The sequence below is a fragment of the Lithobates pipiens genome, unplaced genomic scaffold (genome assembly GCF_037356315.1).
Source record: "Lithobates pipiens isolate NorthernLeopardFrog02 unplaced genomic scaffold, aLitPip1_a1.2 Scaffold_28, whole genome shotgun sequence".
Lineage (NCBI taxonomy): Eukaryota > Metazoa > Chordata > Amphibia > Anura > Ranidae > Lithobates > Lithobates pipiens.
Genome location: NW_027507789.1, coordinates 9,426,178 through 9,498,266, shown reverse-complemented (window position 1 = coordinate 9,498,266; position 72,089 = coordinate 9,426,178).

Sequence of the window (72,089 nt, the reverse complement as noted above, 5' to 3'; positions counted from 1 at the left end):
TGGCTAAATCATGTCTGATGACGTTATTATGTCTATGTTCATTTAACCATGTTTTTTTGGAATCTGAATAAAAAATATTTTTATACCTATTTGAGATGACCTATATGACCAACTCATTTAAAGTCCCATGGGCGAATCTGTTTCTATATATGGGTGGGTGAGTGGGCAGACTTACCGGGCAGTCAGACCTTTACAGGAACACTTTCATTGAAAACTGTCAAGATATAACCCTTAGTCCGCAGATAGAAACCACCCACCCACCTGGGGGCAGCAACAATACAGAGAGTGGAAAGTCCGCCAGACTTGATAGCCATACATGTGTCATTCCAAAGCCTTAGATGATCCTTCAACATAAGCCGTGACACGATCAGAGATCCCTCCACATCGCTGCATTCTACAAAGACGTGCCTCGGGACCCGTCTCAAACTGCGCAGCTAATAGACGAGGGGGTCCCAGAGTAATAAGACAATCAACGACAGTCTGTTGTGGGAACGAAGCAAATTAAAAAAACAAAAACAAGAATATATAAAAAAAAAAATTATGAGTCACATTTCTGTACAGGTTTCTTTAACCACTTAAGTGCCGAGCCTCTTTCTGAGATTTGTTGCTTACAAGTTTAAAACAGGTTTTTTTTTTTTTTTTTTTGCTGGAAAATTACTTAAAACCCCCAAACATTATACTTTTTTTTTTTTTTTCTAACACCCTAGAGAATAAAATGGCGGCCGTTGCAATACTTTCTGTCACACCGTATTTGCACAGCGGTCTTACAAGCGCATTTTTTTTTGGGGAAAAAATACACTTTTTTGAATTAAAAAAATAAGACAACGGTAAAGTTAGCCCAATTTAAAAAAAAAAAAAAAAAATTATATTGTGAAAGATAATGTTGCGCCGAGTAAATTGATACCTGACATGTCACGCTTCAAAATTGCGCCCGCTGGTGGAATGGCGAAAAAACTTTTACCCTTAAAAATCTCCATAGGCGACGTTGAAAATTTTTTACAGGTTGCATGTTTTGAGCTACAGCGGAGGTCTGGGGCTAGAATTATTGCTCTCGCTCTACTGATCGCGCCGATACCTCACATGTGTGGTTTGACCACCGTTTTCATATGCGGGCGCTGTTCACTCATGCGTTCGCTTCTGCACGCGAGCTTGGCGGGATGGGGCGCATGTAAAAAAAATAAAAAATTATTTTTCTTATTTATTTTATCTTTTTTTTTTTTTTTTTTTTTTAATACTGTTCTTTTAAAAAAAAAAAATGTGTCACTTTTATTTCTATTACAAGGAATGTAAACATTTCTTGTAATAGAAAAAAAAAAACATGACAGGATCTCTTAAATATGAGATCTGGGAGGTCAAAAAGACCCCAGATCTCATATTTACACTAAAATGTAATAAAAAATAAAATAAAAAAAATTGTCATTTGAAAAAAAATTAATTAAAAAATGTCCCTTTAAGGGTTTAGATGTCACTTCTGTCCTGCAATGGTATAGGGTACATTAAGCGGCAGAGGGCACCGGAGCGCAGCCCTCTCCTGGCGCCGATAAAATTGATCTTGTGATGAATCCACCGCAGAGACCACTATTATCTGAAACCAGACCGCTGGGTGAAGAAGAGGATACCGGGGTTATGGTAGCTAGCTGCTGCCATAACAAAGATACCCCTCTTCAAATTTAGGACGTATATATCGGCGTGCGGCGGTCCGGAAGTGGTTAAGATTGGCATGAAAGATAAAAAAAAATTATTCCAAAAATACAATGTGGATGAACAATTATAGGGCATGAAAACTGAAAATGTTAGGGCTGAACTCCTGGTATGGATTTTTTTGCATAATTACTTTGGTCCAGCTTGGCACAGTGTAAGTATACACATTCCCATACCCGATGGGCTGCTGTTGAAGCGAAGAATCCCTGTAGAAGTTGGCACTACTGCAGTGTGTGCCGTGGCCTTCCAGGTCCCGGTGCTGAGCGGCTGTCCTGCTACATAGTAACCACAGGGGGTGACTTGCTTGCCATGGCCACCATTCAGAGAACACCATGCATTTTTCTCAATGAATGCAAAGTGTTCTCTGATTGGAAGAGGTGACTATTGTGATGTCACCTTCCCGCCTACCCACTTTGTCCAATCGGAGAACACCTAGCTTTCATTGAGAAAAATTTATGACATTCTCTGAGTGGTGACCGTGCCAACTGAGCTACCCCTTGTGTAGCAGGGCAGCCATCTGGCATGGGACCTGGCAGGCGAAGCAGTCATAGTAGTAGTGCCATGGCGGCCTGTCTATTGTGGTCGCACGGGCGCCGCCTTCCTATCCATGAATTTCTATGGCGGGGATGAGGGTGGCTGGGGGGTACATAAGAGTTAAATAATAGTCCCCCCATACATCAGGGTCCCAATAAAAGTCCCCCCTTAAATCAGGGTGCCCACCTACAGCATAGTGCCAATCAGAGCCCCCTTAAATCAGAATCCTCCCTTGAGCACCCATACATCAAGGCCCCCATCAGAGCCCCCCTTATATCAAGGCCCCCTTTACATCAAAGTCCTTTCTTACATCAGGGTCCCCATCAGAGCCCCCCTTACAGCATGACCCCCTTTACATCAAAGTCCCCTCTTACATCAGGGTCCCCATCAGAGCCCCCCCTTACATCATCACCCCCTTTACATCAAAGTCCTTTCTTACATCAGCATCCCCATCAGCGCCCCCCCCTTACATCATGACCCCCTTTACATCAAAGTCCTCTCTTACATCAGGGTCCCCATCAGAGCCCCCCTTACATCATGACCCCCTTTACATCAAAGTCCTCTCTTACATCAGGGTCCCCATCAGAGCCCCCCTTACATCATGACCCCCTTTACATCAAAGTCCTCTCTTATATCAGGGTCCACATCAGCACCCCCCCCCCACCTTACTTCCTCATTCTCTGCACAATGAAGTGTCGATAAAATCCTGTAGCAGGCTGGATGTGCCCCAGGACCCGGGGGCCATAGTTTGGAGTTTGGAGACCCCTGATCGGGCCCCTTTCCTCTCCAGCTTGGCTATGTTTCTGTGCACCTGCTCTATGTGTGGCGCATTAAAGTGTCTTCATTGTGAAGGACACCTCAACCTGAACAGCGGAGAGCAACGCACATCACAGCAACGCACAAACTGCATGTTATAATGGTGCGCTGCATTGCTGAAAACATGAGTCCTGGGGATTTTTTTTCATCTGCAATGGATCGCTTAAGTGTTAAATTAAAAAAAGTGTGAAGGTATTTATAGAAGTGATGATATCGGGGGCACAGCACCCCCCTCCCTCCCCCCCATACACTCAGATGGAGGTGCTAAGATAAGAATATACAAGTATTCTGCATGCAGAGACAGAAAAGTGACATTGGACTTCATATGTAAATAAAGACAGCTGAGCACAGGTACACATAGACTGAGGACCATGAATACATTGAGGACCATAACTACACCGAGGACCATGAGTACACTGAGGACCATGAGTACACCGAGGACCATGACTACACCAAGGACCGTGAGTACACCAAGGACTGTGAGTACACCAAGGATCTGAGTACACCAAGGATCTGAGTACACCAAGGACCGTGAGTACACCAAGGACCGTGAGTACACCGAGGACCGTGAGTACACCGAGGACCGTGAGTACACCGAGGACCGTGAGTACACCGAGGACCGTGAGTACACAGAGGACCGTGAGTACACCGAGGACCGTGAGTACACCGAGGACCGTGAGTACACAGAGGACCGTGAGTACACAGAGGACCGTGAGTACACAGAGGACCGTGAGTACACCGAGGACCGTGAGTACACAGAGGACCGTGAGTACACCGAGGACCGTGAGTACACGAGGACCATGAGTACAACGAGGACCATGAGTACAACGAGGACCGTAACTACACCAAGGACCATGAGTACACTGAGGACCATAACCACACCTGAGGACCATGATTACACCGAGGACCATGATTACACCGAGGACCATGAGTACACCGAGGACCCAGAGTACAACAAGGACCACGAGTACACCGAGAACCATGAGTACACCAAGGACCATGAGTACACCGAGGACAGTGAGTACACTGAGGACAGTGAGTACACCGAGGACCGTGAGTACACCAAGGACCGTGAGTACACCAAGGACCGTGAGTACACTGAGGACCGTGAGTACACTGAGGACTGTGACTACACCAAGGACCATGAGCACACTGAGGACCATGAGTACACTGAGGACCGTGACTATACTGAGGACCATGAATACACCGAGGATAATGAATACACCAAGGACCATGAGCATACCAAGGACCATGAGCACACCGACAACCATGAGTACACACAGGACTATGAGTACACTGAGGACAGTGACTACACCAAGGACCATGAATACACAGAGGATAATGAGTACACCAAGGACCGTGAGCACACCAAGGACCATGACTACATGGAGGACCGTGACTACACCGAGGACCTTGACTACACCAAGGACCATGAGCACACCGAGGACCATGAGCACACCGAGGACCATGAGTACACAGAGGAGAATGAGTACACCGAGGACCATTCTCAGTAGACGGAGGACCATGATTACACTGAGGACCGTAACTACACCTAAGACAATGAGCATACCAAGGACCATGAGCACACTGAGGACCATGAGCACACTGAGGAGCGTGAGCACATCGAGAACCATGACTACACCCAGAACAATGAGTACACAGAGGACAATGAGTACACTAAGGATAGTCAGTACACTGAGGATCGTGACTACACCGAGGACAATGAGTACACCGAAGACAATGAGTATACCGAAGACAATGAGTATACCGAAGACAATGAGTATACCGAAGACAATGAGTATACCGAGGACAACAAGTACACCGAGGACAACGAGTACACCGAGGACAATGAGTACACTGAGGATCATGAGTACACCAAAGTCAATGAGTACACTGAGGACAATGAGTACATAGAGGACCATGAGTACATTAAGGATAGTCAGTACACTGAGGACCATCAGTACCCCGAGAACCATGAGTACACCGAGGACCATGAGCACACCGAGAACCATGAGTACACCGAGAACCATGAGCACACTGAGGACTGTGGCTACACCCAGGACAATGAGTACACCGAGGACAATGAGTACACTAAGGATAGTCAGTACACTGAGGATCGTGACTACACCGAGGACAATGAGTACACTGAGGTCAATGAGTACACTGAGGACAATGAGTACATCGAGGACCATAAGTACATTAAGGATAGTCAGTACCCCGAAAACCATGAGCACACCGAGAACCATGAGCACACTGAGGACCATGAGTACACTGAGGACCATGAGTACACTGAGGACTGTGACTATACCCAGGACAATGAGTACACAGAGGACAATGAGTACACTAATGATAGTCAGTACACTGAGGATCGTGACTACACCGAAAGACAATGAGTACACTGAGGTCAATGAGTACACCGAAGACAATGAGTACACCGAGGACAATGAGTACACCGAGGACCATGAGTACACCGAGGACCATGAGTACACCAAGGACCATGAGTACACTGAGGGCAATGAGTACACTAAGGACAGTCAGTACACTGAGGAACGTGACTACACCGAGGACAATGAGTACACTGAGGACCATGAGTACACCGAGGACCATGAGTACACCGAGGACCATGAGTATACCGAGGACCATGAGTACACTAAGGATAGTCAGTACACTGAGGAACGTGACTACACCGAGGAGACAATGAGTACACTGAGGACCATCAGTACCCCGAGGACCATGAGTACACGAGAACCATGAGAACACAGAGGACAATGAGTACACTAAGGATAGTCAGTTCCCCTGAGGACAATGCTGCACTCTACTACAACCGTATTAACAATAGTCCATCTCTAGTATCTATGGCTCCTCATATATGGAAAATACATCCAGGCAAATATCTCCGGCTGGTATACAGGCAAATGACGGCGTGTGTCACGCTCCCTCTGAGTAATACGACATCCTGTTTTGCTCCGGGTTTATTGCATGGCATGCCTTTCCTGCCTCACACAAGTTCCCAAATTTACAGGAATCCCTCTCTCTCTGCGGTGAATTAATAAGGAGTACAGCTGTACATTATTGATTTATTAAAAGGGCTCTCCATACAGAGATGAAATTTCTTTATTAAAATCTTCATTGGTGGAATTGTCTGAGGGCGGAGCTAACTTTGTGTCAGCGATTTAACCCTGGCATTGCCAAAGCCGTTTTTGCACGACTGTTAAATAATCGTTTGAGGCCTGAAGATTAGTAAAAAGCCAAAACATGATATTCTTTCTGAAAGCAGAGACCCTGGAGAATAAAATGGTGGCAGTTCCAATTTTTTATGTCATGCAATAATAGTACGACAGTATCAGTAAAAAAATACAATCACGTTAATTTTAGGATACGCAAATGCAAAAGATCACCCAATTTTGTTGGTAAAATATATGCGTGATTTTTGTACGTGTTTTTCACATGATAGGCGTAGGGCCAGCATATTCATTTCAATAGGCTGTCCTACACATGACTAACGTGGCCAAGTAGTTAAATTTTTTTGTGGCATTTTTTGTGTTTTTACTGTACATTTTGTTGCGTTTGTCATGAGTTCTTCCGCACGGAAAAATACACATCTTCTTGCCGGGTTTGCAATCCAAATAACAAAAAATGGCGCCACAAGCACGACACGTGTTTTTTTTAGCATGTTTCATGAATGCAATTGGGCATTTTTGAGCAGGTTTAAAAAGCGTGGAATGAAGCCTTAGACAAAACGAGCCCGGCTCCCAAAGACGTCACATTTGACGAAGCGCGTCGGGCGGAGCCTGTGATCTGAAGTCATGCTGAGCAGTGTGGCCACTTCCTTTGTTTGTTTAGCTTGCCTATCTCTTCATTTTTAAAGTATGATTTTATGACAAATAAATTCCATGAGCTGTTACTGTATTACGCTTATTATGTGGGGCTCCTTTCTTTTTTATTATGGCCACTGTTTGATATAGTTGCTGCTGAACCCTTCTGGTTTTATTACCATATTGTTCTGATGAGTTGGGGAAGCATGCCTTGACCACCTATAATTATAAGAAAAATTATTAATTATAATTAATAATGCATATTAATAATTAATTATAATTAATAATTATTACAGAATAAATATAAGAGGTCACATTATCTAGTAAGCAGCCTATGCTTCATGTTGGTGGAGGGCGTGTCACTGGCTGCATTGCGTACATTTGCTGAAATTGGAATTTCACTATTGTTTTCATTTTTTTTAAATTAATTTTATTATTTATTAATTTCTTTATTCAATTTATTAATTGTATTTTCTTTTCTTAATGAATTCATTAATTTAATGTATTTTATTTATACATTTTATTTTACTATTTTGCACTTGTCACTTTTTGCACCATTTTTCACAGGGTTTACAAAACGTGCAGGTGTGAATGAAGCCTTAGACAAAACGAGCCGGCCCCCGATGACGTCACATTTGGCGAAAGCACGTCGGGCGGAGCTTGTGATCTGAAGTCATGCTGAGCAGGTGGCTGCTTCCTTTGTTTTTTTTGTTTTTTTTAGCTTGCCTATCTCTTCATTTTGAAAGTATGATTTAATGGCAAATACATTCCACGAGCTGTTACTGTGTTACACTTTGTGGGGCTTCCTTTCTTTTTATTATGGACACTGTTCTGTTCAATATAGTTGCTGCTGAACCCTTCTGAGAAGAGGAGGAGCATGCCTATTGGCTTTATGACCATATTGTCCCAATGAGTTGGGGAAAGCATGCCTTGACCACCTATAATTATAGGATTAATAATTAATTATAATTAATAATAACTAATAATGCATAATAATAATGCATTATAATAATAATACTAATGAATACATTTTAATTATATAATAATTATAAGAGGTCACATTATCTAGTAAGCAGCCTATGGTTCATGTTGGTGGAGGGCTTGTCATTGGCTGCATTGCTCACATTTTCAGAATTTTGTAGTTTCACTATTGTTTTTACTTTTATGAACTGTAAATAAAATAAAAATGTATTGTTTGGGGGGGAGCTTGTCACTGGCTGCATTGCTTTTGCTGTTTTATTACTATATTGTCCCAATGAGTTGGGGGAAGCATGCCTTGACCACCTGTACTGATAGCAATCATTATAATTAATAATGCATAATAATAACAATAATGCATAATAATAACAATTAATAATGTATAATAATAATAATAATAATAATAATAATAATAATGTATAATAATAATGTATAATAATAATAATAATGTATATTAATTAAAATTAATAATGTATAATAATAACAATGCATAATAATAATTAATAATGTATAATAATAATTAATAATTATTAATTATGGAATAATTATAAGAGGACACATTATCTAGTAAGAAGCCTATGGTTCATGTTGGTGGAGGGCGTGTCACTGGCTTCATTGCTCACATTTGCTGAAATTTGGACTTTCACTATTGTTTTTATTTTATGAACTGTAAAAAAAAAATATATATATATATATATATATATATATATATATATATATATATATATATATATATGTATATGTATTGCTTTGGGGGGTGGGTGTCACTGGCTACATTACCTTTGCTGTTTTATTACCATATTTTCCCAATGAGTTGGGGGAAGCATGCCTTGACCACCTATAATTATAGGATTCATTATAATTATGAATAATTAAGAATGCATAATAATAACAATTAATAATGTATAATAATAATAAGTAATAATAATTAATTATAATTAATAATTATTAATTATAGAATAAATATAAGAGGTCACATTATCTAGTAAGCAGCCTATGGTTCATGTTGGTGGAGGGTGTGTCACTGGCTGCATTGCTTTTGCTGTTTTATTACCATATTGTCCCAATGAGTTGGGGAGGCATGCCTTGACCACCTATAATTATAGGATTCATTATAATTAATTCAAATTAATAATGCATAATAATAACAATTATTAATGTATAATAATAATTAATTATAATTAATATATTTTAATTATAGAATAATTAAAGAAGGTCATATTATCTAGTAAGCAGCCTATGGTTGATGTTGGTGGAGGGCGTGTCACTGGCTGCATTGCTCATATTTGCTTAAATTTGGACTTTCACTATCGTTTTTACTGTTATGAACTGTAAAAAAAAAAATGTATTGCTTGGGGGGTGGGCGTATCACTGGCTGCATTGCTTTTGCTGTTTTCTTACCATATTGTCCTAGTGAGTTGGGGGAAGCATGCCTTGACCACCTATAAATTATAGGATTCATTGTAATTAATAATAATTAATAATGCATAGTAGTAACAATTAATAATGTATAATAATAATAAATTATATTTAATAATAATAAATTTTAGAATTAATATAAGAGGTCACCTTATCTAGTAAGCAGCCTATGGTTCCTGTTGGTGGAGGGCGTGTCACTGGCTGCATTGCTTTTGCTGTTTTATTACCATATTGTCCCAATGAGTAGGGGAAAGCATGCCTTGAACACCTATAATTTTAGGATTCATTATAATTAATTAAAATTAATATGAGTAGGGGAAAGCATGCCTTGACCACCTATAATTATGGGATTCATTATAATTAATTCAAATTAATAATGCATAATAATAACAATTAATAATGTATAATAATAACAATTAATAATGTATAATAATAATTAATCATAATTCATTATAATTAATAATTATAGAATAATTATAAGAGGTCACATTATCTAGTAAGCAGCCTATGGTTCATGTTGGTGGAGGGAGTGTCACTGGCTGCATTGCTCATATTTGCTGAAATTGGACTTTCACTATTGTTTTCATTTTTTTTAAATAAATTGTATTATTTATTAATTTATTTATTCAATTTATTAATTGTATTTTCTTTTCTTAATTCATTCATTTTATTTAATTTATTAATTATTAATTTTATTTATACATTTTATTTTTTATTTTTGTTTTGTTTTTTTGTTTTAGTTTTTAGTTTTAATTTGTATTATTATTATTAATATTATTATTATTAATTTGATTGTATTTATTATGTTTGTTAATTGTATTTTATTTTATTAATTAATTTATTTTAGTTTATTTATCAATCGTTAATTTTATTTATTCATTTTAATTTTTTTTATTTTACTATTTTGGCACTTTTTTGCGCTGTTTTGCACAGCTGTGTTGTGCTACACGGTGTGCTAATATTCTGGATTGGCTTACAATTTATCGGTGGTACATTTAAAGCGACAGCTCAGCCCTTCTTGTATAATAATCTTTGCGGCGCAGGCAAAGCCCCACGGCAAGGGTTAATTTAATTATTATTTTTGCCCCAAGTTGGGCTGTAAGTTTTGGGCGTTCCCTTTATAATCCACAAAGTCTTTTATGGAGACCCGAAGGGAGAGAGATCCGGAGGGAGAGAGATCCGGAGAGAGATCCGGAGGGAGAGAGATCCGGAGAGAGAGAGAGATCCAGAGGGAGAGAGATCCGGAAAGAGATCCGAAGGGAGAGAGATACGGCGAGAGATCCGAAGGGAGAGAGATACGGAGAGAGATCCGGAGGGAGAGAGATCTGGAAAGAGATCCGAAGGGAGAGAGATCCGGAGAGAGAGAGATCCAGAGAGAGATCCGAAGGGAGAGAGATCCGGAGAGAGAGAGATCGGGAGAGAGATCAGGAAGGAGAGAGATCCGGAGAGAGATCCGAAGGGAGAGAGATACGGAGAGAGGTGCGGAGAGAGATCCAGAGAGAGATCTGGAGGGAGAGAGATCCGGAGAGAGATCCAGAGAGAGATCTGGACGGAGAGAGATCTGGAGAGAGAGAGATCCGGAAGGAGAGAGATCCGGAGAGAGATCCGGAGAGAGATCCGGAGGGAGAAAGATCCAGAGAGAGATCCGGAGGGAGAGAGATCCAGAGAGAGATCCGAAGGGAGAGAGATCCAGAGAGAGATCCGAAGGGAGAGAGATCCAGAGAGAGATCCGGAGAGAGATCCGAAGGGAGAGAGATCCAGAGAGAGATCCAGAGGGAGAGAGATCCGGAGAGAGAGATCCAGAGAGAGATCCGGAAGGAGAGAGATCCAGAGAGAGATCCGGAAGGAGAGAGATCCAGAGAGAGATCCGGAGGGAGAGAGATCCGGAGAGAGATCCGAAGGGAGAGAGATACGGAGAGAGATCTGGAGGGAGAGAGATCCAGAGAGAGATCCGGAAGGAGAGAGATCCAGAGAGAGATCCAGAGAGAGATCCGGAGGGAGAGAGATCCGAAGGGAGAGAGATACGGAGAGAGATCTGGAGGGAGAGAGATCCAGAGAGAGGTGCGGAGAGAGATCCGGAGGGAGAGAGATCTGGAGAGAGATCCGGAGGGAGAGAGATCCAGAGAGAGATCCGAAGGGAGAGAGATCCGAAGGGAGAGAGATCCGGAGAGAGATCTGAAGGGAGAGAGATCCGGAGAGAGATCCGAAGGGAGAGAGATCCGGAGAGAGAGAGAGATCCGGAGAGAGATCCGGAAGGAGAGAGATCCAGAGAGAGATCCGGAAGGAGAGAGATCCAAAGAGAGATCCGGAGAGAGAGAGATCCAGAGAGAGATCCGAAGGGAGAGAGATACGGAGAGAGATCTGGAGGGAGAGAGATCCGGAAAGAGATCCGGAGAGAGAGAGATCCGGAAAGAGATCCGGAGGGAGAGAGATCCGGAGAAAGATCTGGAAGGAGAGAGATCCGGAGAGAGAGAGATCCGGAAAGTGATCCGGAGGGAGAGAGATCCGGAGAGAGATCCGGAAGGAGAGAGATCCAGAGAGAGATGCGGAGAGAGATCCGGAGGGAGAGAGATCCGGAGAGAGAGAGATCCGGAGAGAGATCCGGAAGGAGAGAGATCCAGAGAGAGATCCAGAAGGAGAGAGATCCAAAGAGAGATCCGGAGAGAGAGAGATCCAGAGAGAGATCCGAAGGGAGAGAGATACGGAGAGAGATCTGGAGGGAGAGAGATCCGGAAAGAGATCCGGAGAGAGAGAGATCCGGAAAGAGATCCGGAGGGAGAGAGATCCGGAGAAAGATCTGGAAGGAGAGAGATCCGGAGAGAGAGAGATCCGGAAAGTGATCCGGAGGGAGAGAGATCCGGAGAGAGATCCGGAAGGAGAGAGATCCAGAGAGAGATGCGGAGAGAGATCCGGAGGGAGAGAGATCCGAGGGAGAGAGAGCCGGAGGGAGAGAGATCCGAGGGAGAGAGAGCCGGAGGGAGAGAGATCCGAGGGAGAGAGAGCCGGAGGGAGAGAGATCCGAGGGAGAGAGAGCCGGAGGGAGAGAGATCCGAGGGAGAGAGAGCCGGAGGGAAAGAGATCCGAGGGAGAGAGAGCCGGAGGGAGAGAGATGACACAAGCGAGCGCCTCTCCTGCACATGGTGCTCTCGGGCCGCTGCGCGGGGAAACGTTCGCCGCTGATCTCTTGGCCCACAATTAGGCGCAGACTTGATTACGGTATTAGGAGAAGATTGCAAATGAAGACTTATCGGAGGCCGGGACATCTGCAGGACACAAATTCTGTACAGATGTGACTCCGCTCCGGGCCGCCACTTATGTCACTTCTAAGCAGGAAAAGCTTTCGTTACATTCATTACATAACGTAGCAATTCTTTAAGCTTTTCCGCTAATGAGATTTCAGCCTGGACCGCTGCTGATCAAGTACTTTGCTGCACCCAAACTGAGCACACGACACGACCCCAAAGTGGTCGCAGAGAAACTCGAGCCATAATCTTAAAGCCTTAAACCGGTATTAAACCCAAAACCAAAAATGTCATCTATTGCAGCTTACCGATCGTTAGACCCGGCAGCTTTTTTTTTTTTTCCACCTTTTTATTTCACCTGGTGATCCAGCCATTAACACACTTCCTGTCTTAGGTTGTCTCCACTCTGGATGGAGCAGTAATGGAGCCACCTTTGGACAGCAGCATTGTCACTTTGGGGGTAGGGGGTAATGGAGCGTTAGATGGACTTTTGGTGGACTTGACTAACAAATTAAAGATGAACTCCAGCTAACACGTTATAATGCCGCGTACACACGACCGGACTTTCCGGCAGACTAGGTCTGACGGTCTTCCCAACGGACCTTCGCAGAGTTACGATTGACTTTGCGAATGAACGGACTTGGCCACACAGGCCAAGGACTAAGTCAGTTTGAAAGTCTGTTTCATTTTGAACGTGATGACGTAAGACGGGACTAAACAAGGAAGTTCAATAGCCGGTAGCCAATAGCTTCCCTTGCGTCGTATTTGGTCCGTCGGACCAGCACACAGACAAACGGTTTTCCCGATTTTAGTCTGTCGGGATTGAGTCCGTCGGATAGATTTGAAACATGTTCTATTTCTAGGCCTGTCTGATTTTTTTTCGCAAAAATTATCAGACTAGCCCACACATGATTGGACTGTCCGACGGACTAATCCCTTCGGGCCTAGGCTGCTGGAAAGTCCAGTCGTGTGTACGCGGCATTACAGTAACATTATTTTTTTTTCTTTTGGGAGAGAGGATTTATATTTGTAACATTGATAAACTATATTGTTATAAGTTTTGGGACACCTGCCTTTACACACACATGAGCTTTAATGGCATCCCAGTCTTAGTCTGTAGGGTTCAATATTGAGTTGGCCCCGCCCTTTGCAGCTATAACAGCTTCAACTCTTTATACACTATATTGTCAAAAGTATTGGGGACACCTGCCTTTATACACAGGCATGTTCTCCCTGTGCCTGTGTGGGTTTCCTCTGGGTACTCCGGTTTCCTCCCACAAACCAAAGACATGCAGGTAGGTTAATTGACTTCTGTCCAAAATTGGCCCTAGTATATGAATGGGGACCTTGGATTGTGGGCAGGCATGTACTGGCCATTGGGACTACTGGGAGTTTCCCGGTGGGCCGATGGCTCAGTGGGCCACTCTGATGTAAGGGGGCTGCTGATGGGACACTCTGATGTAAGGGGGCTGGTGATGGGACACTCTGATGTAAGGGGGCTGCTGATGGGACACTCCGATGTAAGGGGGCTGCTGATGGGACACTCTGATGTAAGGGAGTGCTGATGGGACACTCAAAATGTAAGTGGGTCAGTCTAGATGAAGTCCAGGGCCAAATTTCTGTCCCAGTCCAGCTCTGATTGTGGGCTCTGTGAGGGTAGGGACCAATGTGAGTGTGCAATGTACAGGGATAAGGACAATTGTAGACACTCACTCAGGTTGGACTGGTGTCTTTATTCAACCTTACTAACTATGAAACTATGAACTTTAATGGCATCCCAGTCTTAGTCCGTAGGGTTCAATATTGAGTTGGCCCCGCCCTTTGCAGCTATAACAGCTTCAACTCTTCTAGGAAGGCCGTCCACAAGGTTTAAGAGTGTGTCTATGAGAATGTTTGACCATTCTTCCAGAAGCGCATTTGTGAAGTCAGTCACCGATGTTGGACAAGAAGGCCTGGCTTGCAGTCTCCATTCTAATTCTTCCCAAAGGTATTCTATCGGCATCAGGTCAGTCAAGTTCCTCCACCCCAAACTCGCTCATCCATTTCTTTATGGACCTTGCTTTGTGCACTGGTGGGCAGTCATGTTGGAACAGGAAGGGGCCGTCCCCAAACTGTTCCCACAAAGTTGGGAGTATGAAATTGTCCAAAATGTCTTGGTATGCTGACGCCATAAGAGTTCCCTTCACTGGAACTAAGGGGCCAAGCCCAACCCCTGAAAAACAACCCCCCACCATAATCCCCCCTCCACCACATGATTTGTACCAGTGCGCAAAGCAAGGTCCATAAAGACACGGATGAGCGAGTTTGGGGTGGTGGAACATGACTGGCCTTAACCCGATAGAACACCTTTGGGATGAATTAGAGCAGAGACAGCAAGCCAGGCCTTCTCAAGTTCCTCCACCCCAAACTCGCTCATCCATGTCTTTATGGACCTCGCTTTGCGCACTGGTCCAATGCATTTGGTGGAGTGGAGATTATGGTGTGGGGGGTTGTTTTTCAAGGGTTGGGCTAGATCCCTTCACTTCCAGTGAATGGAACTCTTAAGGCGTCAGCATACCAAGACATTTTGGACAATTTCATGGTCCCAACTTTGTGGGAACAGTTTGGGGATGGCCCCTTCCTGTTCCAACATGACTGCCCACCAGTGCACAAAGCAAGGTCCATAAAGACCTCCCCAGCCTCGCCTCTGTGGCTAGGCTGGGGGAGAGGAAACAAAGGCAGGAGGAGGTCATTTTTCAGGTGAAGGTCCACTTTAAGGCAATTTTAAGATCAATTATATTTTTTATTCTCATTAAACCAAAAACAGTTTCGTGGACTGCAGTCATCAAGGTTGGACTGGTGTACCGCGACCCGAGTTCTGGTAAATCCACACACATTAAATATTGAATCTACTTTGCTTGTAATAACACAAAAAAAAAGGACAGAATATCAGCATTAAACACAGGAGCTGCCTCAGGGAGGTTTTGTCCTTGAATTTGTTGCCTCTTTGATTCGGGGGCTGTGCCGCTCCCTGTCAGCACACTTAGTATTCAGGAGCGGAATGTTGCAACTTTCAGCAAAGCTCTTACTCGCCACCCTGGGACTGTATGTATATCAGTTAGCAGGTCTGCCCAGAAGATGCCGTTGTATCCTTTGGGACTGGCATCCTTTGGGACCTCCCGAACCAAGAAAAGACAATTTCCTGCATAGGTCTGGAGGCTTCTGCTGACTACCCCTAGGAAGTGGTGCTGGGGACAGGAGCAGCTCTATGGTAGTGATGAGCGGAGCGGGTAAAGTTCAGGTCACTGCATGTCCATCAAGCCCATCAGGACGCTCCTCCCGCTCATCTGTGATGAATAAAGCCAGAAGTGACAAGGATTTAATCACTTTCGGTTTTCGGTGATGTCATTCCCTGGCCGGGCACAACCAAGGAAGCATCTGATGGAACACTATCTTTGTTTGATCAGCTGCCTTGGAGGGTAGAGCAGGGATCAGGGGTCTATGATGGGCACTGAGAGCGAGGCTTGGATTAATTCTCTGGATAAGGACAACAAAGATTCTCTTCTGGAGTGGATCGATAGGTCAGAGGAAATAAGGTGGCCCTCCTGAAGACTAGTTTGTAGAGCCTCCTTCTCTTGGGACAGAAATATATATCAAGATCCCTCAAGACATCTATGAAGATAAATTAATTTCACTTTATCAAACTGCTGGAACATTGTTTGTCTTCCGATGACTTGTCTAGTGGACAGAATACACGAGTTTGTATCTCTCCCATTGAGTACCTCCTAGGTGTGAATTCCCATTGCTAGTTGAGTTAATGGAGTCACCTATTGTTCCTGTCTGTTGGCTAATTTGACTCATGGCACGTACACACGACCGGACTTTCCAGCAGACTAGGTCCAACGATCTTCCCGACGGACTTTCGGCGGAGGTCGACGGACCTTCAGAACGAATGGACTTGGCCACACATAAAAGGACTAAGTTCGTTTTGAACGTGATGACGTAAGACGGGTCTAAATAAGGAAGTTCAATAGCCAGTAGCCAATAGCTGCCCTTGTGTCATATTTGGTCCGTTGGACCAGCATGCAGACGAATGGTTTTCCCGATTTCTAGGTCCGTCTGATCGATCGGATTAGCCCACACGGACTGATTCCGTCGGACCTAGTCTGCCGGAAAGTCCAGTTGTATGTACGCGGCAGAATTCTTGGAGGTTTTTATGATGGGCTTAGCCTTGTGCTCATTATCTAGCCCTTGTGTGATGTTTTGGGTAATATTTGATTTATTGTTCATGTGGTGACTGGCCTACTTTTGAAGTGCATGAAAACCTGTATTTCTCTTCAATAAACAGTCTATCCTTTGGTTCTACCTCAAATCTTGTCTGTGTTCGATGCTTGGGGTAAAAGGGCTGGTATTATCTCTCGATCTGCTGGAACAGTTTGGAGGACAGGAGTCACTGTTTGACGGAAGCACCTAAGTGGGGTTTCAAGCGCCACAAGGGAAAAGAACTTGAATGGGGAAGAGGGGTTATCGGATGCCCATCTTGACTGAAAACGATGACTCGGGACAACTTCCCTTTCTCTGTACACAGTAGGGATCCTTGACTGTTCTCCTTCCTGGACTTCCTCAATCCTACAGGATCAGTAGCAAAAAGTATCTTGATGACTAAGAGCTCTTTAGTACCCTTTAGAAAAATAGCACAATACGTTGCAAACTGCATTCAGGAGTACCTCCAACTCCACTGCCTGCAGGTACTTTAAGTCCTCCTGGCTGCTTGTGCACCAGCCCACCTGACTGCCAGTCTACCAGCCCACCTGGCTGCTCCGAAGAGCTCCCAGGACAAGAGATGAAGGGTTAAGCACAACGCTGTCCTCAGAAAGCTGGCTACCTGTGGCAGTCTCTCCCACTGTGAATCCCTGGGTGTGCTGTACTCACTCTGTCCTCTTTGCTCCATGCTGCTCTTTAGGCAAGATTTCTTCTCAAACCATCCTGCTGATAGGATCTTCCCAAGCCAGCCTGAGCCCAGCCTTGACACAAAGCCTCCCCCCTAGACCTAGAGGACCCCTCCTAGGCCACCGACAGCCTCCTCGGCATTCCATTTCCCACCCTTCTCCCCTGCTGGCCAGGCTCTGTCATATTTAAGAGCTGATTCGTCTACCCTGTCAGGACATTTTTCCTGGGGATGAGTCAGACTCCCCTATGTATGCAGATCAGGTCCTCCTGACCTCTGCCCACTAACTTCTAGAAGCTTCTCCAAACTTCCAGAACCGATAGGAGGTACCAGAGACCTGCCTCTGTAGAGCCATCCAGTCAGTGGCTCTCTGGTCCTCGAGCACTCACTGGAGTGCCGGGCTGTGCAAATGGCGGGAGCGACTGGCTCAGGTTCTTAGCAGCATGTTGAGAGGCTGAGCCAGCTGCCGGTCGGGCATTGTTAGGCAGATACCGACATTGTTGTTAGAATCCGTGCAACGCCTCTTTTGACATCAGCCGACAGTGGCTGAATGTGGGCCATAGGATTGCAGAACTAAGTGCACTCCTGTGATTAATTATCAATTCAGTTAGGAATTTACAGGGACATAAGAGCTCTGCAAAAATGAACAGGCAATTTCTTTGTTCTTGATAAAAACGTCAAGAGGAAATCTAATGCAGTTACCACATCCAAAGTTTAGGAAGCTGTGATTTTACTTTTCTTTGTTCTTGGGTTAGACAAACAGTACCTTCAATGCAGAGCAGTTACAAAGAGTACCTATTTTCCACCACTAGATGTCCTCAGTCTTACTAACTTACAGCCAGCATTATTTGACCCACACCCTCTAAGCCTAGGTTGTCATGGACACGCCCCCAGTCTGGGGTTGAACAGAGAAGGAGATGGAGCAGAGTGATAATCTCATTTCTCTTTTATTCAGTCTTCTCCTATCAGCACATGAATTGATCGGCTCCATGAGCTGCACTCCCCTCTCTTCCAGGCAGAGCTCTGCTGTACAGGGGGTTTAACAAGTCAAATTCAGGTACTTACACTTTAAAAATATATATTTTGTTTTCTTGTTTAAAAAAAAATATATATATTTTATGATCTATCAATAAATACAGAGCTTCATTGCGTTGTGTGTTTTTTTTTTTAAGCTGTCTACAGTTCACTTTTATGTTTCACAATCATGTAGCAGACTGTAAAATAATTTCACGCCAAATTCTTCTTTTACAGAAAAAAAAGAGGATCGGCCTGAAGAAGAATCATATAATCTATAATCAGGCCGGTTCTGCTACATTTTAACTTCTATGAGTGTAGTACGTCTTGGAAAGTCTTAACATTTTTCTCTTGAATTACAGGAGCGAAAAGAAACAAACCAAGAAGAAGAGCAGCAAATAATGGAACATTTCTGAGGGTGGGGAACAGAAAGTGCTCAAGTAGAGTTTGGCTCTTCCTCAATGCTTTCACCCTGGAGGAACCCCTAAAAACATGTTCAGATCTTGGGGAACCCCTGAAGTAATTTCTGATCTACAGATTGCGGAGGGTTAGATGGTGTACACTGCAAACCTTCCTCTACACTCGGGGTTCAGTGCAAACTTTAATCTACATTGGGGTTTAGTACAAACTTCACTCTGCTTTGGGGTTCATTGCAAGTCCTACTGCACATTGGGGTTCAGTACAAACCTCGATATACATTGGGGTTCAGTACAAACCTCATTATACATTGGGGTTCAGCACAAATCTCCTTCTACATTGAGAGTCAGTAGAACCCTCACCCTCATTTGGGTTCATTGCAAATCTTACTCTACATTGGGGTTCAATGCAGACCTCACTCTCTACATTGGGGTTCAGTACAACCTCACTCTACATTTGGGTTCAGTACAAGCCTTACTCTGCATTAAGATAAAGTACAAACTCTCTCTCTACGTTGGGGTTCAATGCAAACCTTAAGCCGCGTACACACGGGCGGACTGTCTGTCCAACTTAGTCCGCCGAAACACATTTCAGCGGACAGTCCGCTCGTGTGTGGGCTTCAGCTGACTTTTTCAGCGGACAGTCTGGCGGACTAAGTATTTCGTAATTTCCGTAATATTGTCCGTCCAACTTTGGTTTCAGCGGACAGTCCGCTCGTGAGTAGGCTAGTTGGACGGACTAAGTATGGCGCATGCTCAGAAAGGATTTACACGGCGAAAGGTTGCATTGCTGTGTATTGGACCTCCTATTTCTAGTCCCGTCGTACGTGCTGTACACGTCATTGCGCAAGCTTTCGACGGACTGTTTGTTCATCGTGTGTGGTCAAGTCCGTTCATTCGAAAGTAGGACGGACTGTCCGTCGGATTGTCTGACGGACTTAGTTGGCCAGACAGTCCGCCCGTGTGTACGAGGCCTTACTCTACATTAGGGTTTAGTACAAACTTCACTCTGCATTGGGGTGCTTTGCAAATCTTACTCTACATTGGGGTTCAGTACAAACCTCACTCTACTTTGGGGGTTCAGTACAAACATCACTTTACTTTGGGGGTTCAGTACAAACATCACTTTACATTGGGTTTCATTGCAAATCTTACTCTACATTGGGGTTCAGAATCAGTAAAAATCTCAATCTACATTGGAATTCAGTACAAACCTCACTCTACTTTGGGGGTTCAGTACAAACCTCACTTAGCACTGAGGTTCAATGAAAACCTCACTCTACAATGGGGCTCAGTACCAACCTCACTCTGCAAGGGGGGTAAGTACAACCTCTCTCTGCTTTGGGGTTCAGTACAAACCTCACTCTGATAAACTTACTCTACATTGGAGTTCAGTACAAACCTCACTCTACGTTAAGGTTCAGTGCAGACCTCACTCAACATTGGGGTTTATTACAAACTTCACTCTGCATTAGAGTTCAGTACAAAATCAGTCTACATTGGGGTTCAGTGCAAACCTCACTATACATTGGGGTTCATTGCAAACCTCACTCTTCATTGCTGAGAGGTACAAACCTCACTCTACATTGTGTTTCCATCTCACTCTGCAATCAAATGTCAATCAGCATTGGGGCTCATTACAAATCTCACTCAGCATTGGGGTTCAGTACAAATCTTTGGTTCTGTATAAACATCGCTCTGCATTGGGGTTCAGTACAAACCTCTTTCTTAATTGGGGTTCAGTACAAAATCACTCTACGTTGGCCTGCAGTGCAAACCTCACTCTGCACAGGGGTTTACTACAAATCTCACTCTGTATTGGGGTTCAGTGAAAACCTCACTCTACATTAGTTATTAGTGCAAATCTCATTCTACACTGGAATCAGTACAAACCTCACTCTACATTGGGGTTCAGTTCAAACCTCACTTTTCATTGGAGTTCATTGCAAACTTCCTTCTGTATTGCGGCTCAGTAAAAAACCTCAATCTGTATTGGGGTTCAGTACAAATGTCACACCACATTGTGGTTCATCACACCCTGCTTTCTGTGGAGACTACAGCAGTCCGGCGAATATGGTTCAGGTGATATCAATTTGTATGGCATGGCAGTAAAACGGTATGTCAGTACATATAACTTTGAATCTACTGCAGTGGTGGAACCCCTGCAAACCTCTCATGAAATCCTAGGGTTTTTAGACCGAAAAAAGGAAACTAATGCAGCCCTCACATCTAAGCCCTTGTACACACGGTCGAAAATTCAGACGGAAAATGTCTGATCGGACCGTGTTGTCGTATAATCCGACCGTGTGTGGGCTCCATCTGACTTTTTCCATCGGAATGTCCGACCAACAAAGTTTGAGAGCTGGATATAAAAAATTTTGACAACATGTCCGATTGTCTGTAGAGAATTCCGATCGGACAAAGTGCCACGCATGCTCAGATCAAAATTACGAGACCAAAGCTATTGGCTACTAGCCGCAACGTAGTCCCTTCGTAATGAACGAACGTCATCACGTTCCAAATCGGATTTTCCGACAACTTTGTCCGACCGTGTGTATGCAACACCAGTTTCGGACAAAATCCGTCGGGAAAAAATCTGACGGATTTTGTTGTCAGAATGTCCGACCCGTGTGTACAAGGGCTAAGGACTGGTAATTATATGTCAGCGTTTTGTCACTCTCTCCAGAAGAACGACTTCTCAGGACTAAAGGTCTTTGCTTGCTATTAGGGATCACCTACATGTGTACCAGTCATGTCCGGTGGAGCCGTCTCACCACCTTGGCTTCACCTTCTCCATCTGTGATGGCTAGGTCATTCATGGAACCCTGGAAAGAACCAACTTGAGGTCTAGGGCCTAGGGGCTCAATCCTTCCTATGTCCCTTAGGCTCTAGGCCACTGACTCTTCACTCATGTTATCAGGTCACCATAGGGTTGCCACCTTTTCTTCAAGCCAAACCCGAACACTTTAGCGGCACAGGGCACATTTGTTTTCGTAGTATACACAATAGGATTATAAAAGACCTGAGACACCTTTAGGTGCCCCAAGGAGAGTGGTAATGCAGCTCGCTGTGGCAAACAGTGGGTGTGGCCAAACTGCTCTTTCTGACATCATGGCACCCCCCCCCAGTGATGCCAAACCTGCCCCCAGACAGCAGCCCGCAGCTCCCGAATGGCAACAGATTTTTGTGTGACTACAGTGGAACCTTGGTTAACAAGTAACGTGGTTAACAAGCGTTTTGAAAGGCGGGGTGCGCCGGGGACACTCAGAACAGTTTGGAACTGTTCGGAGCCATTTGGAAATGCTCTGAATCACTCAGAAATAGTCGGAAACACTCAGAAACACTCAGTTCCTGAGTGTTTCTGAGCCTTTCCAAGGCTTTCCGAGTTCAGCCGACTTGTCCCCGAGTATATCAGGCGCCCTCCCCCCCCCCACCTCTGGCCACATGCGGTATTACATGCAATAAAAGTCAATGCGGAACGAATTATCTTCATTTCCATTGACTTCTATGGGGAAACTCGCTTTGATATGGAAGTGCTTTTGAATAAAAGCATTCTCCTGGAGCGGGTTATGCTCGTAATCCAAGGTTTCTCAGTTACTTGGGGAGCCACAGCCCAGTCTAAATAATGTGTCCGGGTTTCAGGCAGACTGAAACCCGGACACAAGATTCCAAACCCGAACTGTCCGGGTGAATCCTGGACAGGTGGCAACCCTAGGTCACCAACCTCAGTAAGTGTCCCCCTTATGTCCTCCTGATTGACCCCAGCTCCTGACCTTCCATACCGTGATCCAATCCACCAATCCTATAGCTGTGGATTTGACCAGATTTCTAGTGCATAAGCCAACTCTGACTGCCTGGTCATTTAATAAAGAACACCTGTCAGTTTTTGAACTCATGTTATGTCACCAGTTTATATAGAGGGCTACGCAAGGTTCTCAGAAAGCTGTCAACGAAGATAGAAAGAAAGTTGGAGGACCCCCTAGGGGTCCAAGATAGAGGGCTTTGTGAGGTTCTCAGGAAGCTTTCACTGAAGATAAAATTTGGTGGAAAGCACCAACTTGAGGTATAGGGTTTAGGGGGGTCAATCCTTCATTTGTCTCTTAGGCTCTAGGCCACTGACTCTGTACTCTCGCGTCATCAGGTCACCAACCTCAGTAGGTGACACCCTTGTGTCCTTCTGATTGATCCCAGCTCCGGACCTTCCATACTGTCAGCAATCCACCAATCTTACAGTTGCGGCTTTGATCAGATTCCCAGTGCACAGGTAAGCCATCTCTGGCTGCCTGCTCAATTAATAAAGAGAACCTGTCAGCTTTTGAACTCACGTTATATCATCAGTTTATATAGAGGGCTTCATGAGGTTCCCAGGAAGCTTTCACTGAAGATAAAATTTGGTGGAAAGCACCAACTTGAGGTATAGGTTCCAAGCGGTCAATCCTTCATTTGTCTCTTAGGCTCTAGGCCACTGACTCTGCACTCATGTTATCAGGTCACCAATCTCAGTAGGTGTCCCCCTTGTGTCCTTCTGATTGATCCCAACTCCTGACCTTCAATACCGTCACCAATCCACCAATCTTACAGTTGCAGCTTTGACCAGATTCCCAGTGCACAGGTAAGCCATCTCTGGCTGCCTGCTCATTTAATAAAGAGCACCTTTCTCCTCTTGATCTTGAATAGAGGGCTTCGTGAGGTTCTCGGAAAGCTGTCAACGAAGATAGAAAGAAAGTCGGAGGACCCCCCTAGGCCTCCGAGATAGAGGGATTAGTGAGGTTCTCAGCAAGCTTTCACCGAAGATGATATCAATTTGTTTTCGGTTAGGCTACAGATTAATAAGTGGTTAACGCATCACACTGCTGTCTCTGTTCTGCTTGACACAAATGCTTTAGCATCCTTGGAACAAATATCCCACACAGACCACAGCAATAAAGGCCCATTGTTCTGAAGAATAGGCAATTCATTTTGAGGATTTTCCGGGGAGTACATACTGCATGTAAGCCGATTAATTGGAGTGATTACACTGCTGTCTTTACAAGCTCTGAATCCACAGCCCTCTTCTGCTTTTATGTATAACAAGTCTGTGGTACCGAGAGCTAACCAAATAATGCAAGCCTGCTGATCATGGGCAACGTTCTGTGAGCAATAAAATGCTGCCTACAGCATTCTGTAACAGAAGACAGCTGGACTGACAAGTTCCCTTTAGATAGAGTTGGGCCAAACACCCAACAGTTCTGTTCACGGCTTCACGCCAGAACTTTCGAACATCGTAAAAAAGTTCAGACCCGAACCCCAAAACCCCATTGAAGTCTATGGGACTCAAATTTGAAAAATCAAAAGTCCCCATTTTGAAGGCTTATATGCAAGTTATTGGCCATAAAAAAAAGGGTTTGGGGTTCCAGGTACTGCCCTGAAACAATAAAAATGAAAAATTCCTTTAAATATCGTGCCTAGGGGAGGAGTCCCCTTAGTATGTCTGTAAAGTGGCATATCTGTACCATGTATAGAACCTACTGCAGCAAAACTGATATTTATAAAGAAAAAATGACATTTACATTTATACATTTAAATACAATACCATTGCCGGTATCCCCATTTTGAAGGCTTATATGCAATTTATTGGCCATAAAAAAAGGGTTTGAGGGTCCAGGTACTGCCCTAAGGCACATGTACGTTATCAATGCAAAAAAGTTTTTAAAAAAAGATTGTTTTTACAGGAGCAGTGATTTTAATGATACTTAAAGTTAAACAATACAAATGAAAAATTGATTTAAATATCATGTCAGGGGGGGGGGGGGGGGCTCCCCTTAGTATGCATGTAAAATGGCACATCTGTACCATGTATAGAACCTGCTGCAGCAAAAATATTTATAAAGAAAAAAAATAACATTTCAATTTATACATTTAAATACAATACCATTGCCGGTATCCCCATTTTGAAGGCTTATATGCAAGTTATTGGCCATAAAAAAAGGGTTTGGGGGGCCAGGTACTGCCCTGAGGGACATGTACGTTATCAATGCAAAAAAGTTTTTAAAAAAGATTGTTTTTACAGGAGCAGTGATTTTAATGATGCTTAAAGTTAAACAATGAAAATGAAAGATTGATTTAAATATCATGTCGGGGGGGGGGGCTCCCCTTAGTATGCATGTAAAGTGGCACATCTGTACCATGTATAGAACCTGCTGCAGCAAAACTGATATTTATAAAGAAAAAAATGACATTTAAATTGATACATTTAAATACATATATTTAAATACAATACCATTGCCGGCAATTAGGAAAAAATGGTGTGGTAGTCCCCCCCCCCCCCCCCCCGTCCCCTCTTCCAATCCATACCAGGCCCTGCAAGTCTGGTATGGATTTTAATGGGAACCCCATGCCACAATTTAAAAAGATAAACAGATCCATACTAGACCCTTATCCAAGCATGCAGCCCGCCAGGTCAGGAAAGGGGGGGTGAGCAAGTGCCCCCCCCGAACCATACCATGCCACATGCCCTCAAGGGCAGGCAGGGGCTTATTGGAATCTGGAAGTACCTTTTGACAAGGGGACCCCAGATCCCACCCCCCCCCCCATGTGAATGAGTATGGGGTACATTGTACCCCTACCCATTCATCAAAAAATAAGTGTAAAAAAAAATAACAACAGGAGGCAGTTTTGGACAATTCCTTTATCAAACAAAAATGCCCCTCAATGTAGATAAATTGTCAATCACGACACCCACACTGCCGGACCCCGGAAAAAAGAACAAAAAATTCCCCTCAAGCGATGAAGCCTGACTGCCGAATGCCTGCTCTGCTTTTTGCCAGTTCCTAAATAGGTAAGGGGCAAGGCCACCTGGTGACGTCACCTGGTGGCACGGCCCCTTTGCGACATCACTGATTGGGCGAACAAGCAATGTTCGGGCTGAACTTTTGCTCGGCTCTAACTCTACCTTTAGGTTGGGCCAGATAGAGCCCGCTCTGGTCCAGTCACATGATCCCACTGCTCCTGTGCCGGTGAGCAGCTGGCTGCAGGGGAGAAGAGGGAGCCCCAACAACAGCTGGGCAATGGAAGCCTATGAGTGACGTCACCCCTCCCAGGAATTCTAAGCTATTGTTGAGTGCTCCTTGATCTTTTTTACATAAAGTAGGCAGAATAGGTAGCAGGGGGGGGGGGGACATTTTTGTAGCATTTTTGTAGCATTTTTGTAGAATCGTTATGATTAGGCAGGAACTCCACTTTAAGCTCATACATGTGTCAGTGTAACATTTCTCTCAGAGATCACAGTACTCCCCCCGGACAATGCCGTCATCAGTTTATCTTTTCCAGAAGGATGGCACCATCTCTGTTCAGGCATCATCCAGGGTCGCCATCTCATTCCTAAAAGGCCAGCTCAGAGATGACACAGTCATGTATATCCTGGTGCCTGTGCAGTTTTTGGCATAAATGTCTGACACAGATCAGCCCCCTGCTGCAGCCTCTCACCTTTTGACTTGCTACAAAATTACAATTGTCTGATCACTGGGGGGAGGGGAGACTGAGGAAATGCTTCCTCCTCCTCCTACAAAGTTACAATGTACAGTCTGATCACTGGGGGGAGGAGAGACTGAGGAAATGCTTCCTCCTCCTTCTATGACAAGACAAGAGTGGACCATGTCTGCACAGTATGTGTAGAAAAGCCCCCCAGAATCCCCTGACAGAGGGACGAGGCGGGAACACATCTACAATGCATAGATCTGCAGCTGTCTAAAGAGCTTATTGGATTCAGATCTGAACATTAAATCGATGAACTTGGCAATAAACGAGGTTCCTTCCTGCGCTTCCCGAGGAGAGATGCCGGTTTTATCTCGGGTCACGTGGGCGAATCTTCGGGCAAACACGAGGCTGGCGATAGACCTCCAGATGACGTCTGCATGGACAAGAATCACCCGAGTGTTGGAAAAGGGATTTCAGGCTGGTTTTGGATATAAATGTATCAGCCAACCTGTACTGTCGGTGTTGGGGCAGGGGGACGCCTGCCCCCGGCGCTGGCTGTATGTACAGTGGGAGGGGGGGGCACATTGGGAGCTCCCCTCTCTCTGTCTCTCACTTACAGGAGTGACTCCAGTGTCACTCCTGTAGAAAGGGATCTTTTCCATCTGGAGCAATAGTGGTACTGCTCTGTACCGCCACCTCCAACACTAACCCTCCGCTCCTCGCCGGCCGCTGTCACTGTGTTTACATAAGACACAGTCCACTTCAAGTGACAGCGCCTCCTCAGTTCAGGTGAAGCCGGTGCTAGGATAGGCTAGGCATGGAGCGTTCTGCAGTGGAGCTGTACTGGATGGCTGTGGGAGGTGTGGGGGAGCTCTGTGTATTTAGGGGTGGTAGGAGAAGGGGGGGGGAGCTCTGTGTATTGTGGGGGGGTGGTAGATGGTGGGGGGAGCTCTGTATATTGGGGGGTGTTAGGAAGTGGGGGAGCTCTGTGCATTGGGGGGCTAGTCAGTGGGGGAGAGCTCTCTATATTGAGGCTGCTAGGAGGTGGGGGGAACCCTGTGTGTCGGGGGGGCTAGGAGGTGGGAGGAGCTCTGTGTGTATTGGGGTTGCTAGGAGGTGGGGGGAGCCCTGTGTGTCGGAGGCTAGGAGATGGGGGGAGCCCTGTGTGTTGGGGGCTAGGAGATGGGGGGAGCTCTGTGTGTTGGGGGACTAGGAGGTGGAGGGAGCTCTGTGTGTTGGGGGGCTAGGAGGTGGGGGGAGCGCTGTGTGTTGGGGGACTAGGAGGTGGAGGGAGCTCTGTGTGTTGGGGGGCTAGGAGGTGGGAGGAGCTCTGTGTGTATTGGGGTTGCTAGGAGGTGGGGGGAGCCCTGTGTGTATTGGGGTTGCTAGGAGGTGGGGGAGCCCTGTGTGTCGGGGGCTAGGAGATGGGGGAGCCCTGTGTGTTGGGGGAGCTCTGTGTGTTGGGGGACTAGGAGGTGGAGGGAGCTCTGTGTGTTGGGGGGCTAGGAGGTGGGGGGAGCTCTGTGTGTTGGGGGCTAGGAGGTGGGAGGAGCTCTGTGTGTATTGGGCTTGCTAGAAGGTGGGGGGAGCCCTGTGTGTATTGGGGTTGCTAGGAGGTGGGGGGAGCCCTGTGTGTCGGGGGCTAGGAGATGGGGGGAGCTCTGTGTGTTGGGGGACTAGGAGGTGGGGGGAGCCCTGTGTGTATTGGGGTTGCTAGGAGGTGGGGGGAGCCCTGTGTGTTGGGGGCTAGGAGGTGGGGGGAGCTCTGTGTGTATTGGGGTTGCTAGAAGGTGGGGGGAGCCCTGTGTGTATTGGGGTTGCTAGGAGGTGGGGGGAGCCCTGTGTGTTGGGGGCTAGGAGGTGGAGGGAGCTCTGTGTGTTGGGGGACTAGGAGGTGGGGGGAGCCCTGTGTGTATTGGGGTTGCTAGGAGGTGGGGGGAGCCCTGTGTGTGTTGGGGGCTAGGAGGTGGGGGGAGCTCTGTGTGTTGGGGGACTAGGAGGTGGGGGAGCTCTGTGTGTTGGGGGACTAGGAGGTGGGGGAGCTCTGTGTGTTGGGGGGCTAGGAGGTGGGAGGAGCTCTGTGTGTATTGGGGTTGCTAGGAGGTGGGGGAGCCCTGTGTGTATTGGGGTTGCTAGGAGGTGGGGGGAGCCCTGTGTGTATTGGGGTTGCTAGGAGGTGGGGGGAGCCCTGTGTGTTGGGGGCTAGGAGGTGGGGGGAGCTCTGTGTGTTGGGGGACTAGGAGGTGGGGGAGCTCTGTGTGTTGGGGGGCTAGGAGGTGGGAGGAGCTCTGTGTGTATTGGGGTTGCTAGGAGGTGGGGGGAGCCCTGTGTGTATTGGGGTTGCTAGGAGGTGGGGGGAGCCCTGTGTGTATTGGGGTTGCTAGGAGGTGGGGGAGCCCTGTGTGTATTGGGGTTGCTAGGAGGTGGGGGGAGCCCTGTGTGTATTGGGGTTGCTAGGAGGTGGGGGGAGCCCTGTGTGTATTGGGGTTGGTAGGAGGTGGGGGGAGCCCTGTGTGTTGGGGGAGCTCTGTGTGTTGGGGGACTAGGAGGTGGGGGAGCTCTGTGTGTTGGGGGCTAGGAGGAGCTCTGTGTATTGGGGGGCTAGGAGGTAGGGGGATCTCTGTGTGTTGGGGGCTAGGAGGTGGGAGGAGCCCTGTGTATTGGGGGGCTCGTCAGTGGGGGGAGCTCTGTGTGTTGGGGGCTAGGTGGTGGGAGGAGCTCTGTATGTTGGGGGGCTAGGAGGTGGGGGATCTCTGTGTATTGGGGGGCTAGGAGGTGGGGGGAGCGCTGTGTATTGGGGGGCTCATCAGTGGGGGGAGCTCTGTGTGTTGGGGGGCTAGGAGGTGGGGGGAGCGCTGTGTGTAGGGGGAGGGGGGTCTGTTTCCATGAAATGGGCATCCTTACATTTGTCCATGATAGAAGGCAGTAGTTCAGTTTGGGCTGCCTTACTGGTTAGTTAAAAATGGCACCAGCAGAGCGCCCTGTGAGTGTGTGGCCATCCATGCTGCCAATCACACACAGACCACTCCAGCCATGTGTTATGTAATCCTGACCTCTGAACTCTTTGCCTTACATTCCCTTGATTCATAATTCTGATTAAATTTACTGATATGCTTTTAGGCCCCGCCCACTGTTGTAACAATTTGGTCACCCTAAGCCCCTGTACACACGGTCGGAGATTTTGCCAACCAAATCCGTCGGATTTTGTCCGTCGGATCTTGTCCGAAACTGTTGCATACACACGGTCGGACAAAGTTGGCGAAAAATCCGATCTTTCAGAACGTGATGACGTAATTGCGTTACGATGGGACTACGTTCAGGTTAGTAGCCAATAGCTTTGATGTAGGAATTTGATCTGAGCATGCGTGGCACTTGGTCCGATCAAAATGCTCTACACATGATCGGATTAGGTCCGTCCGGCCCAGTTGGTCGGGAAATATTTCCAACATGTTGGAAAATTGGGTCCGACGGAGATTCGGACGGAATCAGTCTGATGCAGACCACACACAGTCGGATTATCTGACGACACGGTCCGATAGGACACATTCCGACGGATTCTCCGACCGTGTGTACAAGGCTTTAACAGAGAACTGCAACAATTCTCTTCTGCCCATTTATTTTTTGGGGGGTTGGGGGGGGGGGGGGGGGGTTGAGTGTGGCTACAAATGAGGGTGTGATTTTGTGGCGATGGTCAGGGTGTCTCCAGACTTGATTTTCAGATTCTGGTAACCTTAGAATAAGCCCCCCAAACAGAGACAGATGGATACATTGTACTAAAGTATTCTGCGGATGCACAAAAATAAATGCAAATAAAAAAAAAAAGTTGCCTTCTGCACATTGGGCTCAAAATACAAGAAGGGGGTGAGTGCGCATGCTCAGACAGTGGCGGTGAAAATAAAGCAATGATATCTGTCGATTCTTCTTCTATTTTTCTGCAGAAAAGATCGCCATTCCCCCGACATGATCTGCCCTTCCCTGTGTGTGAGCAGAAGGCAGAACATCGCCCGGCGAATCCTCTGTAACCAAACCCCGGCCTCCGAACACATCACAAATCTTACTTTAATCAGGTTATAGCAGATGCTGTATTTAAAGAAATGGACGGAGTTATTAAAGAGCTATTTTTACATGCACACAACAGATTTAATGACCTGTAATCTCCGCATCCAGGAAGTGATGTCATCATCTGGCCGAGAGAAAAAAAAATGAAGTTTTATTATAAGGTTATATTGTTGTGCTGTTTTCTGGAGCCTCAAACTCTGCACTGTAATAGAACAAAATTCATGAATATGTACCCCTTATATATTCCACCACATCGACCCCCTATATATTCCACAACATCGACCCCCTATATATTCCACCACATTGACCCCCTACATATTCCACCACATCTACCCCTTATATATTCCACCACATCGACCCCCTATATATTCCACCACATCTACCCCCTATATATTCCACCACATCTACCCCCTATATATTCCACCACATCTACCCCCTATATATTCCACCACATCTACCCCCTATATATTCCACAACATCGACCCCCTATATATTCCACCACATTGACCCCCTACATATTCCACCACATCTACCCCTTATATATTCCACCACATCTACCCCCTATATATTCCACAACATCGACCCCCTATATATTCCACCACATTGACCCCCTACATATTCCACCACATCTACCCCCTATATATTCCACCACATCTACCCCCTATATATTCCACCACATCTACCCCCTATATATTCCACCACATCTACCCCCTATATATTCCACCACATCTACCCCCTATATATTCCACCACATCTACCCCCTATATCTACCCCTTATATATTCCACCACATATACCCCTATATATTCCACCAAATCTACCCCTTATATATTCCACCATACCTTTCACTTTATTATCCCCTATATATTCCCCAATATCTGCCCCCTATATATTCCCCAATATCTACCCCCTATATATTCCCCAATATCTACCCCCTATATATTCCACCACATCTACCCCCTATATATTCCACCACATCTACCCCCTATATATTCCACCACATCTACCCCCTATATATTCCACCACATCTACCCCCTATATATTCCACAACATCGACCCCCTATATATTCCACCACATTGACCCCCTACATATTCCACCACATCTACCCCTTATATATTCCACCACATCTACCCCCTATATATTCCACAACATCGACCCCCTATATATTCCACCACATTGACCCCCTACATATTCCACCACATCTACCCCCTATATATTCCACCACATCTACCCCCTATATATTCCACCACATCTACCCCCTATATATTCCACCACATCTACCCCCTATATATTCCACCACATCTACCCCCTATATATTCCACCACATCTACCCCCTATATATTCCACCACATCTACCCCTTATATATTCCACCACATATACCCCTATATATTCCACCAAATCTACCCCTTATATATTCCCCCATACCTTTCACTTAATTATGCCCTATATATTCCCCAATATCTACCCCCATGTGTGTGTATATATATATATATATATATATATGTTTGTGTATATGTATGTATATGTGTGTGTTTCTTCATACACATTAATTCCAAATACTTATCTCCTCCACTCTATTTCTCCGTCTCTCTTCCATCGCCATTTTCTTTCTCCCTTTCTTTTTCTTTCTTCTCTCTTTCTCTTCTAATTCACCTATGTTTCCTTTTTTCATCTCTAAATATCCCCCCAAACGCATCTCATCCATCTCTGCTCTCCCACACCTAATCCACCCCCCCCCCATCACATTCATACCCCCCCCCATCTCATCCATCCACCCCCCCCCCCCCCAAAATCTCATGGAATGGAATGGAGAGGTTGGGGTTGGGTGGTGGTCTATTTGGTCTTTACCATATTGCAGTGGTGTGTCCGGTATTACCATTCAAGCCTCTTAGGGGTGTGGCCTGTGCCACTGGATTCCCTGGCCCCGGGGATCCTCTGGGGTTTTTGAGGCTGCTATGGGTTGGAAGGCTAAGCTTTCCTCCATGATGGGAGTCTGGGCCATGGAGGATGCAGATGGCGAAGAGTACAGTCTGGAGGCTCACCTCCATGTTGCAATAAAGGAGGGCCATGGCAGCGGAGGTAAGTGGAGGGGATTGACCTTGCAGTGTGGAGCAGGTCTCATCTAGTGGAGGAACCTTAATGGAATGGTGGTCAGAGCACCCCCCCCCCCCCCCCCAAGGAGAGGCCAGGCCAATTCTGGTGCAGCTCAGGTCTCAGCACTCAGTCTCTGTCCATTGCTGCTTCCTCTTAACACCAGATTAAGAATGCAGCATCAAGAGCGGCAGAGGGCATACCACTCCACTGGGCACTGATGGAGGTGCCAGCAGCCAGAACTATAAAATGAGTGTTGGAAACCATAGCGGAAAGACTACTATGTGGACCATCTGCACACATCGCCACCTTTACCTCCAAGGACCAAACAAACCAGATTAAGTCCTATACTCCCCATGGACACAGCCTTCTTCCAGCAATTACAAAAATATTTAAAATGTGCTTCCATGTACCCTGGCGTCATGAGAGCCACGTACCTGATGTGAGACCGGAGAAGTGAGGAGGTCTCCCTTACACCTCGGGTCCTTGAAGCCTCTGGAGTTGGAGACAGAGACTTGGTGGACACCGAGTGGCACGGGTGCCAGGGCCACGGAGCACCATGCAAGCCTTAGTCCGAGATCCGAGCCGAGGTCAAGTCCAGTTGGGCAATGAAGCATAAAAGGGTTAATCCGAAGAAGAATGTTCGAGATCCAAGCCGGAGTCAGTTCCAATCTGGCAGCTGAGTACAAAAGGGGCTAAGAAGTAGAATGGTTAACGTACAAATCTGAGGTCAATGGCAAGCAGCTATCAAGAGTAGTCAAATAGATTTCCAGGTCACAACAGGTTCAGACAGATCACACACTAGCACAGGAACAAGGGGGGACTGAAGATAATCCAGCAATTTGGGAGTGTGTGGGCTGGGCTTATATAGGGAAGTTTGAGGTCACTTCCTGTGTGCCTCCTGGGTATTCTCCTGCCTTTTTCCACCAGCTCGAGGTCACTTCCTGTGCACGTCCTTCCCATTTTCCTGCCCTTTTCCATCAAGTCTTCTGCGCAAGTGCGGGTTGGCGCCCTGAGGGGTCTTTTGGCGCATGCTCAGTTGGCACGATCTCCTCTTGTGGCAACGCGCCATTGGTGCATGCGTAGTAAGCCCTGGACTCTTACACCTGGGGTGGGAACCTAGGTCATGTTTCTGGGGAATTTGAAAACGACACCGGCGAACAGAAATCCAGCATGGAAACCAGGTCCGAAAACAGCAGATTGACCCTGTGGAGACTTACCTGTAACACGAACACCTGTAGACAATGAGGTTGGGTTTCGGGAACAGCACACCATGATGGCTATAAAAACTTTAAAAAGGGTTTCCACTTGTCTGTGAACGTTGGACCATCAAAAAAAAAATAGAATTACATATATACATTTTTTTCACAGGACATTTCAGTGGCGGGACTATTGACTCAAAATCGGGACTGTCCCGGTTAATCCGGGACAGTTTACATGTTACAGTCATATTCAGCATAGCAGCTCGCTGACTAACTAGACAACCAATTAAGTTTCAACGTAAATCGATCTGACTAGTATCATAAAAGGTGTACTCACCGAGACCAAGATGCCGAGAGCGGTCCCTGTTGCGACTCGGCGCACACCACCCCTGAAGGCGGCACAGAGTGTGGTTGGTACCAAGAGGCACAAGCTACCAGAGGCATAGCTACTTGCTTGGAGATCAAAGAGCAGCTTGAGCAGAGCAGGAAAGTAGCGACCCGTGAGGGCCCCGGAAACAGCAGCAACAAGTCCATCAGGCGAAGAGCAAAGTCCAAAGGCAGGCCGAGGGTCAAACACAGTTCAGATCAGGAATCAATAGTAACCAGGAGCACTGAGACAAAGGCAATCCAAGAACAGGCTGAGGGTTGATCACAGGAGACAAAAGGGAAGGTACAGGCTGAGGGTCAAACACATAAGAGAGCAGAAGTCCAAGAAGCAAGCAAAGGGTCGGGTCCAGGAGAGAATCAGCATGGGGTCGGGTCCAGGAGAGAATCAGCATGGGGTCGGGTCCAGGAGAGAATCAGCATGGTCAAGAGGCAATCCGGGTCACAACGGGTAAGACAGGTCACAGGAACAAACGCAGGAATCACAGGTAGCTGAAGACGAACCAGCGGTTTGTTTGAGTGCTGATGCTTCCTTTATAGGTCAGCAAAAGGGTCACGGCACGCGCGCGGCACTCAGTGGGGCCGCGAATGCGCGTGCGCCGTACCGCAGTTCTATTGCACACAAATGTGGGAATGCGCAACTGGCGCAGCCTATTTCTATGACAGCTAGAGGAAGCTGAAACTCATTTGATATATTTTTAATGTCAATAAAGGTATCTGTAAAAAAACAAAAAACAAACAAACAAACAAAATGGAGATTATTTATTGTTCCAAAGAAAACAATTGTATCCGAGAACGATAGTGAATTCCACACAAATGAGGTTTGTAGATTTTCCACTTTGTCTGTTTGTCTAAGAGACATTAACAGGCTCGGTGTGTTTACTGATAAGCGCTCAGTCTCTGCGGAGAGAGAAAAATCAATGATTGTTTAATTGCCTGTAAAAGAAAAATTGGGTTTGCATGGTAATGTGACTCAGTAGATGAGAGAACCGCAAGATTCGGGAGTTTTCACTCGCATATCTCCCTGGGTTAGTGTCCTTGTCAACCTTTCCTTATATTGTGCCACTGACATACTCAGCAACCCTTTTTATAGAGGATAAATATACACACAAACATATATACTGTATATATACAGTGCCTTGAAAAAGTATTCATACCCCGTGAAATGTACCACATTTTGTCATGTTACAACCAAAAACGTAAATGTATTTTATTGGGATTTTATGTGATGGACCAACACAAAGTGGAGCATAATTGTGAAGTGGAAGGAAAATGATAAATGTTTTTTCCAAATTTTTTACAAATAAATATGTCTGTTATTTACACTGGAAAGTTGACCTTTTTACCCAGGATGCCGGGTGACCTACCCATGGACACCCTCTCTTGCACTGCATGCTGGGTAGGACATAAAAGGACCCCGAGCGGCCATCTTAGGTCTCTTGGGAACACATGGCCTGTGATTGAGGACTTGTGAGGAGGCCTCCCGGTGGAAGCGCCCTATTGCCCTTGTGGACCGCAACTCTGCTCGATTGTGTGAATGACCTGAAGTGCCAGAGACACAGTGATCGGATTGGGGAGATCCAGAGACACAGTGATCGGATCGAGAGGATCCAGAGACACTCGTTTGAGCATCGGAAGACCAGGTCAACCTATCGGAACGGAGTGACGGAGCCGGCTGACGTAGAAGCAAGCTGCAAACACCGGACTAAAGTTACCATACCGAGCTTCCGATCCAGTTGGTGAGCGGGTTGCGGCCCACAGTTTTCGAAACGTTGCACCTAGTCAGACTTACAGTGGTGTGAAAAAGTGTTTGCCCCCTTCCTCATTTCCTGTTCCTTTGCATGTTTGTCACACTTAGGTGTTTCGGAACATCAAACCAATTTAAACAATAGTCAAGGACAACACAAGTAAACACAAAATGCAATTTGTAAATGAAGGTGTTTATTATTAAAGGTGAAAAAAAATCCAAACCATCATGGCCCTGTGTGAAAAAGTGATTGCCCCCTAAACCTAATAACTGGTTGGGCCACCCTTAGCAGCAACAACTGCAACCAAGCGTTTGCGATAACGTGCAATGAGGCTTTTACAGCGTCCTGGAGGAATTTTGGCCCACTCATCTTTGCAGAATTGTCCTAATTCAGTTACATTAGAGGGTTTTCGAGCATGAACGGCCTTTTTAAGGTCATACCACAACATCTCAATAGGATTCAGGTCAGGACTTTGGCTAGGCCACTCCAAAGTCTTCATTTTGTTTTTCTTCAGCCATTCGGTGGTGGACTTGCTGGTGTGTTTAGGATCATTGTCCTGCTGCAGAACCCAAGTTCGTTTCAGCTTGAGTACACGAACAGATGGTTGGACATTCTCCTTCAGGATCTCTTGGTAGACAGCAGAATTCATAGTTCCTTTTATCACAGCAAGTCTTCCAGGTCCTGAAGCAGCAAAACAGCCCCAGACCATCACACTACCACCACCATATTTTACTGTTGGTATAATGTTCTTTTTATGAAATGCAGTGTTCCTTCTACGCCAGATATACTTGGACACACACCTTCCAAAGAGTTCCACTTCTGTCTCATCGGTCCACAGAATGTTGTCCCAAAAGTCTTGGGGATCATCAAGATGTGTTGTGGAGAAATTGAGACGAGCTTTGATGTTCTTTTTGCTCAGCAGTGGTTTTCTCCTTGGAACTCTGCCATGCAGGCCATTTTTGCCCAGTCTTTTCCTGATGGTGGAGGCATGAACGCTGACCTTAACTGAGGCAAGTGAGGCCTGCAGTTCCTTGGACGTTGTTGTGGGGTCTTTTGTGACCTCTTGGATGAGTCGTCGCTGCGCTCTTGGGGTAATTTTGGGCGGCCGGCCACTCCTGGGAAGGTTCACCACTGTTCCATGTCTTTGCCATTTGTGGATAATGGCTCTCACTGTGGTTCGCTGGATTCCCAAAGCTTTGGAAATGGCTTTATAACCCTTTCCAGACTGATAGATCTCAATTACTTTCTTTCTCAATTGTTCCTGAATTTCTTTGGGTCTCGGCATGATGTGTAGCTTTTAAGGATCTTCTGGTGGACCTTACTGTGTCAAGCAGCTCCTATTTAAGTGATGCCTTGATTGTGAACAGGTGTGGCAATAATCAGGCCTGGGTGTGGCTAGAGAAATTGAACTCAGGTGTGGACAACCACAGTTATAGTATGTTTTAACAAGGGGGGCAATCACTTTTTCACACAGGGCCATGATGGTTTGGATTTTTTTTCACCTTTAATAATAAACACCTTCATTTACAAATTGCATTTTGTGTTTACTTGTGTTGTCCTTGACTATTGTTTAAATTGGTTTGATGTTCCGAAACACTTAAGTGTGACAAACATGCAAAGGAACAGAAAATGAGGAAGGGGGCAAACACTTTTTCACACCACTGTATATACAGGCCTCGCTGGGATCCATAGTCCCACGGAGGAGGAGTATAGCAACTGACACTAGGCAGGCATAAGGCCTACTTACTATCGCATCTCAAGTATTGTATTATAATTACGGAAGCAACACTAGGATCATCCTTAACTCAACTTTAATTACTTTAACCCTTGGATTACAAATTATAAGGAATTATCATTGCTAGCGAAGACACGAAGACTAAAGACTGAGTACTTTACGTGAGATCTCACGCATAGCTATAAAAGTAGGGGGAGCTCCTATATATATATATATATATATATATATATATATATATATATATATATATATAGTTTATAACTGTTTTATCAAAATTCATTGTCCTATAATTCTATGTTGGGATGACAGTACAATTGCTGTAGTCACCTGTTTACCAATATATACAGTAAAATATACTTTGGTTAAGTACCCTATTGTGTGGAGTATTGTTTTCTCCCAGCAGGTGGGGCCAGTGGATCCTCTGTCCCCCGTCCTCCCTTGGACATAGGTTGGGCATCACTATTGGGCTGCATTAGTATTTTACTCCTGATGATCGGTGTGAGCCAAGAAACCTGCGTCGAGTATACATCGAACTGATGCCCAGACACGTTTGGATCACCAAGAGCAATTGCTTATGTTTATTTAATTATTATCTATGGATGAGTGTTTTATGAAATTGTACTGCTAATCATGTTATTTTACTTATTGTATAATAATTGGATATTCATACAAGTGACCTGTTATTCACAGTATGTTGTGTCCTTTACTATAGATTGACACTTTTAACTTGTAATTTATTTTTTATTATTAATAATTATATTAATATTTATTTAGTCAATAAATAATTCAATGATCAATATGAACAAGGTATTAATCCAGTGACATGCCTCATACAAAGTCTCATTCCTTCCTAATTTTTTGCTGTCTAACAGGCTGTATAAGCAGTAAAGCATGCTTGTTATACTCACTGTGGCACTTAAGGGGTTAATCCTCTGCATTATGTAAAAAGGCTGTTTAATCCCGTCTTCTCTGATCCTCCCCTTCTTCCACTGTCCCCAGCCCATCTGCTGATAGACTAGAGCCCTAGGAGTCACTCTGCACATGCTCAGTTTGGTGTGTATTGCTAGAGAATTTTTATTTTTTTTCTTGGGCGGGTACATGATCAGCACAGGGCCAATCAGCACTGTCCAGACAGAGGGTCAGGGGTCCTGCAGCCTCATAGGACAGTCAGAGTAGAATGAAAATGCCTCTTAAAAGCTATAACCAGACACTGATAGACAGGGATGGACTGACAACTCATGGGGCCCCCGGGCAATAGGAGATCATGGGGCCCCCAGGCAATCAGAGATTATGGGGCCACACAGTATAAACACACACAGTATACACATACATGTACACACAGTATACACACACGCACAGTATACAATCACACAGTATATACATACATGTACACACAGTATACACAGACATGTTTCTATTGGCTGAGAAGGTACTGGAGAGGTGGGGCAGATATAATCTCAGGATTTTTAGACCAAAAGGATGTCGGTAAGGAACATTTCAGATACAGATGTAAAAAAAAATAACACAGATTTTTACATACTGTCCCTGGTTTTACTGAGGCTGGCAACTCTGATGGGGCCCCCTCGTGGCCCGGGACCCTCGGGCAGTGCCCGAGGGGCCGAATGGTCAGTCCGCCCCTGCTGATAGAAGTCACAAGACTGCTATATACTGCTGATGAGAAAAGGTATTTAGCAGTTTATATTTACTAAAATAATTGCATTTCCATGTTCTAAGTACTGCGGGAGATTAGATATAGTGAATGCAGGTTCCCGGGTTTAGTAACAATTTAAAGTTGTTGTAAACCCTTACAAACCACTTTGACCTACAGGTAAGCCTAGATTAAGGCTTACCTGTAGGTCCAATAAATATCTCCTAAACCTATACGGTTTAGGAGATATTTGCCCGAAGACAGCCACCGCTGTCTACGGCGCATGCGCCGTAGACAGCGGCGCGCAGGCGCACTGAGAGCGGCTTCGTCAATGACGAAGATGCCGCGTGATGCCGCGAGTGTCCACTCCCGTGCGCATGCGCCGGAGCAGCGAGACCCACGGAGACCCAACAAGAAGATGGACGCTCGGAACTACAGGGGACATCGGTGACATCGCTGGCTCCTGTGTCAGGTAAGTGACACATAATGGACTACTATGCGATGCGATGCGATGCATAGTAGTCCATTATGCTTTACCTTTTCAGGGAATGAAAGAGGAAGTAAACCCATCAGGGTTTACTTATGCCCCGTACACACGAGAGGGATTAAGTCTGACAGACCTCCAAAGGAGTTCCGCCAGAGTTCCGACGGAGTTCTGGCGGACTTTTCGACCGAACGGACTTGACCACACACCATCACACCAAACTCCGACGGAGTCGAACGTGATGACGTACGACTGGATTCGACGTAGGAAGTTTTTAGACAGTAGCCAATAGCTGCCCTAGCGTCGGTTTTAGTCCGTCGGAGTAGCACACACACGAGCGAATTTTTCGAAGGGGACCGGGTCCGGCGGAGTTCCGTCGGGAAAATTTAAAGCATGCTTCATTTCTAAAGTCCGTCAGACTTTAGCGAAGCTAAAGTCCGTTGCAGCCCACACACGATCGGATAGTCTGACGGACTCAGTCCGTCGGACTTTGGATTTCGAAAAGTCCGCTCGTGTGTACGGGGCTTTACTCTTTAATAGCATAACAGTAGAGCTCTACATTGTAGATTATCTCTGTTGAAGAAAACTATATTTGCTGACTTGCAGAACCATGTAAAAAACGTCTTGATCTGAGCTCATTAGTAAGGCAGAGATCTAAAGAGCGGTGCATTTTGGGTAACATAACAACTCGCTCTGCTAAAACGATGATCACGTTGGCGAGTGACCCGGTTAGATCCATTATGAGGGCCCTGAAATCACTCATCCCGCAGGTGTAGAGCCTCGCATACACATAAACCAAACAACCAAAACATCCCGGGGCGAGCATCTGACAAATGGCGTTCTTGTATTTTTTAATGAACAAAGTGAATCTTCTCACCTGGGGAACTGTTTCACCTCTGGCAGACGCCATTCTTCTGACTCTGGAAGGCTCTGATGGGTTATCAGGGCCGTGGAGGTATTTCTACTCTTTACCCTTGTTTAATTTATATTTGGGAGAGAGGCAAACACGTGACTGCTGAGGCGCAATGGGCCTAGGTCCCAATTAACGTAACACAATGGGGGTCAAATCCCCCACCACCCTTGCCCTTTACCCCATTAAATAAGACACTTACAACCATTAGGTTGGAAAGGGCAAGGCCGCAGCTTGATTAAATTCCAACACGTAACATGTGAACCTATTTATCCAGTGCCAGTCGCAGTCGTACTGTGATCACTCAACCACACCAGGAAAGTGGGGTCTGTCCTTACCATAAGTGCTGGACAGACAGCCTACTTCCAATTTTCCATCAAGGGCATTACAGCAACTTTAACTGCTGGCAAGGTCAAGAAAACCGCAGCAAGCTGTGACATACCATAACAGAAGAAAAAAAGGGGATGGGAGGGTGGGCTCTTCCAACCGACTCTTCCGGAAGACCTAGAATTCCCTGGGGCACACGTTCCCTGAGCTCAGGCCCATCCCATCACCCCATGTTACAACCAATCGTTCCCCTTGTCAAGCACCTAGCCATGCCCCCATCAGTCAAGGCTCTTTTATCCTAGGGAGGGGGCTCAAGAGGCCTTCATGAAGTGCATTCCTTGTAGCAATATGGTGGCTTAGCCGACAGCACTTTTGCCTTGCATCACTGGGGGCTTGGGTTTTCCTTCCACCCATGATATGAAGTAAAGTCGGGTATTGGTATGGGTCAGGCCCGGACTGGCCATAGGGCAGACCGGGCATTTGCCCGGTGGGCCGGGGCCGCCCGTGGCCTGTTGATGATCAGGCCGCACAGCGGGAGGTAAGCGGCGGCCGCGGCCTGATTGTGGGTAACACAGGCCACGGCCGCCGCTCGCCTACCGCCATACGGCCGTGCCTGTGTCCTGCGGAACTGACGGCTGCATGGGCTGTGCTGTGTGTCTCTCTCACACACAGCTCAGCCTCAGCGCCGCGCTGACAGTTCCGCTCTCCTCCTCCAGCTGTGAGCGTCCGCGCGGTGGGGAGAGCTTCAGGCTGCTGCACTCTTCCCCCCCCTCGCTCCCCCTCCCCTTCTCACGTCGGCACTCGGCAGCAGGGGAAGAGAAGGCGTTCCTTTTTGGTAGTTTTCCCTCCCCATTGGCCAACACAGAGGGCCAATCAGAACAAACTAGAGGGGCATCATGGGAAATGTAGTCCCAGAGATACATGGCACCATTGGTCTCAGCAGGGAGCAGACTACAGTCCCCAGCAAGCACTCTGCTGGGGTGAAAGAGAAAACCCAGAAACAAGCTTAGGAGTGCTTGTAGCAGCTATGGCAAATGAAACAGAGGACTGTGCTGGGGGAACTAATAGCCCCAGCACAACCAGCCACGCTGTACCGCACCACCAGAGAGAGTGACACTGGACCGCATCACCAGAGAGAGAGCGCGACGCTGCACCGCACCACCAGAGATAGAGCGCGACGCTGCACCGCACCACCAGAGAGAGAGCGCAACGCTGCACCGCACCACCAGAGAGAGAGCGCGACGCTGCACCGCACCACCAGAGAGAGAGCGCAACGCTGCACCACACCACCAGAGAGAGCGCGACGCTGCACCGCATCACCAGAGAGAGCACGACGCTGCACCGCACCACCAGAGAGAGCGCGACGCTGCACCGCACCCCCAGAGAGAGCCACGCTGCTCTGCACCCCCAGAGAGAGCCACGCTGCACCGCACCCCCAGAGAGAGCGACGCTGCACCACACCACCAGAGAGAGCCACGCTGCACCGCACCACCAGAGAGAGCCACCCTGCACCTGCAGCGCCAGAGGGAGCCACCCTGTACCCGCAGCGCCAGAGAGCAGGTAAGTGTCACTGGGCCATGGACACAATAGGAGACAGACAGTACTGGCATGGCCACAATAGGACTAGGACACTATAATATAAAGGGGACTGCCCCGTAAAAGGGCACTGTAATCATTGCAGTGCCCCTTTTTAGTGCAGTTCCCTTTATATCACAGTGTCGCTGCACATTACAGTGTGGAGGACCAACACCAGCCACCCCCGCTAATGTCTACCGAACCCCCCCCCCCCCCCCCCGGTCCCTGGAAAGGTTGCCCCCCGGTCCGGGCCTGGTATGGGTCTTCTGCCAAAATTATACTTTGGGTGTGTGGCAGCATGAAACATGGCTCAGGATCTATTTTTGGTCAATGCTTAGGTTTCCATTTTGCGGGGCTTCCCGATAAATGGAGCGTAGGAAGGTGCAGTCTACTTTCTCCACTCTAGGTGGCGCTAGCATGGTTCCTCTATGGTTTCCTGGGTCACTGGGGAAGCTATCCGATTGGATGCCGCTGCCCCACGCGACTCTAGCAGCCAGCTTGGGTTTAGGCAGAGTCTATTTAAGGCACTGGCTCCCAGGTTTGGCATGCATTTGCGAGTGGGTAGCTTAGGAAAAAGTTACCCCATCTGTCAGGGACAGTACTAGCTGCTGCAGGGAAAGGTTCCAGACAAGGAAAGAAAACGTAGGATTCGCAACATTTCTGGACATCTTCCCTGCTTGGGCACGAGAATGCCAGGCTGCATTCCGCCCCTCCCAACAGGTGCCGTCAGTTTGGTTGAGACTTGCTCTTTACGCACTGTTGGAATTTGTGAGTGTTCCCACAGGGCCTCGTACACCCTACTTCCTACCCAGCGGGCCCCTCCACCCACTAAAAAAAAACATTATTAGTGGACACAAGAGCATCTGTGCCAGCAATTGGACAGCTGATGAGCTGATGAGCTAATGGGGCCCGGTACAGGAGGACCAGCTGTACTGCCTTATCAACGGCCCTTCCAGTTGGGCTCTCTTACCACTGGGTTTTATTGTGAATTGTCTTTACCTTACTTCAATACACGCTCTGTATATTGCACTTGGACTGTGCGTGTTATTGCTTCCGCACTGCGCCACACCCCACCTACAAGTTGATGCGACCTTGTGGTGGCCCTGGACCCACTCACCTTCTGGAGGTACCCAGGAGAGTGCTGGTTCCTCAGAATAGGAGTCTGTGTGTATGTGAGATGAGGAGCAACTCGAGAGAGAAGAATTCTACGTAGATACAAATCATTTCCAGATTTTATTAGTAATTGGTTGGAAGAATACCGTCACACTGAGCCAACCAGCATGGACACTTTGTCACAACCCTCGAGTCTTTGAATTGTTTTTCCAAGTGGTTCCACCACAATACCCAACACTGTCATTAACCACTTGCTTACTGGGCACTTAAACCCCCCTCCTGCCCAGACCAATTTTCAGCTTTCAGCGCTGATGCACTTTGAATGACAATTGCGCGGTCATACAACACTGTACCCAAATGAAATTTTTATCATTTTTTTCCCACAAATAGAGCTTTCTTTTGGTGGTATTTAATTACAGCTGGGAGTTTTATTTTTTGCTAAACAAACAAAAAAAGATGCAAAAAACAAAACAAAAAAAAAACAATTTCTTCGTTTGTTATTAAATTTTGAAAACAGGTAATTTTTCTCCTTCATTGAAATGCGCTGATGAGGCGGCACTGGTGGGCACTGATAGCCTGCACTGGTGGGCACTGATAGGCACAGTTAAGGTGGCACTAATAGGCACAGATAAGGTGACACCTATAGGCACAGATAAGGCAGTACTGATGGGCACAGATAAGGTGGCACTGATGGGCAAAGATGGGCACAGATAAGATGGCACTGATGGGTGGCACGGATGGCTGGCACGGATGGGTGGCACTAAGGGGCACTGATAGGTACCACTGATAGATGGGACTGATGGGCACTGATAGGTGGCTCTGATAGGTGGCACTGATGGGCACTGATGGGCACTGGTAGATGACACTGATGGGCACGGATATGTGGCACTGGGGTGCAGCACTGTTGTTGCGGCAGATTTTGGGCACTGATAGGTGGCACTGTGGGCACTGATGGGTGGCACTATGGGCACTGATGGGTGGCACTGATGGGGGGCACTTTTTTATTAGTTAGGTGGCACTGGCAGGGGGCAGGTGGGCACTGATAAGCTGGCCGTGATCGGGACTGATGTCCCGATCACAGCCGCCGGTGATCTGCTTTTTTTTTTCTCCTCGCGCTGTGGAGCAAAAATAGCCGATTACCGGCTCTGTTGTGTCACATGATCAGCTGTCATTGGCTGACAGCTGATCACATGGTAAGGGGTCGGGATCAACCCCTTGCTCCGATCCGTGATCAGGCGAGTCTCATAGACTCCCTGATCACAGAGCGCGCCGTGCGCGCCCCTCAGGGGGCACGCAGGCCGCTCGTGCACGGGACGACATCAATAGACGTTGTCCCGGCAAAGCAGGTCCGCACTGTAGCCGTCATTCGGCTATAGCGCGGATCCCTAGTGGTTAAAAGTCCTGAAGAAGGAGAGTGATTCTAAAAAAATGCACTCTGAAAAATCCATGTATTGATATATTAATGATTACAGTCAGTAGTGGCTGGTGCTCAATATTTGGGGGGGGGGGGCAGCAAACACCACCAACCCCCGCCCCCCCCCCCCCTGCACAGGTCAGACTCAGTACTCACACTACTCCCCACCGGCTCCCGCTCACCCCCTCCCCCTCTTCAATCAGTGCAATCTCTGCATCCATCCACTCCGTCTCTTCCCTCCCGGGCAGCTCTTGTTACAGAGAGGACATCATGTATTGGGAGGACCAGTCGTTGGAGCTTCGGGGATGGTGCCCAGTGCAAGCTCTATGGAGCCGGGAAGGCACCAATCAGTGATGAGGGGCTGTTGCTTCTCCTCACAGCTGAACAGGAAGTGGGTCCTGAGACCCAACTGCCCGGGAGTCCTAAGACTCTGCGACCAGTTGGGTCTCAGGACCCGCTTTCTGATTGGCCGAGAGGAGAATCAGGAAGACATCAGCAAATATTAATTCGCTAATGTCACACAACCCAGTGGGCTCAGGACGCAGTGCTCTGCGCCCCGAGCCCACCCCTTTTTAAAGCCAATTAGAGCCCCAGGCTCTAATCATGTGCTTAAAAAAAAAAAACATCCCATTGAAATCCATGCGTCCGGCGCCCCGCATGTAGATTAGGAGCCAGGCGCATGGATTAGGGGGGCGGCTTCCCTAATGAAGTTCCTGCCACTGATTACAGTTTACCTGAAGGACTCAAACCTGAAAAGCCAAAATATAAGAAAACAGCAATAAAAAGAGAATGTGGTTTTGGATGCGGAGTATGCCATCTGTTTGCCTTCGGAAACCCAAGAGAACTGGGCAGTGTACAACGCTCCAGCCTCAGTGTTATGAGGGACGGATGCTGAATTGCAAAACAGAGTAGTATTTTCACCTGCAGTCATATGGCAAAGGTGAACAGCAAGCCATACGTCGTGCAGAACATAATAGGGACTTTCTGTGCTTGGGTAATGTTGTGTAAAGTAATTAGACGTGACACTCCAATTAATCTCTTTGCCCATCCATGGGAGCTCCGTGTATTCATTCTCCTTCCACAAGCACAACTCAAAGGTTTTTCTAGGGACAAGCAAGGCGATACATGACTTTAATACCGAACCCCTTTATGACCATTTATATAAGAACCATATGACTGCCGAATATGTCAATTCCACCCCTACCAATGTACCTCCCAGATAAAGGCTCGGACCAATTGACATGGGTTTCAAGTTGATCAAAGAAGCTCCAAAGAAGTTATATAGTTACATAGTAGTTGAGGTCGAAAAAAAGACCATCAAGTCCAACCTATATGTGTGATTATATGTCAGTGTTACATTGTATATCCCTGTATGTTGTGGTCGTTCAGGTGCTTATCTAATAGTTTTTTGAAACTATCGATGCCCCCCCGCTGAGACCACCGCCTGTGGTAGGGAATTCCACATCCTTGCCGCTCTTACAGTAAAGAACCCTCTACGTAGTTTGAGGTTAAACCTCTTTTCTTCTAATTCTAATGAGTGGCCACGAGTCTTGTTAAACTCCCTCCCGCGAAAAGGTTTTCTCCCTATTGTGGGATCACCAGTACGGTATTTGTATATTGTGGGGTCACCAGTACGGAATTTGTATATTGTGGGGTCACCAGTCCGGTATTTGTATATCGCGGGGTCACCAGTCCGGTATTTGTATATTGTGGGGTCACCAGTCCGGTATTTGTATATTGTGGGGTCACCAGTCCGGTATTTGTATATTGCGGGGTCACCAGTCCGGTATTTGTATATTGTGGGGTCACCAGTACGGAATTTGTATATTGCGGGGTCACCAGTCAGGGATTTGTATATTGCGGGGTCACCAGTCCGGTATTTGTATATTGTGGGGTCACCAGTACGGTATTTGTATATTGTGGGGTCACCAGTATGGTATTTGTATATTGCGGGGTCACCAGTATGGTATTTGTATATTGTGGGGTCACCAGTACGGAATTTGTATATTGCGGGGTCATCAGTACGGTATTTGTATATTGTGGGGTCACCAGTATGGAATTTGTATATTGTGGGGTCACCAGTCCGGTATTTGTATATTGCGGGGTCACCAGTCCGGTATTTGTATATTGCGGGGTCACCAGTCCGGTATTTGTATATTGCGGGGTCACCAGTCCGGGATTTGTATATTGCGGGGTCACCAGTCCGGGATTTGTATATTGAAATCATATCCCCTCTCAATCGTCTCTTCTCCAGAGAGAATAAGTTCAGTGCTCGCAACCTTTCCTCATAACTAATATCCTCCAGACTTTATTAGCTTTGTTGCCCTTCTTTGTAGTCGCTCCATTTCCAGTACATCCTTCCTGAGGACTGGTGCCCAGAACTGGACAGCATACTCCAGGTGCGGCCGGACCAGAGTCTTGTAGAACGGGAAAATCGTTTTATCTCTGGAGTTGATCCCCTTTTTAATGCCAATATTCTGTTTGCTTTGTTAGCAGCAGCTTGGCATTGCATGCCATGGCTGAGCCCATCATCTACTAGGACCCCCAGGTCCTTTTCTATCCTAGATTCCCCCAGAGCTTCTCCCCCCAGTGTATAGATTGCATTCATATTTTTACCACCCAACCAAGTCCCATTAACATTTCAATAAATAACAGTGAACAGATACAATTTACCAAATTAAATAGGCAAGTGTTACCAGGAGAGGGTCTTTGGGTGTCCATTGACCAAAAGTCCTAACTAAGCTCCACCACTGTCTCCAGCTGCACCCCACCGACTTGAGGATGGTTCCAAATTGAGACTATATCTTGCCTCCCTATATGTGGCCCTCTCCCAAATGTAAATTAAATAAAGGAGAAGGCAAAGCATGGAAATACCTCTAGGACCCCCCCAGTACAACCACCAACCCATGAAAAAGGATGCAGCATTCCAACAGATGGGCCCCATTTTGAAACAATTCCGATTTTCCACAGAACCTGAAAGACATCCACAAACAGGAAAAACAACCACCCATCACATTCTGATAATTATTCAATGGGGGGGAAGAATGGTGGGACGTCTTCCTCCAGTTGACCTCTCCAGCATGACCTCCCAGCAGGACCCCGATCCCTACTGCTGTAGCTCCTCACTATCATCTGACTTGCAATCGCCAACCAGATAAGACTTTCCACTATTAGACTACCACCCAACCGGTTAAATTCTTCCCAAGACTTCACCTCCTTATAATCATGTAGCCCCCTCCGTCCATTTTTCATACCTCCCAACATTTTTGAGATGGGAATGAGGGACACCTACTAGCAAATGTATGTAGGCATAGGGCACGCCCCCTGCCACACCCCCTTAAAGGAGAATTAACCAAAAAAAAGGTTAATTAAATCCACAAGTTTTTTTTACCACTACCATTCCTTTATATTGGCTTTTAAAATGTACAAATGCAGCAATTTAGAATTTGGATGAAAGGTTTTAGCAATGGGAAACACTTTTTGAAAGATAAAAAGTGCATTTTATATACAACTATATGGATCAGACCAAAATGAGGGACAAACAAGGAGGAAAGAGGGACAGAGGGACATTGTTCCAAATCAGGGACAGCCCCTCGGAATCAGGGACAGTTGGGAGGTATGTATTTGTGTCCTCTGGGAAGTGAAACCTAAATGGTCAGACCTCCTGAAATGAATAGTTCAGTGCCTGGTAGATGCTGGATGATGAATGTATCTAAACTCAAGAACCACTTCGCCTGGCTCTGTACTATTAAAAGTGTTCTGTATTTTCCATGGCTGCAAGAAAATAACTTACAGTTAATCCTGACCGAAATCTAGTGTAGCACTGACCCCCGAAGGAGCTGCTGGTTAAATTTGGGCTTACCGTTACAGACTTGGTTGTAGAACTTGTAAATGAAAAGTCTCTGCCACAGACTTGGTTGTGACTCAAGGATATTTGAAGTTGGAGAACCCTCGTACGGTACCAGTATCTTGCAGCCGGTCTGGCAATACCATACGAGTGTGGATTCACCTGGTCTCTGTCAACTTAGCTTCCAGGCTCTTACCGAGCAGCCAGCCTCCTGCATGGCCCTCTTCTGAAGAGTCCTCCCCTGGTTGCATTCTCAGTTGCTGGGCCTCTCCAAAGACAAGACGGTACCGGACCACCTTGGAATCCTCCTTCCAGTATACCGCGCCTTGGGCTAGCCAGCCCCGAGACTCAGAAACGGATGGATCCGCACCCCAGGCCATGAGGCCCCTGAGGGCTGGTCAGGAGGACCAGGACCAAGAAGGCGGAACAATCCTCTGGACCGGAAACCCCACAGCACGTGATCTCAGAACCTTAAGTACCCCCTCCGAGAATGCCCAGCAAGATGACACACTCACTGGTTGGTTCCGAGAGAGATTGGCACCCAATGCGTCCAACCGGACAGCGTTCTTATGCTTGCCAGAGGTGACACCGACACCTATGGTCAAGCAGAACACAGGGCAATCCAGCCAAACTGGCACCGAGACCATAATTTAGAACAATTAACCCCAAAACCCAACTGTGGTTTTAGGAACCAGGGGCGTAACTATAGGGGGTGCAGCAGTCGGGACCGCAACCGGGCCCTGTGATGCAGGGGGCCCATGCAGCCCCCTCTACATATGGCCGGCAGCAGCATAGGCAGCTAGGGGTACCAGTGCACCATGCACACGGGTGGCTGGAGGTGGAGGGTGAATTGCAGAGCTCTATGCTCGACTATCACACTGGCTGGTCTTTAGTTGTGCATTCCCCACATGACCTGTGTCCTCGGCCGACTCCTCAGAGTACCCCTCTCCTGCTCCATGCATTGCCGCTCAGTCCGATGTCTGTTCTCCCCAGCCCGAGTCCCGCCCCCCCCCCCCCCCCTGAGTCCGACCCACACTGCACTACATACTTCTTCCGGGTAAACAAACTTTAAGCACACAGATGCAGTGCAGCCCTATGAGAGCCCCCTGGAGGACACTGCAGGCTTGTCTGCCAGCCCCCCTCCTCCCCCGTCATACACAGATGATGAAAGGTCTTTCTGGGAGATATGCTGATTGCCCGTCCAGCACACTGGATGGAGCCCAGGCCAACATGGATCAGTGCATGGCCTACAGCTTGGTCATGGTGAGTGAAAGGACCCCATCCCCCACCCACCATTACATACCCCCTCCATCTCCCCCTGGGGACAGGGACCCCTTCTCACGTGGGGACAGGGACCCCTTCTCACCTGGGGGCAGTAACTTCATCTGCCCTGGAGAAAAGGACCTCATCTCTTCTGGGGACGGGGACCCCATCCTGCTTAGGGACAGTCAATGGGGCACCTAAAAATAAAAATAAAAAAAATAAAAAAAACTGCTGATACCAGTGGTGGAACTCCAGGGGTCACAAAGGTCATACCTGTGACCACCACCTAGGGTTGCCACTTGTCCAGGATTCACCCGGACAGTCAGGGTTTTGAATCATGTGTCCAGGTTTCAGGCAGACTGAAACCCGGACACATTATTCAAACTGGGCAGTGGCTCCTCAAGTAACCAAGATAGTCACTCAAATCTGTTGGCATCTAGGAGCTGCAGGTGGCTGTCTTGGGGCAAGTTCCACATCACTGGGTGGCAGGGTGATGATGTCAGAGCAATTAGGCCACACCCACCGTTCGCTGCTGCACGCTATGCACACCACATTACTACTCTCCTTGGGGCACCCAAAGGTTTCCCATGCCGCTAAAGTGTTCGGGTTTGGCTTGAAGAAAAGGTGGCAACCCTAACACCACCTGGAGTTCCACCACCGGACTCGAAGGGAAGGGCCCTGGCTGGGGTTCAGGGGGGCCCTTCATGGTTTCTTGCATCGGGGCCCTGAAGGTTCTAGTTACGCCACTGTTAGGAACATTTAAATTTACAAAACAAATAGCGCATGCTCATCGGGAGCCCGGCGCTAAACTAGTAAACTTGAAAAAAAACATTCAACAGTTTTATCCTTAAAGAACATACAATCTAAGGTCCCCTGTCTCAAATACAAGGGCCAATATCGACAGGAGACAATTAACTCTTCAGCATGTCCACACAAGCACAGGGAGAGCATGCAAACTCCATGCAGGTAGTGTCCTGAGTTGACCGGGATTTACCCTAGACCTGAAGAAGTGATAATAACCACTGAGCCACACTGTGCTATTAATGTAATGTAGCATTCATCTTAGTTTGTATGTATTATTCTTTCTATGTAGGGCAGCACGTGTTTGGGTTGTAGGAACCCTATGTACAAGCCTACAAACTGGCCACCATCAGCTGCGTTATACATAAAAAACCAAAATGAAATAAGAATGCTGACTTGGAAGAACTATAGTGGGGTTGAAGTCATTAGCCCCGGTGAGGCTGAACATGAAAGTCATAACTTGTGGTAAACATAATGGGGGCTCGGGATGGCACAGCTGATACCAGCGTGTAACCCAGTTAGATAAATTATGGAGCCGTCATAGTTCATCATGGTGCAGGTGCTGAGTCGACATTCTGCACATTCTGGGACAAGGTCAAGGATGTAGAGCAATATTAACCCTGAGTTACTATATCACTTTTTCACCAAAACACCTGACCTAACCTCATGAACTTCACTACATTGTCTGCCTTTACACGCACATTAATTTTAATGGCATCCCAGTCTTAGTCCGTTGGGTTCAATATTGAGTTGGCTCCGCCCTTTGCAGCTATAACAGCTTCAACTCTTCTGGGAAGGCCGTCCACAAGGTTTAGGAGTGTGTCTATGGGAATGTTTGACCATTCTTCCAGAAGCGCATTTGTGAGGTCAGGCACTGATGTTGGACAAGAAGCTCTGGCTCGCAGTCTGCACTCTAATTCATCTCAAAGGTGGTCTGTCGAGTGGAGGTTAGGACTCTGTGCAGGCCAGTCAAGTTCCTCCACCCCAAACTCGCTCATCTTTATAGACCTTGCTTTGTGGTCCAAATCATTTGGTGGAGGGGGGATTAAGGTGTGGGGTTGTTTATCATGGGTTGGGCTTGGCCCCTTAGCTCCAGTGAAGGGAACTCTTAAGTAGTGGCGGCTGGTGGTATTTTGGCGGCAAACAGAAACCCCCTGCGGCACCTCAAACCCCCCCATCTAGGTGGCGGGGGCAGCATTGGGCATCAGCTCCTGTGTCTTCTCCTTATCGCTTCTGCCGTGCGTCTCCTCCCCTCCTCCTGGGCATCCAATAGGTTCGCCTGTCCATTCAGCCAATCGAGTGATGGGTATCAGACCCACTTCCCGATTGGCCGAGGAGGAGGATCAGTGTTGCAACAGCGAATATTCGTCCGCTGTTGTAACACCTTGGTGGGCTCGTGGCGCAATGCTCGGCGCCAAAAGGCCACCCGATGTTGAAGCCTATTAGAGCCTCTGGCTCTAATCAGGTGCTTAAAAAAAACAAAAAAAAATGCCCACCCCGCCATAGGAATTCATGGATAGGGAGGCGGCACCCGTGCTTAAAAAAAAAAAAAAAAAAAAACACCCCTGCCGCTGTAATTCATGTGCCCAAAAAAAGGGACCGGACATGTGAATAGCGGGTAGCGGCCATGAATCATAGAGCATCAATTAGGATGTGGCAGCCGTTGATAGAGCAGGCGGCGCCCGGGTGTTCCTACTGGACGGGACGCCGCTGCTCTTAAGGGGTCAAAATACCAAGACATTTTGGACAATTTCATGCTCCCAACTTTGTAGGAACAGTTTGGGGACGGCCCCTTCCTGTTCCAACATGACTGCCCACCAGTGCACCAATCACTATATCAAAAATAAAATAAGAAATATGTTTTTTTCTCTTAACCATTTGCCGACTGGTCCATAGTAAAAATACATCATTACTTTGACAATAAATACCTGTAGCTAGCTGCTGCCATAACCCCAGTATCATTTTTTACTATGGGCGATTCTGCGTCGGATTAAAGTGGTCCCGCGGGTGCATTCGCCGTGGGATAACTTTTAGAGGCCACTTTCCGGTCTTTTCCGGGCTTACCAGAGCCATTGGTAGCGATCCGTTTTGCCGGGCAGGAAGACGAGTGAGGGCAAGATTGACCCCAGATCTCTCAATAAACAGGACCTGTCTTCCTTATTTCTATTACAAGGGATGTTTACATTCCTTGTAATAGGAATCAAAGCGATGAAAATAAATAAATAAAGTGACAGTTTAAAAAAAAAAGAAAAAAAAAAGTAAAATAAGTAATAATAATAATAAAAAATTAAAGCGCTCCATCCCTTCATGCTCGCTTCGCAGAAGCGAACGCACACGTAAGTCACGCACACATATGTAAACGGTGTTCAAATCATACATGTAAGGTATCACCGCGATCGTTGGAGCGAGAGCAAAAATAATAGCACAAGACCTCCTCCGTAACTCTAAATATAAATATGTAACCTGTAAACATTTTTAAAGAGATCTCTGCATTACATTATCCTCTCACATTATGCAAAAAAATTGGGGTAGCTATTGTGTGTTTTTTTTTTTTTTTTTATTCGTTAATTGTGTTGTTGTTTTTTAAATGTGTTTGAAAGACCGCTGCGCAAATACTGTGACATAAAACATTGCAACCATCGCCATTTTATCCTCTAGTGTCTCAGCTAAAAAAAAAATGAAAGAAATAAAAAATGAAATAATTAAATATATATATATAATGTTTAGGGGTTCTAAGTAATTTTCTAGGAGAAAATTGTAATTTTAAATTGTAAACAAAAAGTCCCAGAAAAGACCTGGTCAGCAAGAAATCACACTGCTAATTATGCAAAAAAAATTGGGGTAACTATTGTGTTTGTTTTTTTGTTTTCTTTATTTGTTAAAGTGTATTTAAAAAAAAACTAAAATACGTTTGAAAGACTGCTGTGCAAATACTGTGACATAAAACATTGCAACTATCACCATTTTATACTCTATGGTCTATATATATATAAAATGTTTAGGGGTTCTAAGTAATTTTCTAGGATAAAATTGTAATTTTAAATTGTAAACAAAAAGTCCCAGAAAAGGTCTGGTCAGCAAGAGATCACACTGCTAATTATGCAAAAACAAAAAAATTGGGGTAACTATTGTGTTTTTTTTTTTTTTTGGTTAAAGTGTATTTAAAAAAATAAAAATAAATGAGTTTGAAAGACCACTGTGACATAAAATATTGCAACGATCACCAGTTTATCCTCTATGGTCTCTGCTATAAAAAAAAAAAAAAAATATATATATATATATATATATATATATATATATATATATATATATATATATAATGTTTAGGGGTTCTAAGTAATTTTCTAGGAAAAAAATAATAATTTAAAATTTGAAATAAAAAGTCCCAGTAAAAAGCCTGGTCAGCAAGAAATCACACTGCTAATTATGCAAAGAAAAGAAAAGAAAAAAGGTAACTATTGTGTTTTTTTTTTTTTTTTGTTTTGTTTTTTTATTCGTTAAAGTGTATTAAAAAAAAAAATGCGTGTGTGTGAAAGACCGCTATGCAAATGCTGTGACATAAAATATTGCAACGATTGCCATTTTATCCTCTACGGTCTCTGCTAAAATTATATATATATATATATATATATATATATATATATATATATATATATATATATATATATATATATATATATATATATATAAAATGTTGTTTAGGGGTTATAAGTAATTTTCTAGGAAAAAATTTTAATTTTAAATTGTAAATGAAAAGTCCCAGAAAAGGGCTGGTCAGCAAGAAATCCCACTGCTTGTACTTGTTTGTGGCCTAAATACTGAAATTTTGCTCTGTCATTTTGTAACTTTTGGAAATGCCAGTAAAAACTTGTCTGTGCCCGTAAATGTTGGGTGTCGTGCCAGTAAATTTCAATCTGGTAGGTTAAGTGACCCACACTTGGCGCTCAAACAAGTTAAAGGGGAACATGGCGGAAGTACCACCTGCCTACCCTTCCAAACATATATTGGATCCATCCTTTATCCTCATTCACCTCAAACCTAAAAAGACGATCGGATTCTTCACTATTCTTCTCAAAACAGGAAAAGAACAAGTTGAATGACCTAAACTGGCCTGATTCATAATGTCATATTTTTCTTCTTTTTTTTTTAGATAGATGGAGTTTTTGTTTTTGGTGCTCTCATTTACCAGGAGACCATCGATCGGTTACATCTAATGCTAAAGTAAAGATCAACCGGGATTAGTAGGTTCTTTCATGACAAACAATGATGGAAACGTCTTGGGTCTGAATGATAAAACACGGTTCTCGCTCTCTCTCTCTCTCTCTCTCTCTCTCTCTCTCTCGCTCTCTCTCTCTCTCTCTCTGAGAACTTTGGAAGATGTTTTGTGATCCAGAATTCTTCTCCAGCAGCGTGCGTAGATTGTTTTCTCTAAAGGTAAAGCAAACATGCGCGCTGCATCTGTGAAATCATCTAAGGTTGACAATACGGTGAATCATCCAACGTGGCAAAAGTCAGATTCAGCTCCTCTTCTAATGTGTAGGCTGAAGGAGCACGAAGATCTTAAAGCCACCACTGATACATGTATGCATCCTAATGGTCATGATTATTAGAATTATTATTAGAATTACATATTTCTACAGCAAAAGTTTTGAGAAAGTAACACAAAAATAAAAATAAAACAACACAGGGGCCTTACAAAAAATATACCAAACTCACAGTTGCCCATTGGGGCGCCCATTGGAGACCCATCATCAACATGGGCTCAGTGCAAACTGACTTATGGAGCTATCGGCAACACTGGGAAATGCTGGACACCCAGGTAATAAACTGAAATTCAGGTGGTGGTGGTCCTCAAAAGGTCTGAGTGGTCAATCTGAAAAAAACAGTCGAAGTCCCATAGAGAGGTCCAAGGTATCCACCGGAAAAATAGAGGGGAGTGGTGGGAGGGTGTTTATAGTATAGTATGTAACTAAAGATGTAATGCTACATCCGGGACGTCGGTCTCCCAGCCTGACCAAGTGCAATGTACCTTCGGTTTTCTTTAGTTACTGTGACCTGAAAAGCTTGTAGAACTGCTCGAAGCAAGAGGAAACTCTTTCCCCGGTCCTCAGGTGTGAGGGGTGCTGGCATCCGAGTTACTCATCCAGTGGTATCAGTAATGCTACATATGGGAGGCCTCTCTTCCAGCCTGACAAAGGTACAATGTTAGGTGGCCTCAACTAGCTCTGCTCAGCCAACCTCGCCTACTAGGGATGAGCCGAACACCCCCGGTTTGGTTCGCACCAGAACCTTCGAACGGACCGAAAATTTGTACGAACTTTAGAACCCTATTAAAGTCTATGGGACTCGAACGTTCGAAATCAAAAGTGCTAATTTTAAAGGCTAATATGCAAGCTATGCAACAGACAACACCAGCAATAAGGGGTATCTTCAGGTGTATACTGTGCTGGAGGCACACAACACCCACTTTAACTCCTGCAGATACCTGTGTTAGAGAACACCAGCAATAAAGGGTAGATACATGTGTATACTGTGCTGGAGGCACACAACACCCACTAACTCCTGCATATGCCTGTGTTAGAGAACACCAGCAAAAAAGGATAGATACAGGTGTATACTGTGCTGGAGGCACACAACACCCACTTTAACTCCTGCAGATGGCTGAGAAAAGAACACTGTCCCTGCCTATCTTGCTCTTTCCCTGCATGCCAGAACACACTACACAAGGCCTCCGCGCTGGCGGCCTTATTTAGTATGGGGTGTGTACTAAACCCCCTGAGCTATAATTGGCCACAGGCATCCTGCCTGTGGCCAATTATGGCTCTCCTCGCTGCCGGCGCTGTTATTGGCCAAGCATGCGGGGTCACAGTGCATGCTTGGCCAATCATGAGCCAGCAATCCACTGCAATGGCGTAGTGCATTGTGGGCTGTTCGTGCCACACGAATTTGGTGCAAACGGTCCACAAAGTTCTGAATTCGCCGAACAGACGAACGGCCGATGTTCGAGTCAAACACTGAGCTCATCCCTATCGCCTACTGATGTGTTTCATCCAACCCATCGGGGCTTAGTCAAAGATGTCCTCTATGACTAAGCCTCGGTGGGCAAAACGTGCCACAGTGGTATGGTAAGCGGTGCACGGCTGGCTGAGGCCGCCTAACATTGTACATTGGTTGGGCTGGGAGAGTGGCGTCCCGGATGTAGCATTACTGATACCACTGGATAAGTAACCCAGATGCCAGCACCCCTCACACCTGAGGACTAGGAGGAGAGCTTCCTACAAGCTTTTCAGGTCACAGTATCTAAAGCTAGGGTTATTAATCCAAAATTAATTTTTTATGATTAGAGAAAAAGTTAAAAATTACTTACATCCGGTTAGGTCTGGGTGACCCCAACGGGTGGAACCATGTAACCTTCCGTAAGAGGAGAAATAAGTCCTGTCTCCAGGTGAGATGAGGAAGTTCACACTCAATGCCATGAGGGTCCCATTCCTGGATCTTCTAGGGGTTCTTGGTAGGTAATGAACTGATAGGGTGTAAAAAAACAACAACTTTGGTTATCCAAATGGCAGAGGCACCCCATGTGGTGTATCTAAGGATGGGTCGGAGTCATCAAGTTGGCCAAAATTAAACAGCTATTGGATGTTCATCCAACTTGATGACTCTGACCCATCTTCCTACACCTGATGCCTCTCTCATTTGGATCTCCAATGTGTTTTTTTACCTCCTCACACCCTACCCAAGGAATAGACCTATGGTCATTGTTTCTTTGTCATAGAGTCTCAGTGCAGCTGATCTCCTAAAAGCTCTTCCTGTTGCCATGCACTCCAATGGTGACAGCTTGGCATGTCTTGATGGTGGCAACAGTGGACCATGCATGTGAAATGTGTGCTGAGACAAGCAGTTTTAGAAGCCTTTGTGAAATGGTTACTGCACAGGAGCACAATTTGGAGACGGGGACAGAGCGTTGTCACCAGGGCCGTTTTTAAGGCAGGGCAAAAGGGGCAGCTGCCCTGGGCCCTGTCATTGTTGTGGGGCCCAAAGCAGCTGCCTCATACTTGCCTACTATCCTGGTTTAAATTCCCTCGCCCCTTGAGGTTTTAGTTCTGTGCTGTGTCCCAATATCTCAGTGTGAAGTGTTGCTACTAATGCTGCTCAATTGTTGTGTACAGATGACTCACCTGTAGACCCTGTGTTTACATGTAAATTACCAGCATTTATATGTAAATAGTGATGGCATTCATATGTAAATAGCAATGACCGGCGGCATTGATATGTATATCATGCCCCCCAGAGGTCATATCCACCGTAATCTCTAGCAACCAATCAACAAGCAGAAATCATGTGCTGTACCCTCTAGCAACTAACCAGTGAGCTGTAATGTGTGCTGTAGCCTCTAGCAACCAGTCAGTGAGCGGTAATGATACACTGTAACCTCTGGCAACCAATCACAATAGCTGCCTGATCTGATACAGTAAACTGATTTTGAGTCTAGCTGCTATTTATTGTATGACCAGGCGGAGAGCAAAACTGCATGGGGGGGCCCCAAGAAAAGTTTCAATATTAAAGATGGCCCTGGGCGTCACCCTATAACAGGAAGCGCTTGAGCAAGAACCTTCATGGCAGGATCAACATGGATTATCTCAATCAACAAGCAGAAATCATGTGCTGTACCCTCTAGCAACTAACCAGTGAGCTGTAATGTGTGCTGTAGCCTCTAGCAACCAGCCAGTGAGCGGTAATGATACACTGTAACCTCTGGCAACCAATCACAATAGCTGCCTGATCTGATACAGTAAACTGATTTTGAGTCTAGCTGCTATTTATTGTATGACCAGGCGGAGAGCAAAACTGCATGGGGGGGCCCCAAGAAAAGTTTCAATATTAAAGATGGCCCTGGTCGTCACCCTATAACAGGAAGCGCTTGAGCAAGAACCTTCATGGCAGGATCAACATGGATTATCTCAATCAACAAGCAGAAATCATGTGCTGTACCCTTTAGCAACTAACCAGTGAGCTGTAATGTGTGCTGTAGCCTCTAGCAACCAGCCAGTGAGCGGTAATGATACACTGTAACCTCTGGCAACCAATCACAATAGCTGCCTGATCTGATACAGTAAACTGATTTTGAGTCTAGCTGCTATTTATTGTATGACCAGGCGGAGAGCAAAACTGCATGGGGGGGCCCCAAGAAAAGTTTCAGTATTAAAGATGGCCCTGGTTGTCACCCTATAACAGGAAGCGCTTGAACAAGAACCTTCATATCAGGATCAACATGGATTATCTCAATGACAGCCCAAGCTTAAAAATATTTTTGAAACGCCATTGACAAGTTAAAGCTCCTATGAGATTTAAGTGTTTGGGGTTACTTCTTTAATATGTGGCAGTGGTTCTCTAGTGTTGGCTTTTTTAGGGTGGGGTTGCTGGCCAATCACTTCCTCCCAGGTCTAGGACTATGGTGCCCATGGGACCAAAGGGTCCCCGTGTCCAGGATCCCAGCAAAAAAAAAAATAGGTAAAGTCAACTCATCGTTATCTATGACTTCATTCTAAGGCGATCTCTCTACCTAAAGGATATTTCCGCCCAGCATCGAAAATTCCGCGTCGGATGAAAAGTTCAAAGCGCTAATTAAGCCTCAGCCTCATTATTGATCCTGCTGGTTCCAGAGTTGAGTTCTACCGGCTGTAAACATTAATTCTGTCCAGTCTTAACCCGTCATTACAACCCGTTCCCAGGGAATTCCCACCGGAGGGTTCAGTAGGTGGGGGGGGGGGGGTGACTCTTCTGCTATAATTAAGGTGGCAACGACAGCAGAGCAGAGGACAGCGCTGGACTTTGAACCGCCGACGTCGACCATTGATTTGCTCATCGCCATGCTGTATTTATAGAGATGTCTGGAATGATCTCTCGGCGCTGGAAGCGATGTTTACACATGCATCTGTTATTTCCACGTGCCTCTTTTATCCCGCACACCCCCATAGGTAAAAAAAAGCACATCAAACAGAAGCTGGTACAGAGGAGACGAGTACTTGAAGTGCTCAGCTGGGTGGAGGAAGAGCGGACAGCTCCCATGAATAAACCAATAGAAACCCCATTGATCACCTTCACGCTGCTTTCAAACAACTGCAGCCGCGCAGCACCAGATGTTCCCGTATATACCGTCCGCAGAAGATAACCGGAGTCTCCTGGCAACTCGTTTAGGATCTTCTCATTAGCTTGGAGGAAACGTGGAAGGTGGCAACAGACAAGGGTGACATGTCCCCATTTAATATGACACTTGTAGCTTTCTGCTGAAAAGGACAATTCTTTCATTCTCTATTTTCTATTTGCAAGACTAAAAAGGACGGTTTAACCCTTTCGGGAACCGGGCACTTTTACCCCTTTCCCGCCCAGGCCAGTTTTCAGCTTTTCGGCGCTGTCACATCTTGAATGACAATTGCGCGGTCATGCAACGCTGCACACTTGGAGACGGATAGAGCTTTCTTTTGGTGGTATTTAATCACCACTGGGGTTTTTTTTATTTTTTGCTAAACAATCAAAAAATAAGACAGAAAATGTTGAATAAAAAAGTTTTTCTTTGTTGCTGTTATAAGATTTTGCAGATAAGTAAGATAAGAGATGTGTGCTGATGAGGTTGCACTGATGGGCACTGATAAGGCTGCACTGATGAGGCTGTACTAATAAGCGGCACTGATGAGGATGCACTGATAGGGGACACTGATGGGCATTGATGGACACTAATAGGTGGCACTGATAGACAGCACTGACGAGGGGGCACTGATAGGGGACACTGATGGGCAGTGATAGGCAGCACTGATGAGCACACAAGGGCACAGATAGGAGGCACTGATATGCAGCACTGATGAGGAAGCACTGATAGGGTCACTGATGGGCATTGATGGGCAGAGATAGGTGACACTGATGAGCACTGATAGGCAGCACTGATGAGGAGACACTGATAGGGGACACTGATGGGCAGTGTTAGGCAGGACTGATGAGCACACAAGAGCAAAGATAGGAAGCACTGGTAGGCAGCACTGATGAGGAGGCACTGATAGAGGACACTGATGGGCACTGATAAGCACCGAAGGGCACTGATAGGGGACACTGATTGCCACTGATAGGTGGCACTGATAGACAGCATTGATGAGGAGGCACTGATAGAGGACACTGATTGGCAGTGATAGGCAGTACTGATGAGCACCCAAGGGCATAGATAGGAGGCACTGATAGGCAGTACTGATGAGGAGGCACTGATAGGGGACACTGATGGGCACTGATGAGCACTGAAGGGCACTGATAGGAAGCACTGATAGGCAACACTGATGAGGAGGCACTGATAGGGGACACTGATTTGTATTGATGGGCAATGATAGGTGGCACTGATAGGCGGCACTGATAGGCAGCACTGAAAGGCGGCACTGAAAGGCAGCGCTGATAGGAGGCACTGATGGGCACTGATAGGCAATGCTGATGGGCACTGATAGACTGCACTGATAGTCAGTGCCCTGATTATCTGTGTCCATGTCCCCTGTGACACTTGCGATTTACCAGCTCTCCTCTCCTCACTCTGTGAAAAGTTGGTTTACATGTGTAAAGAATATAACAGAATACGTAAAAAGGAAATCAAGGATGCAAAAATTCAAAGCGAACGACAAATTGCAAATGATAGTAGGACAACCCCCCAAAAAATCTTCAAATATATTAATAGTAATAAGGTCAGGTCTGAGCAAATTTATTAAATACTTTCTTCAGCTCTGTGTATATAAAGGAGCATGGGGGAGCTCATGTCCAGAATGGGGATGGTAGTGACACAGAGAGGACCATGCTGCCTGTCACCCATCATGATGGGGTAAGTGCCGGACCGACTGGTAAACAACTGGAGGGATGAGTGGTTGTTTGCCGCCCCCCCCCCCCCCCAAAAAAAAAAACAGCCACCACTGGTCACCGGGTCAGCTTTCTGTGCCCCTGGCAATAGAGCTCCTCCCCTGCACTCTGGGGAAGGAGCTCCCGGTGGCCGCCACACGTTCAAGCATGGTCCGCCGTTGTCACTATCAGAAAGCCGTTACAGAGAGATAATGTGCCGCTGACACTGAAGCAGAGGCATGTAGACAGGAAGTGGCTGAAAAGAGGGTGGAAGAGATCAGATACTTTCTGAGCCTTTTGAAGAGAATTTTTTGTGGCCAAGTAGCCTTTAGGCAACACTGTTTACTCTGTGATCACTGTCAGCCAGTGGCTGCATTTGATGGGCATAGTTGCTGCGATTGATGGGCACAGTGGCTGAAATTGATGGAACAGTGGCTGCATTTCATGGGCACAGTGGCTGCTATTGATGGCACAGTGAATGCATTTGATGGCACAGTGCCTGCAATTGATGGCACAGTGGCTGCTTTTGTTGGCACAGTGGCTGCAATCGATGGGCACAGTGGCTGCATTTGATGGCACAGTGGCTGCAATTAATGGGTAGAGTGGCTGAAATTGATGAGCACAATGGGTGCAATGGATGTAACAGTGGTTGCATTTGATGGGTACAGTGGCTACATTTGATGGGTACAGTGGCTGCAATAGATGGGCACAGTGGCTGCATTTGATGGGTAGAGTGGCTGCAATTGATGGCACAGTGGCTGCAATTGATGGCACAGTGGCTGCATTTGATGGGCACAATGGCTGCAGTTGATGGGCACAGTGGCTGCATTTGATGACCCAGTGGCTGCAATCGATGGGCACAGCGGTTGCATTTGATGGCACAGTGGCTGCATTTGATGGGCACAGTGGCTGCAATTGATGGAACAGTGGCTACATTTGATGGCACAGTGTCTGCAATCGATGGGCACAGTGGTTGCATCTGATGGCACAGTGGCTGCAATCAATGGACACAGCGGTTGCATTTGATGGCACAGTGGCTGCAATTGATGGCACAGTGGTTGCATTCGATAGACTCAGTGGTTGCATTTGATGGGCATTGTGGCTGCAAATGATGGGCACAGTGGCTGCATTTGATAGTCACAATGACTGCAATTGATGGCACAGTGGCTGCATTTGATGGGCACAGTGACTGCAATTGATGCCACAGTGGCTGCATTTGATGGGCACAGTGGTTACATTTAATGGCACAGTGGTTGCATTTGATGGGCACAGTCTTTGCAATTGATGGCACAGTGCCTGCATTTGATGGGCACAGTCTTTGCAATTGATGGCACAGTGGCTGCATTTGATGGCACAGTGGTTGCATTTGATGGGCACAATGGTTGCAATTGATGGCACAGTGGCTGCATCTGATGGGCACAGTGGCTGCAATTGATGGCACAGTGGCTGCATTTGATGGGCACAGTGGTTACATTTAATGGCACAGTGGTTGCAAAAGCTGAGGCTGATCACCAGTTGGGAGTCAACACATTGGGCCTCTTGACCACGACCACCACGGATGTGCACAGAGAAGCACACGCTGCACGGGAACAAGCTCACTGCCCTGGACCCGCAGGAAGACACAGGTCTTATGCTATTTATGAAGAGCCGATGAAAAGAATAAAAAAAAAACAGCTGATGCTGAAATTTAAATCATGAAAAGAACAGTAGGAGGAGGGGAGGACGCCGGTGCCGAAATGACGAGATGGTTTACTTATTAACAACCTGCTGCCATGTTCCCCTGGCAACCCTCAGTAAAGGCAGCATTATAATTAGACGGAGATACATCTCGCTACATTGACTCCTCTGCTCCCTCCTAGTTCTGATATCAGATAGGTCCATGGTCGGTTATCTGGATTCTCCTTCACCAATAGAACAGCAGAGGCTTGGCGTGGCAGGATTGCAGGAAGTACAGGTTGTTCCCTTGCTTCGGGGTAAAGAAAGCTGGTTTGCAGTAAAACTCGATCAGTAAACGATCATATCATTTATTTCATGTAATTGCAGCTTCAAATTTAATATTATAAAATTCATATAAATAATAATATAATAATAGATTTTATTATTATTAAATCTGCAGCTTTCATTAAAATAATCCCTGGCAATCCTGCCATGGAGGTCCTCGTTCAGGCACTTCCTGGTGTATGGTGACAAGGCTCCCTCCCTGTATCCCACCCCGTTACACAGGCTTCCAATGGAGGGGCTGTTTTAACAGGCAATATGCATGCATGGTCCTCAGCTATCATCCATCAGGACCCCCCCCCCCCTCCCCCGAGAAATGTGATGCAACCACTGCTGCTTGCATATAGACAAATATCTGCAAATAGGCTGCATCAAAGGATGGATAAAGGTGAAAATAAGTATTTTATTTTGAAACAGGCAATTATTTATGCTGCACAACGAACGAAATGTTATTCTGATAGGGTTTACTTTAAAGAGTTACGCGATATCGGTCTGGAACAGGGGTGTCAAACTCCATTTTGACACAGGGTTTGTCCAAACCAGGTGTCATTGGGGCCCCATTGTTGGTGTCATTGGAAGGAGCTGTGCCTTCATCGCTGGGGTCACTGGTAGGAATTGTGCCCCTTAGTTGGTGTCAGTGAATGAAGTCAAGCCCCAAGGGTCGGATAAAATCAGGCAAAGGGCCCAGGGAGCACATCTACATTGACCACCAACCCAAAGGGTTACATCTACACTGACCACCCACCCAAGGGGGCATGTCCACACTGACTATCAACCCTAAGAGGGCACATCCACACTAAGCACCAACTCAAGGGGGCACATCTAAACTTAGCATCAACCATGTATACACTGACCACCAACCCAAGGGGGCACATCTACATTGACCACCAACCCAAGGGGCCACATCTACATTGACCACCAACCCAAGGGGCCACATCTACACTGACCACCAATCCAAGGGGGCATGTCCACACTGACCATCAACCCTAATGCTGTGCACACACGACCGGTTTTTCCGTCTGAATAAACTCCAAAGGTTTTTCTGATGGAGTTCCCGACGGAGTTGCGCCGAAACTGTCTTGCGTACACGCTATCACACCAAAGTCCGACCGTTAAGAACGCGGTGTCGTACAACGCGTACGACGGGACTAGAAAAAGGATGTTCAATAGCTACTAGCCAATAGCTTCCGACTTGTACTTGCTTCAGAGCATGCATCGTTTTTGGTCCGTCGAAAAACAGCATACAGACGAGCGGTTTTCCCGATAGGAATTGGTTCCGTCGGAAATATTTAAAACATGTTCTATTTCTAGGTCCGTCAGAATTTTCGTAAAAAAAAAAAGTCAGATGAGGCATATACACAATCGGAATATATGATGAAAAGCTTCCATCTGACTTTTTCTGACGGACATTCCGCTCGTGTGTACGCGGAATTAGAGGGCACGTCTACACTAAGCACCAATCCAAGGGGGCATGTCTAAACTTAGCATCAACCATGTATACACTGACCACCAACCCAAGGAGGCACATCTACATTGACCTCCAACCCAAGGGGCACATCTACACTGACCACCAACCCAAGGGGGCACATCTATACTGACCACCAACCCAAGGGGGCATGTCCACACTGACCATCAACCCTAAGAGGGCACATCTACACTAAGCATCAACCCAAGGGGGCACGTCTAAACTTAGTATCAATCATGTATACACTGACCACCAACCCAAGGGGGCACGTCTAAACTTAGTATCAATCATGTATACACTGACCACCAACCCAAGGGGGCTCATCTACATTGACCACCAACCCAAGGGGGCACATATACACTGACCACCAACCCAAAGGGGCAGGTCCAAACTGACCATCAACCCTAAGAGGGCACATCTACACTAAGCATCAACCCAAGGGGGCACGTCTAAACTTAGTATCAATCATGTATACACTGACCACCAACCCAAGGGGGCTCATCTACATTGACCACCAACCCAAGGGGGCACATATACACTGACCACCAACCCAAGGGGGCAGGTCCACACTGACCATCAACCCTAAGAGGGCACGTCTACACTAATCACCAACCCAAGGGGGCACGTCTACACTTACGATCAACCCAAGAGGGCACGCCAACTCATGGGGGAATGTTTACACCGATGAAAAGCTTCCGTCTGATGTTTTCTGTCGGAAATTCCGCTTGTGTGTACGCGGAATTAGAGGGCACGTCTACACTAAGCACCAACCCAAGGGGGCACGTCTAAACTTAGTATCAACCATGTATACACTGACCACCAGCCCAAGGGGGCACATCTACATTGACCACCAACCCAAGGGGGAACATATACACCGACCACCAACCCAAGGGGGCATGTCCACACTGACCATCAACCCCAAGAGGGCACGTCTACACTAAGCACCAACCCAAGGGAGCACGTCTACACTTAGTATCAACCATGTATACACTGACCACCAACCCAAGGGGGCACATCTACATTGACCACCAACCCAAGCGGGCATGTCCACACTGACCATCAACCCCAAGAGGGCACGTCTACACTAAGCACCAACCCAAGGGAGCACGTCTACACTTAGTATGAACCATGTATACACTGACCACCAATCCAAGGGGGCACATCTACATTGACCACCAACCCAAGGGGGCACATATACACTGACCACCAACCTAAGGGGGCACATATACACTGACCACCAACCCAAGGGGGCATGTCCACACTGACCATCAACCCCAAGAGGGCACGTCTACACTAAGCACCAACCCAAGGGGGCACGTCTACACTTACGATCAACCCAAGAGGGCACCACCAACTCAAGGGGGAATGTTTACACTGACCTCTAACCTAAGGGGGCACTTCTATACTTTTTGTCTGCCCTTTAATTGTTAGACTTATAGAACTGGGATGCCTTTTCCCTAAACGTGTTAGATATATAAAAAGATATTTATTGATTAAGAAGATCCAATATATTTATTAAAAGAATCACCAAGTGAGGCAAACATCTGTACAAGGCTTCTTTAACAACACATGCGGGGGTTAATTTTCTAATGTGTGATACATCTACCATAGAGGGAGCAGCCTAGGACCAGACATACCAGGTTTGCAAGGATTTTCTTCCACCAAAGGAGAACACATTTGTACCACATATGCATTAAAATGTTTTGTTTTTTCCGCAGTCCAGCGCTACCAAACATCGAGTCATCATCTCTTTTATTCCCGTCACAGGGACAGAAAGTGGTACAAAATCCAATATTGTCCAGTGGTCACCAAACCAGCAACGGAGAAGAAAGAAACCTTTCATTAGTTTTGGTGACAACTGTCTATGAGAAGATTTCTTCTCACTTCTTGATGCGTCCTCGGAACAGGACATCTTCCCTATGGGGTATCAAAAAAAAGACAAAATCTGATGGGCTTTAACCCTTTCTGAAACGAAAACATTTATTTCTTTAGATATACATTAACCATCAGAGCTTCCAGGTGCCTAGCGGGTGTTTGCTCTCTCCATACTTTCCCTAATGAGTCCTGGCTGCGGGATCAAATGCTACCTCTGAAGCCGATAGTTTGCATTTTACAGCTATTAGGTTAACCAATTTAAATAACAATTAATTAGAAAGCCGCCCCGTCGCCTGTACGTTCCATCGGTCTCATTTGCCTGTTTCCATCAAACACGCTCTCCTATTGACATGAAAGTGTTTACCCCACTGGGGGGGGGGGGGGGGGGGAGGGGCAGGCTGGAAAATATCAGCTTTTCCTTTCAAAGTATAGACGTTCTGCTTCTCCCTTTTATTTATTATTTTACTTATTTTTGGCCTCCGTCCCCCTGTTCCCATCACAGTCTTCCCTTCTATAGCTCTAAGCCCTTGTACATTCCGACAACCAAATCCGTCGGATTTTGTCTGAAACTGTTGCATACACACAGTCGGACAAAGTTGTCGGACAATCCGATCGTTCAGAACGTGGTGACGTTATTTCGTTACGATGGGACTATGTTCAGGCTAGTAGCCAATAGCTTTGGTCTAGGAGTTTGATCTGAGCATGCGTGGCACTTTGTCCAATCGGAATTCTCTACACATGATCGGACAAAGTCCCATCAGATCATGTTGTCGGAAAATTTTATAGCCCAGCTGGAAAACTTGGTCCGTCGGATACTCCCACTGAAACAGTCCAATAGAGCCCACACACGGTCGGATTATCCGACAACACGGTCCTATCGGACATTGTCCATCGGAATGTCCAACCGCGTGTACAAGGGCTAACATGTGTATTTTTGCCAACAGTTCTAGTTTTTAGGGGGAGCTGCAAATCTTGTCCCAGGAAATGATTGTCCATACTAAATTCTGGCCTATTGCCCCCCCATGACATCTTTTTTTTTTGCGTGTGTGCTAAAGCCCAGCTGAACTTTCAGTTTAGATCACCTGAATATTTTCCAGGTTCGTAAAAACAAGAAAGGTAGACATGTGTGGTTCATTTCATTCCGAGTTTAAATTCGGACACGTTTTTTCGTTATTCGGAAATTTGGATGAATCCAAATTTAACAAATTACAATAATAACGAATTTAAAGGCCCGTAAAGACATGGATGAGCATGTTTGGGGTGGAGGAACTTGCCTAGACAGAGTCCTGACCACAACCCGATAGAACAACCTATTGGGTGTTCTATCAGGTTGAGGTCAGGACTCTGTCCAGTTTAGCGGAGACTGCGAGCCAGGGCTTCCCACCCAACATCAGTGCCTGACCTCACAAATGCGCTTCTGGAAGAATGGTCAAACATTCCCATAGACACCCTCCTAAACCTTGTGGACGGCCTTCCCAGAAGAGTTGAAGCTGTTATAGCTGCAAAGGGCGGAGCCAACTCAATATTGAACCCTATGGACTGAGACTGGGATGCCATTAGCCCTTGTACATACGGTCAGACATTCCGACGGACCGTGTTGTCGGATAATCCGACCGTGTGTGAGCTCCATTTTTCCGGCGGAATATCCGACTGACAAAGTTTTAGAGCTGGGCTATAAAACTTTCCGACAACATGATCCGATCGGACCTTGTCTGATCGTTTGTAGAGAATTCCGATCGGACAAAGTGCCACGCATGCTCAGATCAAATTCCTAGACCAAAGCTATTGGCTACTAGCCTGAACGTAGTCCCGTCCTAACGAAACAACGTCATCACGTTCTGAATGATCGGATTTTCCGTCAACTTTGTCCGACCGTGTGTATGCAACACCAGTTTCGGACAAAATCCGTCGGACAAAATCCAACGGATTTTGTTGTCGGAATGTCCGACCGTGTGTACGGGGGCTTAAGGTTCATGTGCGTGTAAAGGCAGGCGTCCCAATACTTTTGGCAATATAGTGTACCTCTTTTTGGTAAACTGACCGTTTTACTACATATGGTATAAGTACTGCACAGGGAGCAACACGACACTATGCTGTCTATTTTCCAGCCTAGCACTCTGCAGCCTTGTTCGGTCATAAAGTGATGGCTTTTAAGGCACACTAGATAATGCTTAGAAGAGAAGAATTCCAGGCATGTAGATACCTGTGGGATCCTCTAGCAAACTGGCGGCCCTCCAGCTGTTGAGGAACCACAAGTCCCATCGTGCCCCTGCCTGTGGGAGTCACGCTTGTAACTGTCAGCCTTGCTATGCCTCATAGAACGTTGTAGTTTCGCAACAGCTGGAGAGCTGCCAGTTTGACACCTGTGCTCTAGAACAATGGTCTCCAAACTGTGGCCCCCGAGGGCCAGATGCGGCCCTTTGCTTGCCTTTATCCGGCCCTTGGGGCACTATCCCTCCCACTGATACGAGACACTATTCTACCATCTGACACTGGCAATGAAGCACCATTTCTTCCACTGACACCACTAATGGGCCACTATTCCTCCCTATGATACCAACGACGGGGCGGTATTACTCTCCCTAACACCAGATGTTTACTCCCACTGATACCAGGAGAATTTCCACTCCCGCTGGCCAAAGCCCGGCCCTCCTGGAGTCTGAAGGACAATAAACTCGCCCTTTGTTTAGAATGTTTGGAGACCCCTGAACTAGAAGGTGGGAATCACTGTAGTAGATACTGCTACTACACCCCTACTACACCGCTACTATACCCCACTACTACACTGCAACTACACTCCTACTACCCTGTTCCTACACCGCTACTACACCCCTACTACACCGCTACTATACCCCACTACTACACTGAAACTACTACCCTGTTCCTACACCGCTACTACACCACTTCTACATCGCTACTACACCCCAGCTACACCGCTAATCCAGTGATCTCCACTAGATTTTGGCTCCTGTGCTGAGCCGCTGCCTTGCTCCATTATGAACACGGTAGGTCACCCGCTGGTCACAGGCGCCATTCAGAGGTTGCTTTGCATTTTCTCAATGAATGAAAAGCATTCCCTGATTGGACCAGGTGGAGACTGTGATGTCACTACCCTGCTTCTCCACCTTGTCCAACCAAAGAAAGCTTTGCATTCGTTGAGAAGATGCAAAGCAACCCCGGAATGGCGCCTGTGACCAGCGGGTGACCTAACGTGTTCACAATGCAGCAGAGCGGTTGTTCGGCACAGGACCCAGAAGCTAGTGGGGATCAGTGTAGTGGTGATATAGTAGCAGTGTACTAGCACTGTAGTAGTGGTATAGTAGCAGTGTAGTATTGGTGTGGTAGTGGTGTAGTAGCAATGTAGTACCAGTGGTGTAGTAGTGGTATAGTAGCAGTGTAGTAGTGGTGTAGTACCAGTGATGTAGTAGTGGTATGGTAGCAGTGTAGTAGTGGTGTAGTAGTGGTATAGTAGCAGTGTAGTAGTGGTGTAGTACCAGTGATGTAGTAGTGGTATGGTAGCAGTGTAGTAGTGGTGTAGTAGCAATGTAGTAGTGGTGTAGTACTGGTGTAGTAACAGCAGTGTAGTAGTGGTATAGTAACAGTGTAGTAGTGGTGTAGTAGTTGTGTAGTTGCACTGTACTAGTGGTGCAGTATCATTGTCTGTTACAGTGATTTCCAGCTTTCTGAGGCCTCCTACAGGTATGGTAGACCCAAGTAGCTATGTAAAAATGTAGCTATGTATCCATCCCTGGAATTCTTCTTTAAGGCATTCTAAAATAACATAAAACAATACTGAGCCCTCACTTTAGCATGCCTAAAGAGTACTTTTAAGTTGGTTCTTGAAGCCTGTTCATTGGTTCATTGGTTCATTCAGCGCTAAAGGGTTCAGCTTGATGTCTGGTTGGTTAATGATTTTAAAAACAAAGCACCTGCCACACATTTCTCCCCATTGGTTTCTTCAAGATTGTTTTGCACTTGTTTAACCTCCTGTGCTTTTAACTCCTTCCCTCCCAGATCAGGCGTGCAATTGGCACCACACCGTCACCATCCCCGTGTTATGAACGTTGCCTTCCCACAAGCTGACCACTACAAGAGCGTTTACCGTGCCCGCTGCCAGGAATGAATAGCTCAAGGCAACCGAGTTATTCAGGATCTCCCCTGAGGGCACAACGTCAGGTGGAAGCGAACGTTTTCCTTTCATCACAGCCAGAGGCTTGCGTCCCCGCAGACACCGAACAGATATGATGATCAACAATCCCAAAGAGGGAGGCGGCAGAGTAAGCGCCGCTGGGTAATTGCTCAGAGCACCTGTACCTCGCCGAGGAGGTGTTGGCATTGAACCATCCTTTGGCTGGGACTCGTTGTCCTTGGCTCAGGGGCGGAGGACAGCTATGGTTTGTAGAAGAAGGAGAATGTGTCAGAAGCCATGGTCTGGTGGACACCTACTACTTGCATTCGGCATCCTCAGCAGATTAAAGTCGATCTCAAGCCAAAGCATTTTTTTTTTCCTCTTTGGGTAGATTGTGGAAAGGTTAACATCCCTGGCAGGAAATTTTTCATCACTTTGACTTCAAAGTCATGATAGGCCTGAAGATTTTTAGTAGATTCGGATTGAGTAGGGAAGGGTTAGAACCCCAGGCAGTTTACCAACCACTGGGGAAATTTGCCTTTACTTCCTGTCCCAAAGGACATTACATAGTGACATAGGTTGAAAAAAACATAAGTCTATAAAGCTAGATTGATGAACAGATGCTCTTGGATGAATCCATGGTTGGTTGGACGAATCCATGCATGGATGAATGGTTGTATGGCTCAATAGATGTATGGTTGGATGGATCCATTTATGTATGTATGGTTGTTTGGTTGGTTGATTCATGGATGGAAGGGATGGTTCCATGGATAGACAGTTGGATGGATCCATGTGGAGATGAATGGATGGATCCATGGATGGAACCACACATGAATGGAT